This window comes from Ornithorhynchus anatinus, chromosome 1 (genome assembly GCF_004115215.2).
Source record: "Ornithorhynchus anatinus isolate Pmale09 chromosome 1, mOrnAna1.pri.v4, whole genome shotgun sequence".
NCBI lineage: Eukaryota > Metazoa > Chordata > Mammalia > Monotremata > Ornithorhynchidae > Ornithorhynchus > Ornithorhynchus anatinus.
In genome coordinates this window covers 53,286,915-53,346,464 of record NC_041728.1, presented here as the reverse complement: position 1 = coordinate 53,346,464, position 59,550 = coordinate 53,286,915, and the positions used below count along the sequence as shown (strand labels likewise).

Below are 59,550 nucleotides of genomic sequence, written 5' to 3'. Positions count from 1 at the left end.
TATTATTATGATGATGGTTCCCAACCAAGAACGTGGTTTGGTGCAGCTCAACTTGGAGAAGAACCCGTCCAAAGAATTTGCCCCTTACCAACTAGTGCCAACCACTAATCTAATAATAACGATGGCCTTTGTTAAGTGCTTACTGTGTGCTGAGCACTATTCTGAGCACTGGGGTAGGTGATACTTGTCACTTGTCGGCCACTTGTCAGCTGTGTGACTTTGGGCAAGTCACTTAACTTCTCGGTGCCTCAGTTACCTCATCTGTAAAATGGGGATTAAGCCTGTGAGCCCCACGTGGGACAACCTGGTTCCCCTGTGTCTACCCCGGCGCTTAGAACAGTGCTCGGCACATAGTAAGCGCTTAACAAATACCAACATTAACAACCTGATTCCCCTGTGTCTATCCCAGCGCTTAGAACAGTGCTCGGCACATAGTAAGCGCTTAACAAATACTAACATTTTTTTTTTTGATACAAGGTGATCAGGTTGTCCCACGTGGGGCTCACAGTCTTCATCCCCATTTTACAAATGAGGTAACTGAGGCACAGAGAAGTCAAGTGACTTGCCCACAGTCACACAGCTGACAAGTGGCAGAGGCGGGATTAGAAGTCATGACCTCTGACTCCCAGGCTATCCTAGCTCTGACACTTGTCTGGTGTGAGACACTGGGCAAGTCACTTAGAAGCAGCACGGCTTGGTGGAAATAATAATGTTGGTACTTGTTAAGCGTTTACTATGTGCAGAGCACTGTTCTAAGCGCTGGGGTAGATACAGGGTCATCAGTTGTCCCACGTGAGGCTCACAGTTAATCCCCCTTTTACAGATGAGGTAACTGAGGCCCCGAGAAGTTAAGTGACTTGCCCACAGTCACACAGCTGACAAACAGCAGAGCCGGGATTCGAACCCATGACCTCTGACTCCCAAACCTGGGCTCTTTCCACTGAGCCACACTGCTTCTCATGAGCCTAGGCTTGGGAGTCGGAGGAGGTGGGTTCTAATGCCTGCTCGGCCACTCGTCTGCTCTGTGCCCTTGGGCAAACCACTTGATTTATCTGTGCCTCAGCTACCCCTTCTGTAAAATGGGGATTAAGACTGTGAGCCCCACGTGGGACACCCTGATCACCTTGTATCTACCCCAGCGTTTAGAACAGTACTTGGCATAGAGTAAGCACTTAACAAATACCATTATTATTATTATTATAATTATTATTCTCTAGACCGTTTCCTTTAAACCGTAAGATCGTTTTGGACAGGGAAAGTATCTACCAACTCTGTTATATTACACACAGTAAGCCCTCGATAAATATGATTGATTGATGATTCTCTGTGCTTCAGTTCCCCTCATCTGCAAAAAGTGGATTGACTGTGAGCCCCAAGTGGGACATGGACTGTGTCCAAACCGATTAAGCTATCTTAGTCCGGTGCCGGGCACATAGTAAGCGCTTAAAAATACCAAAACAAAACAAACCCAAAACATACACACAGAGAGAAACAAATAAAGATGCCCCTTCTCCACAACTTTCTTCCTGTTAGTGGGAAGACAATCTCATAGGTGTTGGCTTGACTAGGGGAGGATTCTGGAGCAGATTTAGGTGGTTCTGTCCTTCCGGGAGAAGCTGCTTCCCAAATTCATGCGGTTCTGAGAAGCACCTGCTCCATTAGTTCTGTATTTGCCTAATCCGCATCTACTCAGTTGATGCTGAGACGATGGGTCCCTTATCGTCTTGATGTAATTGTGTCTTCTGGACAAAAGAGGGCACTCAGTATTTTAAATTTAAAAAGATGATGCGTTATTATAATAATAATGTTGGTATTTGTTAAGCGCTTACTCTGTGCCGAGCACTGTTCTAAGCGCTGGGGTAGACACAGGGGAATCAGGTTGTCCCAGTGGGGCTCACAGTCTTAATCCCCATTTTACAGATGAGGTAACTGAGGCACCGAGAAGTTAAGTGACTTGCCCAAAGTCACACAGCTGACCAGTGGCCGAGTGGGGATTCGAACCCATGACCTCTGACTCCAAAGCCCGGGCTCTTTCCACTGAGCCACGCTGCATCAAATAAGTGGGAGTCCCATCCGTGCATCAATCAGGGTTCTGCTCTGGGGCACCTACAGCGTACAGAGTCTACTACACCCAAACTCTCCCCGTGTCTTTCCCACTACTGTAGGCAACATCAGGAGCGTGGCTCAGCGGACGGGGCTTGGGAGTCAGAGGTCATGGGTTCTTATCCCAACTCCGCCGCTTGTCAGCTGTGTGACTTTGGGCAAGTCACTTCACTTCTCTGGGCCTCAGTTCCCTCATCTGTAAAATGGGGATGAAGACTGTGAGCTTCACCTGGGACCACCTGATTACCTTCTATCTCCCCCAGCGCTTAGAACAGTGCTCAGCACATAGTAAGCGCTTAACATATACCCACATTATTATTATTATTATTATTACCACTAATCCTCCCTAACAATCAATCGGTCGCATTTACTAAACACTTGCTATGTGCAGAGCGGTGTACTAAGCCCTTGGGAAAGAACAATTGTACTTTCCAAGTGCTTAGTACAGTGCTCTGCACTCAGTAAGCCCTCAATAAATACGATCGAATGAATGAACAATACAATAATAATGTTGGTATTTGTTAAGCGCTTACTATGTGCCGAGCACTGTTCTAAGCACTGGGGTAGACACAGGGGAATCAGGTTGTCCCACGTGAGGCTCACAGACTTAATCCCCATTTTACAGATGAGGTAACTGAGGTACCGAGAAGTTAAGTGACTTGCCCAAAGTCACACAGCAAAGAGATTTGGTAGGGAGTGTCGTCCATAAGAACCGACCGACCGGCAGCCAGACCTATGGAGCAGAACCGAGAGGACAAGAGTGATTCCATTTTAGTGACTCCAGGACTTTCCTCCATTTTATGATCCCCTCCAGTTTGTGAAACTGTCAGACCCCCAGATAAGAAAGATAACCAAATAAGGAAAAACTTGACACATTGACCCCAGATTGGCCACTCAATGGCCACTCAAGTTGAACAAAGAACAGGGAGGGGGAGAATGGAAATTTCCCATGGGAACTAACGAATGTAACCTGGAGGCCTAGCATGCTTAATAAAAGATGCAGCAATTCAGGGGTTGGGGGGGGGGGGGGCCCTCGCCACTCGTATCCCACCGGGATGAACGGAAGCGTAGGCCACTTTCCTCCTTTTCTGTGCTATCCCAACTCCTGTCTCTGAATCTTTCTATCTATATCACCACCTGGGTAATCGAACCCTATGTTCGGAATTGCCGATCTTCACTCTGACCCTTTTTAGGTTATTATTTTTTCGAGAACAGGGAAGGAACACGTCTACCAACTCATTTCATACTCTCCCAAACACTGAGTATACTGGTCTGCACACAGTAAGTGCTCAATAAATGTGATTGATTGAATAGAATAATAATAATAATTGTAGCATCTGTTAAGCACTTACTATGTGCCAGGCACTTGTACTTAGTGCTAGGGGTGGATACAACTAATCGTGTTGAACGCAGTCCCTGACCTACGTGGGGCTCACAGTCTCAATCCCCATTTTGCAGATGAGGGAACTGAGGCAGAGGGAAGCGAAGTGCCTTGCCCAAGGTCACATAGACAAGTGACAGAGCCGGGATTAGAACCCAGGTCCTTCTGACTCCAAGGCCCATGCTCTAGCCACTATGCCAAATATGGGCATGAGTATTATGGTGCTGGGGGTGGGGTGAATAAAGGGTACAAATCCAAGTGCAAGGGTGACTCGGAAGGAAGAGGGAGTAGGGGAAATGAGGGCTTAGTCGAGAAAGGCCTCTTGGTGGAGATATGCATGGCTCAGTGGAAAGAGCACAGGCTTGGGAGTCAGAGGTCATGGGTTCGAATCTCGGCTCAGCCTCTTGTCAGCTGTGTGACTTTGGGCAAGTCACTTAACTTCTCTGTGCCTCAGTTACCGCATCTGTAAAATGGGGATGAAGACTGTGAGCCCCACGTGGGACAACCTGATCACCTTGTATCCCCCCTAGCGCTTTGAAAAGTGCTTTGCACAGAGTAAGCGCTTAACAAATGCCATCATTATTAGGGTGGGGAAAGTCGTAATCTGTTATATACGAAGGGGGTGGGAATTCCAGGCCAGAAGAAGGAGGTAGGCAAGGGGCCGGCAGTGATATAGACGAGACTGAGGTACGGTGAGTAGGTTGGCAACCTCCCCTTGTGTTTCCCATCACTATAGAAAAAACAACTAACCTCCCTGTCTCACAAGCCTGTAAGGTTAACTTATCCTCAACTCATCTTCTAACTCAACCCACATATCCTGTCAGTTCTACCCTCACAACATTGCTAAAATCCGCCTTCTGCCCACCAAGTACTACTTTGCTGATATTTATTGCTATTGTTCTTGTCTGTCCGTCTCCGCTGATTAGACCGTAAGCCTGTCAAAGGGCAGGGACTGTCTCTATCTTTTAACGATTTGTACATTCCATGCGCTTAGTACAGTGGTCTGCACATAGTAAGTGCTCAATAAATACTATTGAATGAATGAATGAAAAATCCAGCCTTGACTACTGCATCCGTCTCCTCACTGACTTCCCTGCCTCCTACCTCTCCCCACTCCATACTTCACTCTGTTATCTGGATCATTTTTTCTTAAAAAAAGATTCATTCCATGTTTCCCCCGCTCCTCAAGAACCTCCAATGTTTGCCTGTCCATCCGCAGAAACTTCTTACCGTGGGCTTCAGAGCACTCAGTCACCTTGCCCCTTCCTACCTTACCTCACCGACTTCCTACTACAACCCTATCTAGACACTTCATTCCTCTAATGCCAATTTACTCACTGCACTTCAATCTCACCTTACCTTGCTGTCGACCTCTTGCCCACAACCTCCTTCTTTCCTGGAAATCCTACCCATTCTCTATATGCCCGACCACCATTCTCCCCACCTTTAAAGTCTTATTAAAAATCACATTTCTTCCAAGAGACCTTCTCTACTTAATCCATCTTTTCCCCTACTCCCTTACTTCTGCATCATTTTCGCAATTGCATTCATTCAATCGTATTTATTGAGTGCTTCCTGTGTGCAGAGCATTGTACTAAGCCCTTGGAAAGTACAATTCAGCAACAGATAGAGGCAATCTCTACCTAACAACGAGCTCACAGTCTAGAAGTTCACCCTCAGCCCCACAGCACTTTTGTATATATCCACAATGTATTTATTTGTTTTAATGTCTGTCTCTACCTCTAGATTGTGAACCCCTTGTGGGCAGGAAATGGGTCTACAAGCTTTACTGTGTTGTAGTTTCCCAAGTGTATAATACAGTCATCTTTGCCCAGTAAGTGTTCAGTCAATACCCCCTACACTTGGTGAGCCACTCACCTGAGACTAAGGATGGAGGTGGCTACAGTTGGTCCACTGCTTCAGATAATAGCAATAAAAATTGTGGAATTAGTTAAGCGCTTACTATGTACAACGCACTGTACTAAGCGCTGAGGTAAACGAGGTTGGAAGCTGTCTCTGTCCCACATGGGGCTCACAGTCTCAATCCCCATTTTATAGATGAGGTAACGGAAGCCCAGAGAAGTGAAGTCACTGGACCAAGGTCACACAGCAGACAAGTGGCAGAGCCGGGATTAGAACCCATGACCTTCCGACTTGCTGCTTCTCATGCTGATTCAGATGTCACTCTTGCCTCCGGGGCTGCCGGCATCTTGCCTTGTATCCACTACCTAGCCATGGTTAGCTTAGCCCATTGTTGGGTAGGGATTGTCTCTATCTGTGGCCGAATTGTACCTTCCAGGCACTTAGTACAGTGCTCTGCACACAGTGAGAACTCAGTAAATACGATTGAGTGAATGAATTAATAATAATAATGATAAGTGTGGTATTTGTTAAGCGCTTCCTATGTGCCAAGCACTGTACTAAGCTTCAGGATAATAATAAAGCATAATTATGGCATTTGTTAAGCATTTACTATGTGCCAGGCACTGTACTAAGTGCCATGGTGGATAGGAGTAAATCAGGGTGGACAGTCCCTGTCCCACATGGGGCTCTCAGTCTCAATCCCCATTTTACAGATGAGGGAGCTGAGGCCCAAGGAAGTGAAGTGACTTTCCCAAGGCCACACAACTGACAAGCGGCAGAGCCAGGATTAGAACCCATGACTTTCTGACTCCCAGGCCCATGCTTTACCCACTATGCCATACTACAAGAGAATCAGGTCCCAGATAGGGCTCACAGTTCAAGTAGGAAGGAGAATAGGTATTGAATCCTCATTCTGCAAATGAGGAAACTGAGAACCAGAAAAGTGAAGTGATTTGCCCACAGTCACCCAGCAGGCAAGTGATGGAGCTTGAATTAGAACCCAGGTCCTCTGATTCCCAGCCCCGTGTTCTTTCCACTAGGCAATGCTGCTTCTCTAGAAGTAGGCAAATGAAACGAGTGCCTCAGGGTGCACGGAGGTGGGGGTGGGGTTGGAAGGAAAGGGAAGATAGGGACAGTCAAAGGGTGACATGGGGTAATTTACCAAGTCTGGGAGCCAGGGTGGGAAAGGGTTGGAGGAGCAGAAATGTCTTTATCTCAACAGGCTGCTCTTCTACAGGGTCTGAGGGACATTCGTTCATTCATTCATCCAATAGTATTTATTGAGCGCTTACTTTGTGCAGAGCACTGTACTTAGCGCTTGGAATGTACAATTTGGCAACAGATAGAGACAATCCCTGCCCATTGATGGGCTCACAGTCTAAATGGGGGAGACAGATGGACAAAAACCAGACAACATAATCACGATAATCATGCCTCAGCAGCCAGTGACAGTGTTGGAAGTAAAGCAGTGTGGCCTGCCAGAAAAGAGCACAGGCTCGGTGGTCAGAGGACCTGGGATCTAACGCCGGCTCCGCCACTTGACTGTGGTGTGACCTTTGGCGAGTCACTTCACTTCTCTGATCCTCAGTTTCCTCAGTAGCAAAACAGGGATTCAGTACCTGTCCTTCCTCCCTTTCCATGTAGGACAGGGACTGTATCTGGCCAGATTAATTTGTAGCTGCTTAAATTGTATCCTCTAGGCTGTGAGCTTGTTGTGGGCAGGGAATGTGTCTGTTTATTGTCGTATTGTACTCTCCCAAATGCATTCTACAGTGCTCTACAAACAGTAAACACTCAATATTACAATTGACTGACTCATTATCTAACCAGTGCTCAGAACAGTGCCTGACACATGGTAAGCATTTAGCAAATACCATTAAAAAAAAGTAAAGGAATTTCCATAACTTGCTCAATCAGTGGGACTCACACTGACCCACCAGGATTTTCCAGTCTTAGAGATTTGGAGCCAGAGACAAGCTGTCACTTCCCCAGGGTTTCTCCGGGGTAGGGGCTACTAATTCCCCTGGGATGTAGGGACCCTGGGAAAAGCTGCAACAGAAAAAGTACAACTGAATTTACAAGTGGTATTATTGTGTCATTGGCAACAGTAAAATCTCCCTTGTATTTGGCCAGCAAGCTCTGCCTTTAGGGTGGAGTGCAGGCACTTGAGTGTCAAAAACCTGCAAGCAGCAAAATGTTTCCTGCTTGGCCCAGAAAAGCACATAACAGAACCAGAGGAGATTATGGCCTCTCTACTTGTGAAATGGTTTTGAGGTTGTTCTTCCCAAATTCTGAGCGATGTAGAATGAACGAATATAATGTAATGGAGTTGGAAGAAACTATCCCTGCCGACAAGGAGCTTGCATTTTGTATTTAACCAGTGCCTCACTTGATAAATGCCATTCATTCATTCATTCAATGGTATTTATTGAGCACTTACTGTGTGCAAAGCACTCAGTTGAGCTCTTGGGAGAGTAACAACAAACAGACACATTCCCTGCCCACAACGAGCTCACAGTCTAGAGGGGGAAGTTAGTTACCATCAATAACTACTGTACAGTGATTCTCTATGTCCACTTAGGGCCAAACGAGGTCACCAAAGGAGAGATTGTGAGCTTGTTGTGGAGAGGAAATGTGTGTGTTACTAAATTGTACTCTCTCAAGCACTTAATACAGTGCGCTGTACACAGTAAACACTCAATAAATATGATTGAATAAATGAGAGATTGGGTTGGACAGAAAAGGAAGAATATTTGATTTTTAGAGGGACAAAATATTGGAATGGACTATCAGAGGAGCCCGTGGAACCTCGTTTTTGGATAAAGAAAAATAGTAGACAACCATTTGGGTTACTTTACCTAAAGCCAATCAGTTTGGACACTTAACACCAATCCATCTCCTTCACATAAGTCTAATTCAGTTTGCTCAAAGGCTAGTCAGAATCCGGGTAGTGGGGTGAGACAAAAATGAGATGGAGAGGACTATTATGTAAGTTCACAGCTCCTCCAAGAGGCCTTCCCCGATTCAGCCCTCTTTTCCCTGGTTCACCCTCCCTTCTACGTCATCTATGCACTTGGATCTGTGACCTTTGGCCATTTGATATTTGCCCCAACTCAGAAGGAAAGAATAGGATAGGGAAGGAAGTCCTTTAAAAAATTTGGTGACTAGGAGAGGTTGGGGGCAGTCTTCTCCAAGGACCCAGAGAGGGATGGGGTGAGGAGGAGGTTCTAAATGCCTCTCTCCATTCCCAGCCTGGAGGTGTTCAAAAAAAACACCATCTCCAAAATGCACTAAATAGGTTTCATTGTTGGGGAACGAAAGACATGTTAATGGACAAGGGTTTGTTTTATGGGGTGAGTACTTATTCTGTCATAGCTCTTTGCAAGTAGGGAGGGAAGCTGGAAGCTGGGGTATGGAGCATTTTAGTTGTTTCTATACCCTTTACCCTTTCAACACCTGATATTTACCCCACCCTCAGCCCCATAGCACTTATGTACATATCCTTAATTTCTTTATTTATTTTAAGGTCTGTCTCCCCTTCTAGACTGTGAGCTTCTGGTGGGCAGGGATCACCTACTATGTGCCAAGCACTGTGTAAAGTGCTGGAGTAGATACAAATCAATCAGGTCGGACACAGTCCCTGTCCCACATGGGGATCATAGTCTAAGTAGGAAGGAATAGGATTTAAATTGCCATTTTTACAGATAGGGTAACTGAGGCACGGAGAATAAAGTGACTTGCCCAAGGTCACACAGCTGACATGTGGGTGAGCTGGGATTAGAACCCAGGTCCTCTGATTCCCACGCTTGTGCTCTTTCCACTAGGCCACACTGCTTTTCGTGTTAAAATATAACCGATTTGGTAGACACATTCCCTGCCTCCAACAAACAAAGTATAGTCTGGGACTCCATTTGCTCATTGTAAAAATCAGTAGAAACTCCAATAAGAAACAGGGTGGTTTTTTTTCTCCTTATTCGGTTTGGGACCTTCTCTGGGTCTTCTTATTTTGTGTGTGTAGAGATTTCCCCTTTTTTGTGTGTGGAGATTTAAATCACAAGTTTTTGGGGAGCAAGGACTGTGCTAACCTGGGAGGCCTAGAGAGGTTCCGGGTGCACAGTGAACATTACTGAGGGCAAGAAAAAAAGGAACAGATAAGGAGAAGACATGAGAAAATAGAGGAAGGCAGGGACCATGCCTACCAACTCTGATGTACTCTCCCAAGTGCTTAGTACAGTGCTCTGCACATAATAAGAGTTCAGTATATACCATTGATTGATTGGGGATTGATGCCTGCAGGTCAAGGAGTTGACAATCTAGTGAGAGAACCAAACATTAAGATGATGGACAGACAGGAGGAATTAGCGAGGGACTGGACAGGAAAAAAAAACCTGGTAGGGGTTGCCACTGTCCCAGCCCCATCCCCTCTGCTCTGTCCACCCCAGGGCGTGTGGGCGGAGGGATTAGAACCCACAAAATTGTCCCAAAACAAGTGTGGATAGGGTTCTCCGATTAGACTGTAAGCTCACTGTAGGCAGGAAATATGTCAGTTTACTGTTATATTGTACTCTCCCAAGCACTTAGTACATGCTCTCTGCACACAGTAAACCCTCAGTAAACATGACTGAATGAATAAACGAAAGACACACGGCCAACGTATACACTGCTAAACCATATGAATCAAAACGAGTTTCCAGATAATCACCTCTTTCAGAAGCTTAAGAGGGTTATTACTGATTACAAGATCCCATGAAAAAGTACAGAATCTGATCACAAGACTTTTGACATCTTTGTTTTTGTACTTTGACTAACGAGCAGGGTTTTGCTTCCTGTTTTGATTTGATTCTTAAGCACCATGGACTTCACCCCAGAGCTTTATGGGAACAAACACACTAAAGAGCAAGACTCTTACCACACAGTAATTATCCTTGTTATTTATTATTTGCTATACCAGGCTCCCTTCACCGAATGAACTGCCAGGTGCTTCACAGAATAAAGACCACGAGCAACGTTCTTCTAGGTCAGACCAATGGTCAATCCAGCTGAGTGTTCTGCTTCGGGAAGTGGAACCACAGGATGCTTAGAGGAACAGTGTGACAATCAACAACCTCCTTGACATCAATCCTCAGGGTAATCAACCCCTCCTCCTCTGACTTTTACCTCTAATAACCCATTATGCCCCCCTGACTTTATCTAAACCTCTCTTATCTTCAATCATGTCCCCTCTCAGTCCTCATCTTTACAAACTGAAGTAGTGTGAGAAGTAGCATGGCCTATTGGAAGGAGTATGAGATGGGGAGTTCTGCTTCTTGCCTGCTGGGTGACTTGAGACAATCACTTTTTTGCTCTGTTCCTTCATTTCCTCATTTGTAAAATGGGCATGAAAAGCTGTTCTGACTCCTACTTGGGCTGTGAGCCCTACTTGGGATAGGGTCTGTGTCTGACCTGATTGTTTTGTATCTACCCCAGCACTCAGCACAGTGCTTGGCGCATAGCGTTTAGCAAATACCACAATTATCATTACTGAAGGGTCCTAATCTTTCCTGCCTATTCTCATTTAGAAATTACTCTGTTCCCCTCATTATTTTAGTTCCCTTTCTCTTTACTCTCCAAACACGATGATGGAACTGTGCAGTGTCCTGGGCATATATCTATGCCAGACTTTAAAAACCTCCATTGATAGCGCTTCCACTTTTCAAGGCTGGTGTTGGCATCAGAGGTTCCCCTACCCCCCCCACCCAACACTGTCAGTGGAAATAACTAGGGGTTTAAGGTGGCATTTTGTGTCCTGACAGGAACGCTATTATGCTGTCCCTTCCTTGAAACCTGACCTTTCATTCCCATTCCTGGGGTTGGCCCGGAGGGTGGCTGAGATGGGTTTTTTTGGTCCCGGATGGTGGGAGATTGCAAGGAGACAAGGAAAGTAAGGGCTCTAAGAGTTAACCTCTCCAGCCAGGCAAGTTAATCACCCTCCTCTAAGGAGGAGAGTAAATACGAGTGATTTTGTCCTCGTTGCTGAGATTAATTGTTGGCTCTGTAGAGGTCAGAATGTTCCTAACATTTAGAAAGTCCTTACTTCATGCCAGGCACTCTACTAAGCACTGGGATAGATAGAAGCTAATCAAGTTGGACAAAGGCCCTGTCCCATATGGGGCTCATAGTCTTAATCCCTGTTTTATAGACGAGGTACCTGAGGTACAGAGGAGTTAAGTGACTTGCCCAAGGTCATACAGCAGACAAGTGGTGGAGTCAGGATTAGAACCCAGCTCCTTCTGACTCCCGGGCCTGTGCTGTATCCACTAGGCCACGCTGTTTCTGGGAAGATTAAGTGAATTAAGTGGAGGTGGAAGAAATAACGATAATAATAATTGTTAATAAGTGATAAACTTGTGCCAAGATCTGTATTAGTAAGTGCTGGAGTAGGTCCAATATGTGCATTTTGGACCCGGTCCCTATCCCACATGGGGCTCACAGTCTAAGGAGAGTGGGAACAAGTACTTTGCGTGCCTACTCTCCACACATAAGAGTTCAGTAAATACAACTGATCGACTGAGAACTGGTAGTGAATCCCCATTTTACAGAGGAGGACGTTGAGGCACCGAGAAGTTAAGTGACTGCCACAGCAGGCAAGTGGCAGAGCTAGGAGTAAAACCTTGATCTCCCAACTCCCAGACCTGTCCTCTTTCCATTGGGCCCCTAAGGGAAGGGAGAGAAATGAGAAACTTATTTTCCTGCTATTTCAGCAAGGCTGCCATAGTAGATTCAGCTGTCGAAAGGCCAGAAAAGCATACAAACACTAGCAGGAGACCCACACTGTTGTCCACTGATGGAAGTGCTTAACTCATAAGAGGTCAACAGATGTAATTGCTGTAGCTGAGCCATAAACAGGGCAGTCATCTCTCCTACAGACCAGATCAGGGGAGAAGTTTCTAGCAAATCAAGCTCTCAGACTAAACAAATGACTCAAACATCTCAGCAAAGACTGAAAAACAGATTGGACAGATATGAGATAGCCTTCAACTCCCCTCCAAGTATGGCGAGGCTCGTATCGTTACTTTTGTCCTTATTTCGAGATACACACCACGATCGGAAGGGGCAGAAATCCAAGTGCCTCTTGTGGGCTCCTGTGTAAGATCCTTTAGAGCCAGAAACTGGGCCGTGTGAATAAAGGTACGTTGAAGATGCGGGGCCTCTTCTGAGCCAAAGAGTCAGTGGTTGTGGGCAACTTAGGGAAGTGTGAGGACCTGTCAGGTAGCAGTGGTGATGTCCAGGATGCCTTTGGTTGGCTCCAACCCTCCGTCCGCTGAACCTAGCCTCTGTCCTCCCCAGCACCTGGGTTGGTATCAGGGCAGGAGACAGGCGTTATTCACTCATTCGTTAATTCATTCCATCACATTTATTGAGCGTTTACTGAGTGCAAAGCACTGTCTAGATGGGGAGACAGATATTAATGTGAATAAATAAATATATTACAGATATATATACAGAGATATATATATATATATATATATAGACATATGTGCTGCGGGGATAACAGGGAAGATGAATGAAGGAGCAAGTGAGAACATCACAGAAGGGAAGGGGAGAAGAGGAGAGGAGGGCTTAGTCAGGGAAGGCTTCTTGGAGGAGATGTGCCCTCAGTAAGGCTTTGCTTTAGAGAAGCAGCGTGGCTCAGTGGAAAGAGCAAGGGCTTTGGAGTCAGGGCTCATTTGTTCGAATCCCAACTCTGCCACTTGTCGGCTGTGTGACTGTGGGCAAGTCACTTAACTTCTCTGGGCCTCAGTTCCCTCATCTGTAAAATGGGGATTAAGACTGTGAGCCCCACGTGGGACAACCTGATTCCCCTATGTCTACCCCAGCGCTTAGAACAGTGCTCGGCACATAGTAAGAGCTTAACAAATACCAACATTATTATTATTATTATTTGAAAGCGGGGCAGAGTAATTGTCTGTCAGATCTGAGGAGGGAGGGCATTCCAGGCCAGAGGCAGGACGTGGGCGAGGGGTTGGCGGCTAGATAGACGAGCTCGAGGTACAGTGAGAAGGTTGGCATTAGAGGAATGAAGCACGCGGGCTGGGTTGTAGTAGGAGAGTAAAGAGGTGAGGTAGGAGGGAGCAAGGTGATTAAGTGCTTTAAAGCCAATGGTGAGGAGTTTTTGTTCGATGGGGAGATGGAAAGGAAACCACTGGCGTTTCTTGAGGAGTGGGGAAACCTGGTCTGAACGTTTTTGAAAAAAAAAAAGGATTCAGGCAGCAGAATGGAATATGGATTGGAGTGGGGAGAATGGAATGGTGGTAGTGCTAAGTGTCATATCAGGGATACTTCCTAAGCTCCTTGGGCCATTTTTTTCCTCCTTGTGTCTCTCTTGGGTCTTCCCAGCTGGGCTACACCAGCTGCAGTCCTGGGCAAGGTAAGCTCACTGTTGGAAGAGAATGTGTCTGCTTATTGTTATACTGTACTCCACTAAGTGCTTAGCACAGTGCTTTGTAAGCACAGTAAGCACTCAATAAATACAATTGAATGAATGAATAAAGGTACCTGCTTCCGCTCCTTCCTCAGGGACCCTTAATAATAATAATAATAATGTTGGTATTTGTTAAGCGCTTACTATGTGCCGAGCACTGTTCTAAGCGCTGGGGTAGACATAAGGGAATCAGGTTGTCCCACGTGGGGCTCACAGTCTTAATCCCCATTTTACAGATGAGGGAACTGAGGCACAGAGAAGTTAAGTGACTTGCCCACAGTCACAAAGCCGACAAGTGGCAGAGCTGGGATTCGAACTCATGAGCCCTGACTCCAAAGCCCGTGCTCTTTCCACTGAGCCACGCTGCTTCTCTAGGGACCTTTGTAACCTGGCAAGTGAGAATCCCAAGAGACAGGGCCAAATGCAGAAAGGGGGCAGGAGTGAAACTCTGGTGGGAGCCAGTGGCAAAGAGGGGGCAGGAGGGGTCCTGGGTCATTCCTGACTGTCTCTTCTCCTGTTCCCCAGCATCCTGTGGGATAGCCACTCTCCAGCATCCTGCCCACTGCACGTGTTGGAGGAGGTCAATAGGGTTGACTGTCAAATCAATCGATCAATCAATCATTTGTATTTATTGAGCACTTACTGTATGCAGAGAATTGTACTAAGCACTTGGGAGAATACAGTATAACAATAAACAGACAGCTTGCCTGCCCACAACAAGCTAGTACTAAGCTCTTGGGAGAGTACAGCAGAGCCATGTAACAGAAACATTTCCTGCCCACAACGAGCTTACAATTTAAAGGGGCAAAACGTGGCAGGGGAGAGAGGGAAAGGGGTGGGCATGTTTCTTGAGAGCCTTTATTTTGTTCTACATCACTCAGGAAGGAGAATGGAGGAGGAGATGGTCCAGGGATTTAAAGGCAGATCTTCTGCTCTTTAACCTTTTCCGGTCCTCCAAGTGACAGGGCTCCCCCACAACCCCTGCCGCCACCACCACCACACTGGCCTGGTTGCCCTGGGCTCTGTACCTTCCTACAGGCTTGGCCTTGCCCGTGACCTTTGCAGGACTACCCGAATGGCCAGGTAATCCAAGATGAGATAAATATTGTTATCAATGGACCACTCAATCAACCAATCGATTGTATTTATTGAGCGCTTACTGTGTGCAGAGTACTGTACTAAGCACTTAGGAGAGTACAGTATAACAATAAGCAGACACATTGTGCATCACCGTCAGTGGTATTTATTGAGCATTTACTGTGGGCAGAGCACTGTACTAAGTGCTTGGGAGAGTACAACAGTCTTGGCTGACACAGTCTCTGCACTAGACACTTGGGAAAGTGCAGTATAACAGAGCAGATTAGACATGTTCCCTGGCCACAAGGAGTTTACAGTCTAGAGGGAGAGAATCTAGATTTTGTTGCATGGTCTGCTCCTTCATTTTGCATTTCCGTTCAGCTCCAAATGCAGTGCTTTCTATAAAATAGCAGCGCAATACATGGTTTTAAATGACAAGGTTCATACCGGGGGTAATTGTTATGAATTCCCACTTCTTTACTAACTGGGAAATAGGGACCTTTGTTGCATTCACTGCTCAGCAAGTAACTCAGTCAGCAGATTCTGTTTTTGGCTAGTAAGCGATTCTTGGACAACTCTGACTTTGTTAGCCTGAAAATAAAAGCAGATGCACCTCTTTTTTTTGAGCATGTGACAGGGTGAAGGGGATGATGTGTCTGGTGACTAACCTTTTCCCTTCCACTCATCAGAATCAGACCAGCCAAGGAAAATGTTTCTCCAGCAGCTTTGCCAGAGATTCTTAATCATTTACTTTCCTGGAATTTCTTGGCACCTCCTTATCTCGTTTTTCTGTGGGCTAATTGTGACCCCAAAAGCCTGGTATCTAATCATTGGCTTTTGTGGTTAGCTAGCCCATTTCTGATGCTTCCTTCATCTGTTGCTAGTGTTTCCTGAACGTATGTCGTGTGCAGAAAATAATAATGGAATCCTCACAGGTGCACTGGTCCAAATTAAATGGTCTTGCTGGCGCTGAGTCATATAAGCCAATGTATTTCTAAATCTCATTTTTAAATGGAAACAAATAAAAAATAATCTCAGGTGCAGAGAGATGAAGGATTGGGAATCAGAGGACCCAATCCATTCCAGATCTATATTTCTATTTTGAAAGGAGCATGTCCAGAGCTGAAAGGAACAATCAATCGATCGATGGTATCAATTGAGCACTGCACTAAACACTAGGGAGACTACACTGCAACTAGTAAACATGATTCCTAACTTCAAGGAACTTACAGTCTAACAGGAGAGACAGATCCTAAAATAAATTACAGATAGGAAGGAGTAAAAGGTGCTTCAGGGTTGTGCGTGAGGGAGAAGTTGTGAGTACTTAAGTGGTCTATTGATATGGAAGGGCCGAAATGGCAGTTGGGGGGATGTAAAATGAGGACTGAGAGATTCATTATCAATCAATCAATTAATGGTATTTATTGAGTCATTACTAGGTGCAGAGCACTGTACTAAGCGTTAGGAAGAGTACAATACAAACAGAATCAGTGACACGTTCCCTACCTGTAATGAGCTTAGAGTCTAAAGGGGGAGACAGACATTAATATGAATAAATAATTTATAACATATCATTGATAGATATGTACGTAAGTGCTGTATGGAAGGCCTCCTAGAGAAGATGTGATTTTAAAGTAACTTTGAAGATGAGAAGCCGCTGGATGTGACGGGGGGGGGGGGGGGAGAGATGAGAATGAGGCAGAGTGAGAAGGTTGGCGTGAAAAACAGAGTGGCAGCTGAGGAAAAGCAGGTGAGAGGGTGGATACGTGAGAAGGAGTGGGACCTGGTGGAGAGTCTTGAGGGCAATGGTCAGGAGTTTCTGCTTGACATGGAGAGGCCCAGTGACCATGGGAGAGTTCGGAGGAGTGGGGAGGCGTGTGCAGGGCACCGGCGGTGGCTAGTGGGGCTGGCATAGGGCTGGCTGGAGCGGGGTCAGCCGCAGCCTCTCCTTTGGCCGGGCCCACGACGACCGCCGTGATGACACAATTTACATTTGGGAACAGCCATCCTGGGACTTCTTCCTCTACGGAACCAAGATCCAGCAATGTGGAAGTCCCAGGAGCGGATCTAGCGGAGGTGAGGTCATCAGGATGAAGGAATAGCGACGGAGCCCTGGCAGTGAGCAAGGTTTTCCTTAGTTCTTTGCTCGTTAGCTCAGTGAGCCGTGGCATTGAGCTTTGGGAGCCAGAGAAAGGAGCCTCCCTTGGGCTGGGGTTAACTGGGGGAGCTCAGAGTTAGCTGGGACAGGGTCTGGAGGCTCCCAAGGATGGGCTACTTCTGAGGGGAAGGGGCCGGCAGGAGAAACTGAAGCTAGATCCGATCTCTTTGTCTCCTCAATGGTCATTCCACTGTCCTTTTCATTTTACGCCCTCTGCGGAACTAAGTAAGCCCTGCTTCTCCATTCCACTGCCCTCTCCGGTGACCCTCAGTTCCTTTTTTACCCAAGTGCCTATCAGCTGAAGAAAAACAAAACAGTCTATCTTTTGTAATCAGATGATTTACAAACATGCCAGTGGTTGTGATCTGCAGTGGCTTTTTGCCACAGGCCTATTATCTACCACAACGCTGGGTCTCATCCGGCATATATTTCACAGCACGGTGATGGGAAGCTATTCTGGTCAGTCGACCTTGACATCAGGCCCTTCATCTTGAAGGATTCCGTCAGGGTCCTTCTAGGTCGGGGAAGCAATTATGGGTCTGCACGTAGTGAGGGGTTGCTTATTTTGGGGAGTTACTGCGTGGTCTAGTGGAGTCAGAAGGTTCCAATCCCGACTCTGCCACTTTTCCGCTGTGTGACCTTGGTCAAGTCACTTAACTTCTCTGTGCCTCGGTTCCCTCATCTGTAAAAAGGGGATTGAGACTGTGAGCCCTTGGTGGGACAGGGACTATGTCCAACCCAATTATCTTGTAACTACCCCAGCGCTCAGAACGGTGTCTGGCACATAGTCAGCGCTTAACAAATACCATCAATATTATTATTATTATTATCACTATCAGGTGTCACTCCCCTTCTCTGGCCCTGAGGTGTTTTTGGTTTTGGTGGGGACTCGTAGAGCTATAATAATAATGTTGGTATGAAGCGCTTATTATGTGCAGAGCACTGTTCTAAGCGCTGGGGTAGATACAGGGTCATCAGGTTGTCCCACGTGAGGCTCACAGTCTTAATCCCCATTTTACAGAGGAGGGAACTGAGGCACCGAGAAGTGAAGTGACTTGCCCACAGTCACACAGCTGACAAGTGGCAGAACACAGGCTGTCTGTCCATTCCTAACACTTTGGAACTAATCAACCGTAATTATCCCCTGCCATTTCCCCTAACTTTCAGAAGTAGTTGGAAACCCACACTCAACTTCTAAGTCATACGCTAGGCGTATTTCCATCTTGCACAGTGCAGAGAAATCGACGAAGCCTTTTGAGCTAAGTGGAAACAGAAGCCTCTGGCTTGCAGGGCTCCAGACCACGGTGTCGGATACCAAGAATGGGAGGGGTTGGCCTCAAGATTAATAATAATAATAATAATGTTGGTATTTGTTAAGCGCTCACTATGTGCAGAGCACTGTTCTAAGCGCTGGGGTAGACACAGGGGAATCAGGTGGTCCCACGTAGGGCTCACAGTCTTCATCCCCATTTTACAGATGAGGTAACTGAGGCCCAGAGAAGTGAAGTGACTTGCCCACGGTCACACAGCTGACAAGTGGCAGAGCTGGGATTCGAACCTGTGACCTCTGACTCCAAAGCCCAGGCTCTTTCCACGGAGCCACGCTGCTTCTCTACAGAAGATTATGGAAGCTCCTGACTGCAGAACCTGGGGCAACCTTTTACCATCTTACTTTTGTGAGTCAATCCATCACCGCCTTGTCATCACTATCAATTCAACCGGGAATGAGAATTTTTCTGCTTAAAAGCAAGTTTACAGAAAGCAGTGAGCTTAGTGGAAAGAGCGGGAGGCCTGGGAGTCAGGTTTTAATCCCCTTTCTAATCTGCTCAGTGGAAAGAGCCCGGGCTTTGGAGCCAGAGGTCATGGGTTCGAATCCCAGCTCTGCCACTTGTCAGCCGGGTGACTGTGGGCGAGTCACTTCACTTCTCTGCGCCTCAGTGACCTCATCTGTAAAATGGGGATTAAGACTATGAGCCCCACGTGGGACAACCTGATTCCCCTGTGTCTACCCCAGTGCTTAGAACAGTGCTCTGCACATAGTAAGCGCTTAATAGCAACATTATTATTAATCTAATCCTGGCTTTGCCACTTGCTTAGTTTATGACCTTAGGCAAGTCTCTTAACTTCTCTTTGCCTCAATTTCCTTATTTTCAAAATGGGGGTAAAATGCATTTCATTTTCTAAATTTTGGAAGCAGCATGGCCTATTGGAAAGAGCATGGACCTTGGGAGTAAGAGAACCTGGGTTCCAATCCTGACCCCATTCATTCATTCATTTATTCGATCGTATTTATTGAGCACTTACTGTGTGCAGATCACTTAGTAAGCGCTTGAGAGAGTACGATACAACAATAAACAGACACATTCCCTGCCCATAAATGAGTTTACAGTCTAAAGGGGGAGACCATTATAAATAGAAATAATATAAATATGAATAATAATATAATAAAAATAATAATAGAATGAAAATTAATAATAATAATATTATAAATAAATTAGAGATGTGTACATAAGTACTGTGGGGCCGGGCAGGATGATGCCGAAGGGAGTGGAAGAAGCAGAAAGGAGGGCCTAGGAAGGAAAGGCTTCTTGGAGGAGTCGCGACTTCAGTAAGGCCTTCAAGGGGGAGGAGAATGATTGTCCGTTGGCTCTGTGACCTTGGGCAAGTCTTTTAGCTTCTCTGTGCCTCAGTTTCCTCAACTACAAACGGGCTTGGAAATCAGAGGACGTGGGTTCTAATCACAGCGCCTCCACTTCTCTGCTGCGGGACCTTAGGCAAACTACTTAACTTCTCCGTGCCTCAGTTACCTTATCTGTAAAATGGGGATTAAGACTGTGAGCCCCCCGTGGGACAACTGATTACCTTGTATCTACCCGAGAGCTGAGAACAGTGCTCAGCACAAAGTGCCTAATGTGAGCCCGTTGTTGGGTAGGGATTGTCTCTATCTTTCCAAGCGCTTAGTATAGTGCTCTGCACACAGTCAGAGCTCAATAAATACGGTTGAGAAGCAGCGTGGCGCAGTGGAAAGAGCACGGGCTTTGGAGTCAGGGCTCATGAGTTCGAATCCCAGCTCTGCCACTTGTCGGCTGTGTGACTGTGGGCAAGTCACTTCACTTCTCTGTGCCTCAGTTCCCTCATCTGTAAAATGGGGATGAAGACTGTGAGCCCCACGTGGGACACCCTGATTCCCCTGTGTTTACCCCAGCGCTTTGAACAGTGCTCGGCACATAGTAAGCGCTTAACAAATACCAACATTTATTTGAATGAATGGACAAATACCATAATTATTATTATGTATTTATTTATATCAATGTCTATCTCCCCCTCTAGACTGAGCTCATTGTGGGCAGGGATGTTATATTGTACTCTCCCAAGCGCTTAGTACAGTGCTTGGCACCCAGCAAGTGCTCAGTAATAATAATAGTGGTATTTAAGCGCTTACTATGTGCAGAGCCCTGTTCTAAGCGCTGGGGGATACAAGGTGATCAGGTTGTCCCACGTGGGGCTCCCAGTTTTCATCCCCATTTTACAGATGAGGTAACTGAGGCACAGAGAAGCTAAACGACGTGCCCAAAAGCCACACAGCTGACAAGCGGCGGAGCCGGGATTAGAACCCACGACCTCGGACTCCCAGGCCCGGGCTCTTTCCACTGAGCCACGCTGCTTCTCAGTAAATCATGGCGCAGTGGATAGAGCACGGGTCTAGGAGTCAGAAGGTCATGGGTTCTAATCCCGGCTTGGCCGCTTGTCTGCCGGGTGACCCTGGGCAAGTCGCTTCACTTCACCGTGCCCCAGGAATCTCATCTGTAAATGGGGGATTGAGACTGTGCGCCCCACGTGGGACAACCCGATTACCTCGTGACTGTGTGACTGTGGGCAAGTCACTGAACTTCTCTGTGCCTCAGTTACCTCATCTGTAAAATGGGGATGAAGACTGGGAGCCCCACGTGGGACAACCTGATTCCCTTGTGTCTACCCCAGCGCTTAGAACAGTGCTCGGCACATAGTAAGCGCTTAACAAATACCAACATTATTACCTCGTAGCTATCCCAGCGTTGAGAACAGTGCTTGGCACATAGTAAGCGCTTAACAAATGGAACAGTGGAAAGAGCCCCGCCTTGGGAGTCCGAGGTCGTGGGTTCTAATCCCGGCTGCGCCACTTGTCAGTTGTGTGACCTTGGGCCAATCACTTCACTTCTCTGGGCCTCAGTGACCTCATCTGGAAAATGGGAATTAAGACTGTGAGCCCCACGTGGGACAACCCTGTTACCTTGTAGCTTCCCCAGCGCTGAGGACGGTGCTTGGCACATAGACTGTAAACCCGTCAATGGGCAGGGATTGTCTCTCTCTGTTGCCGAATTGTACATCCCAAGCGCTTAGTACGGTGCTCTGCACATAGTAAGCGCTCAATGAATACTATTGAATGAATAGTAAGGGTTTAACAAATCCCAACGTTATCATATTAATCCTAGCTCTGCCACTTGTCAGTTGTGTGATCTCGGGCAAGCCACTTCACTTCTCTGGGCCTCAGTGACCTCATCTGGAAAATGGGGATGAAGACTGGGAGCCTCACTTGGGACAACCTCGTAGCTCTCCCAGCGCTGAGAACAGGGCTTGGCGCCTAGTAAGCGCTTAACAGATCCCAACATTGTTATTATTATTGTTATTATGAGGGGGGCTGTATGAAGCTCCACCCACATGGGCTCCCTCAGGCCTGATCAGGTGAGGAAACCTTCCCCTGCCCCCCCTCCTCCTCCACCCTCCTCCCCCCCTTCCCCCTCTCCCCTCCTCCTCCCCCATCCTCCCCCTCCTCCCCCTCCCCTCCTCCCTCCCCCCTCCTCCTCCCCCCTTCCCCCTGTCCCCTCCTCCTCCCCCATCCTCCTCTCTCCCCTCCTCCCCCTCCCTCCTCCTCCCCCTCCTCTCCCCCCCCCTCCTCCCCCCTCCTCCCCCCTTCCCTCTCTCCCCTCCTCCTCCCTCTCCTCCTCCCCCTCCTCTTCCCCCACCCCCTCCTCCTCCCCCTCCTCCCTTCCCCCTCCTCCCCCTCCCTCCCCCTCCTCTTGTTCCCCTCCACCCTTCCCCCTCCCCCTTCTTCCCCTCCCCCTTCTTCCCTTCCCCCCTCCTCCCCCTCCTCCTCTTCCCCTGCCCTCTCCCCTCCTCCCTCTCCCTTTTCCCCTCCCCCCTCCCCTCCTCCCTGCCCCTCCCCTTCTCCTCCCTCTCCCTTCCCCCTCTTTCCCCTCCTCCTCCCTCCCCCTCCCTCCCCCCCCCGGGCCCCCAGCGCGCTGCCTGGCCAGGATTGGTGGTCTCCCCGCTCTAGCCCCGCCCCCTCCCTCCCATTGGAAAGCGGTGCCGCCCGTCGACAGGGGGTGGCCAATGGCCACAGCGAATCCGGTCGTGGCCCGCCCCCCGCTCTCGCCCCGCCTCCGCTCTCCCATTGGGTAGCGGCGCCGTCCGTCGGCGCGAGCCAACCAATGGTATCGACGAGGTCGGTCGTGGCCCGCCTCCCGCTCTAATACCGCCTTTCCATTGGACAGCGGCGCCGTCCGTCGGAGGAGGATGACCAATGGTGAAAGGGAGGTCGGTGGGGGCCCGCCCCCCCAGCTCTAACCCCGCCTCCGCTCTCCCATTGGGCAGCGGCGCCGTCCGTCGGAGGAGGATGACCAATGGTGAAAGGGAGGCTGGTGGGGGCCCGCCCCCCCCAGCTCTAACCCCGCCCCCGCTCTCCCATTGGGCAGCGGCGCCGTCCGTCGGAGGAGGACGACCAATGGTGGAAGGGAGGCCGGTGGGAGCCCGCCCCCCCGCTGCTCATAGTCCCCGGCTGCGGGGCGGCCGCAGCTTCAATCAGTGCGAGCAGCCCGGAGGCCGTCCGGGAGGAGGCGGCCGGCATCATCCCCTCCCCCCCGAGGAGCTGCCTGGAGGGTAGGCCAATGTCCCCCCCCCCCGGGGGTCAGGGGTCAGGCAGGGTGGCTCAGTGGGGAGGGCCCGGGCTGGGCAGGCAGAGGTTGTGGGTTCGAATCCCGCCTCCCCAGCCCAGGGACAAGTCCCTTCACCGCGCTGGGACTCACTGACCTCCTCTGGAAAATGGGGATCATCAAAGTCATGTTGGGGTGTGTTCAGCGCTTCCTAGGTGCACAGCCCTGTGCTAAGCGCTGGGGGAGAGACAGGTCCATCAGGGGGTCCCATGTAATAAGAATAATAATGTTGGGATTTGTTAAGCGCTGACTAGGTGCAGAGCACTGTGCTAAGCGCTGGGGGAGAGACGGGCTCATCAGGTGCCCCCCCCCCCCCCCCGGTGAGGCTCACAGTCTTCATCCCCATTTTACAGAGGAGGGAACTGAGGCACAGAGAAGAATAGTAATAATAAGGTTGGTATTTGTTCAGCGCTTCCTAGGTGCACAGCACTGTGCTAAGCGCTGGGGGAGAGACAGGGTCATCAGGGGGTCCCATGCAATAATAATGTTGGTATTTGTTCAGCGTTTGCTAATAATGTTGGTATTTGTTAAGCGCTTACTATGTGCCGAGCACTGTTCTAAGCGCTGGGGTAGACATAGGGGAATCAGGTTGTCCCACGTGGGGCTCACAGTTTTCATCCCCATTTTACAGATGAGGGAACTGAGGCACAGAGAAGTTAAGTGACTTGCCTACAGTCACACAGCCGACAAGTGGCAGAGCTGGGATTCGAACTCATGAGCCCTGACTCCAAAGCCCGTGCTCTTTCCACTGAGCCACGCTGCTTAGGTGCACAGCACTGTACTAAGCGCTGGGGGAGAGACAGGGTCATCAGGGGGTCCCATGTAATAATAATGTTGGTATTTGTTAAGCGCTTACTAGGTGCAGAGCGCTGTGCTAAGCGCTGGGGGAGATAATAATGTTGGTATTTGTTAAGCGCTTACTAGGTGCAGAGCGCTGTGCTAAGCGCTGGGGGAGAGACGGGCTCATCAGGTGCCCCCCCCCCCCCCGTGAGTCTCACAGTCTTCATCCCCATTTTACAGATGAGGGAACTGAGGCACAGAGAAGAATAGTAATAATAAGGTTGGTATTTGTTCAGCGTTTGCTAGGTGCACAGCACTGTGCTAAGCGCTGGGGGAGAGACGGGGTCATCAGGGGGTCCCATGCAATCATAATGATAATGTTGGGATTTGTTAAGCGCTGACTAGGTGCAGAGCACTGTGCTAAGCGCTGGGGGAGATAATGTTGGTATTTGTTAAGCGCTGACTAGGTGCAGAGCGCTGTGCTAAGCGCTGGGGGAGATAATAATGTTGGTATTTGTTAAGCGCTTACTAGGTGCAGAGCGCTGTGCTAAGCGCTGGGGGAGAGACGGGGTCATCAGGGGGTCCCATGCAATCATAATGATAATATTGGGATTTGTTAAGCGCTGACTAGGTGCAGAGCCCTGTGCTAAGCGCTGGGGGAGTTGATAATAATGTTGGTATTTGTTAAGCGCTGACTAGGTGCAGAGCGCTGTGCTAAGCGCTGGGGGAGAGACAGGGTCATCAGGCGGGCCAGGGGGGAGGCCGGACATCGGGGACTGTGGATCAGCAATGGGATTCTGGCTTTCCCCATGGGGATTTGGAAAACAAAGCCATTAGTGGTGAGATGAGGCCGGGCCTTTCCTGACTCTCTGGGCCTGGGTGTGTTTGTGGACGATTGTCCATGTCTGTGGGTCCCTGCATCCTTTCATTCGTTCATTCAGTCGCATTTATCGAGCGCTGTGTGCAGAGCACTGGACTAAAAAAAAAAAATAAATGGTGGTATTGGTTAAGCGCTTACTATGTGCAGAGCACTGTTGTAAGCGCTGGGGGATACAAGGCCATGAGGTTGTCCCACGTGGGGCTCACAGTTTTCATCCCCATTTTCCAGATGAGGTCCCTGAGGCCCAGAGAAGTGAAGGGACTTGCCCAAAGTCACGCAGCTGGCAAGAGTCAGAGCCCGGGATTAGAACCCACGACCTCGGACTCCCAAGCCCGGGCTCTTTCCACTGAGCCACGCTTGGCATGGACAGTTCGGCAACAGAGAGAGACAATCCCTGCCCCACAACGGGCTCACAGTCGGCTGTTGCCCTTTGGGGAGGGACACTGTTCCCCGCTCCTCATAATCATCATCGATCATCATCTTGGTACTTTCATTCATTTAATCGTATTTATTGAGCGCTTACCGGGCGCAGAGCACTGTACTAAATGCTTGGAAAGTACAATGCAGTAATAAAAGAAAGAGAGACAGTCCCTGCCCCCAGTAAGCGCTTACCTTGTGCCAAGCACTGCTCTTAGCTTTCGGGGAAGATAATAATAATGTTGGTATTTGTTAAGCGCTTACTAGGTGCCGAGCACTGTTCTAAGCGCTGGGGGAGATACAGGGTCATCAGGTTGTCCCATGTGAGGCTCACAGTTAATCCCCATTTTACAGATGCGATACTAGTTAAAGCAGTTCTTCCCCTCCCCCTTCTCCCCCTTTCTAGTCGGTGAGCCTGTTGTTGGGCAGGGATCGTCTCTTTCTGTTACTGAATGGTCCTTTCCAAGCACTTAGTAATAATAATGATGCATTTGTTAAGTGCTTACTGTGTGCGAAGGACTGTTCTGAGCACTGGGAGGGGGATACGAGGTGATCAGGTTGTCCCACATGGGGCTCACAGTGTTAATCCCCATTTTACAGATGGGGTCACTGAGGCACAATGAAGTGACCTGCCCAAAGTCACACAGCTGACAAGTGGCAGAGCCGGCATTAGAACCCATGACCGCTGACTCTCAAGCCCGGGCTCTTTCCACTGAACCACGCCGCGGTGCTCTGCCCGCCCTAAGCGCTCGGTAAATACGATTGAATGAATGAATAATAATAATGGTATATGTTAAGCGCTTACTATGTGCCGAGCACTGTTCCAAGCCCTGGGGTAGATACGAGATAAGCCGGTTGTCTCCCGTGGGGCTCACAGGCTTCATCCCCATTTTACAGATGAGGGAACTGAGAAGTCAAGTGTCTTGCCCCAAGTCACAAAGCGGACAAGTGGCAGGATTAGAACTCACGACCTCCGACTCCCAAGTCCGTGCTCTTTCCACTAAGCCACATTGCTTCTCCTACTCAGCCCCTTGCCCCATGTAATAATAATAAAAATGGTGGCATTTAAGTGCCTTCTATGTGCCGGGCACTGTACTAAGCGCTGGGGTGGATACGAGCAAGTCGGGTTGGACACGGTCCCTTCCCCGTGTGGGGCTCGCGGTCTCAGTCCCCATTTTAACAGATGAGGTAACTGAGGCGCGGAGAAGTGAAGTGACTCGCCCAAGGTCACACAGCTGACTTTTCTGCCCCTTTCCAAAACCTCGGCCCCCAGTGAGAGCCTCCCGTAGCCCCGGGTTGGGCCGGTTACCTCCCAGTGGTACCTTGATGCTGTCATTTTTTTGCGAAATGTATTTTGCGGGTGGTGGTTTGGTGGGGGGGGATGGTCTTAGCCGGATGGCTAGGTTTTCATCGTCTGGGGGATGTGTGAGACTGATAAGGAAAGGTCAGAAGTTTCGGAATGGAAAAAGGAATGAATAATAATAATGTTAGTATTTGTTAAGTGCTTAGTATGTGCAGAGCACTGTTCTAAGCGCTGGGGGAGATAACAAGGTCATCAGGTTGACCCACGTGAGGCTCACAGTCTTCATCCCCATTTTAATAATAATAATAATGTTGGTGTTGGTTAAGCGCTTACTATGTGCAGTGCTGTTCTAAGCGCTGGGGTAGATATAAGGTCATCAGGTTGGCCCACGTGAGGCTCACAGTCTTCATCCCCATTTTAATAATAATAATGTTGGTGTTGGTTAAGCGCTTACTATGTGCAGAGCGCTGTTCTAAGCGCTGGGGGAGAGACAGGGTCATCAGGTTGGCCCACGTGAGGCTCACAGTCTTCATCCCCATTTTCCAAATGAGGTAACTGAGGCACAGAGAAGTGAAGCGATTTGCCCACTGTCCCACAGCTGCCAAGTGGCAGAGCCGGGATTCGAACCCATGAGCTCTGACTCCCAAGCCCCTGCTCTTTCCACTGAGCCACGAATGAAGGCTGGGTCGTGGTGGTTTGGCTAACCTGGTGGTGATATCTCTAATGGACTTAACTTTAATAGAGTTATGTGTCTGTAATAATAATTGTGGTATTTAAGTGCATCCTCTGTTCCAAGCACTGTGCTGAATGCTGGGGTAAATGGAGTTAGATAGGACACAGTCCTTAATACCCACGGGCTCATAGTCTAAGGAGGAGTGAGAACTGGTATTTAGTCCCCCACTGTATAGATGAAAAAGCACAGGGAGGTTAAGTGACTTGGCCAAGATCTCACAACAGGCAAGTGACAGAGCTGGGATTAGAACCCAGGTCTCCAGACTCCTATTTAATAACAGTATTTATTAAGGGCTTACTATGTGCCAAGCACTGTTCTAAGTGCTGGGGTAGATTCAAGATTATCACATTGGGCACAGTCCATATCCTACATGGGGCTCCCAGTCTAAGGAGGAGTGAGAAGTGGTATTTAGTTCCCCATTTTACAGATGAGGAAACTGAGCCACAGAGAAGTGACTCACCCAAGGTCACACAGCAGATAAGCGGCAGAAGCAGGATTAGAACCCAGGTTCTTCGGACTCCCGGGCCCGTGTTCTGACCCCAGGCCACACTGCTTCTCAAAGTCCTGTGCTCTTTAAAGCCAGGCTTCTTCAGGTCAAGCATTAATTAATGCCCAACCATGTGTTGTCACATGTGAGTTTTCATCTATTCAGATGCTTTTAAGAAAAGCCAGGATGATTGTTTTTCATGGGGAATAATGAGCCTGCTGACTAATCTAGATCAAATCAGAGCCCAGATTTTAAAAGTAAAATTGAATGTTTTTTTAAAGTCTTAAGGGTCACGCATGAAGGCTAGAGACATTGCAGTGCAGGGGAAGTGAAATGTTGACTTGTTACACACATTCAAAGGGCTTTCTTCCCTGTTCCAGTTTAGAGCTTGAAAGATTTGGGTGTTTACAAAGCCACTACATGAAAAACCTCTAACTAGTTGTTTTTATTAATGTCTTCCAATAGTTACATTGTATTTTATATTAAAAACCAACAGCCTTAAACTCTTTTAACAGTCATAACACATAAGGTCATGACTACTAAGGATAATGCAAAACACAAACTACTGTAAATCATGTGTCTGCTGATGACCTAGAAAGTCACTTTAGTGTTAAAACACAAATACCAAAAGATAAAAGAAATCGAAAGTTATTTGGAAGATCAATTAGCCCTCCTATGAAATTTTGTCCTTGTGCCGAAGACTTGAGTTCTTAGTAGTTTTTGTTTTGACAAAATTCTTTCTATTTTACTGTTTGCTTCCAGCCATGGTTCAGGATTGTGACCACTAAGTGTTCAAATTCGGGTGTTAATTCCAAAGAAGACGTTTTCAGTCAGGATTCTCAAATAAGGTTAAAAAATAGTGTACCGTTTTATCATCGTGGCTTCCTTGGTTTGTGCTGCGACATTGCAAGGTGACGCTAAATATTCTTTAATTACGACATGTTGGTTGTGAGTTTCCTAGAAGGCACGTTATGATTGGTTTAAACTCTGGGCAGCACTAGCACAGTGTTATTCACAAGTAAATACAAAATGCTTTATCTTCATTTGAGTGATCTTGAAGGACATTTTGAATACTTCTCTGAACATAAACAGGACATTATTGAGAGATAGTTGCCCGGTGGGCTCCTCTGTTTTACAAAGTGCTGTTCCTGTACTTGTATAAAGTGGCAAGGTGCCCATAATAGAAATTTAATATATATGGTGGCTACCGACACTGCGTATGAGCTCATCTCATCCCGGCTGGATTCCGTTTAGGCCTGGGCTACAGAATCCATTGACCAGATTTGGCCTAGGCAATGCCCTTCCATTCTCTCAAAATACGAACTCCCCACCCCAAATAGCAAATCCTGATTTTGCATTAAGCACAATGCATTGCTTTTTATGGCTTGAATATACAATGTAGTTAGAGAAGACATCTGCCACTGAGGAACTGATACTATAATAGGCGGATTCTTTCAGTTGTACTTACTGAGCACTTACCTGTGCAAAGCACTGTAATAAGCACTTGGGAAAGTACACTATAACAATAAACACTTTCCCTGCCCACTGCGAGTTTCGAATCTGGTCGAGAAGTGGAGAGTGACACCTTGAGCTGAAAGGAATCACAAACACAGTACTAGATAGAGTACCACGTTGTACAAACGCTGTATTAGATGGAATACCAATTTGGGGAAGACTATGTGGAGCTTGGTTCTGCCACTGATCCTGGCCGACAGTGAGAGGGGAGGGGAAAACAGATATATGTGGGGGGGAAAAAGTGAAAAAATGTGGTTGCTTACCATTTGGAAACAACCACAGTAGAAAATAACTGTATTCTTCAACTCTTCGGGCAGCTCAGCCCTGCTCTGTTTGAACCTCCACAACCTTCCTGACATTCATGATACGAGTCGGGATTGGGTGGAGGGCATCAGATGGGTGGAGGGACTGGTTGTGGGGTTTAAAGCCACCCCACCTCCCCACCCCGAGGCCCCCCAAACCCTGGAGTGGGAACCCTGGACATGCTGCTTGACTTGATCTGCCTAAGCCTCTGCTCCTCTAGGGATGGAGCTCGGCCTCCCTCTGGAAGGCAGGAGGATGAGGGCACCTGTGACATCAGCCTGCCTTCTGGGAGGGAGCTCAAAAGCCCCCATAAAAAGCCATGGGCTGCAGGTTACCAGATTTAATCAGCTACCCTCATGCTTGAAGGGCAGGGATGTGGGTCAATAGGCCAATGGGTAGGGAAGGGAAAGGAGATTAAAGCCACATATTTACCATACACCTTAACAAGACAAATCCTGGGTTCTTTGGGCTCTTTTCACTTAAACCAGCAGGTCAAATGGGCAGGGACCTTGTCTACCAACTCTATTGTTCTCTCCCCAGTGCTTATTTCCGTAATAATAATAATGTTGGTATTTGTTAAGTGCTCACTATGTGCAGAGCACCGTTCTAAGCGCTGGGGTAGATACAGGGTAATCAGGTGGTCCCACATGAGGGTCACAGTCTTAATCCCCATTTTACAGATGAGGTCACTGAGGCACAGAGAAGTGAAGTGACTTGCCCACAGTCACACAGCTGCCAAGTGTCAGAGCTGGGATTCGAACCCACGGCCTCTGACTCCCAAGCCCGTGATCTGTACACTGTGACTGCTCAGTAAATCCCACTGATTGCTTAATTGATGGAGACAGCAGATCTAGTAGCGACTCTCCAGGAAGAAGGAATATCTAAGCAGTGGAGAGAGAAGGAGGAAGGCAGAAAAGGAGATATATTCTAGGCCAGTTTTGCCATATGGTGTAAGACAAATCACTTCAGCCTTCCTGCTTCAGTTTATCCAGCTGTTTAAATGAGGACACTGAAGCTTTTCCCCACTACAGAGTCAAGTGACTTCTCTGTAGGAAAGAGAAAATTGGTGGTTTTTCAAGAAGGACCTCAGATGTCTGTTACAGGAATTTCCAATCCACTGGGCTGTTGCACCACAGTTCCCAACAACTCTGAATACGGGGGATGAAGTGATATTTGAGCACCTTGCCTCAGAGAGGGCTGGGAGAAGGTCTTCTCTTCCTCCTGCCAAAATGAGAGGGGGAGGAGAGCAGGAGGTGGCTGGGAATAGTCGTCGGGTAAGAAAGGAATCAATCAATCAGTGGTATTTATTGAGCACTGTACTTAGTGCTTGGGAGTGTACAGTACAAGAGTTGTTTGCCAAAGAGCAAAGAAATGATCAATACACAAGTAAACGCTGTGGGACTGAAGGAGGGGTGAATAAAGGGCACAAACCCAAATGCCAGGACGGTGCAGAACGGAGAAGGAATAGGGGCATAAGGGCTTAGTCGGAGAAGGCCTCTTGGAGGAGATGTGACTTTAATAAGGCTTTGAAGGTGAGGAGAGTGAGGGTCTGTCAGGTATGGAGGAGCAAGCTGCAGACCGGAGGCAGGAACTGGGGGAGGGATCAGCGGCGAGGTAGACAAGATGGAGGTACAGTGAATAGGTTGGCATTAGAGGAGAAAAGTGTGCAGGCTGGGTTATAGTAGGAAATCAGGGCAGTATGCTAGGAGAGGGCAAGGTGACTGAGTGCTCTAAAGCCAGCGGTGAGGAGTTTCTGTTCGGTGTGGATGTGAATGGGCAACCACTGCAGGTCTTAAGGAGTGGTTGGGAGGGTAGGGGAGGCGCATAGACGGAATATTTTTAAAGAAAAATGATCTGGGCGGCCGAGTGAAGTACAGACTGGAATAGGGAGAGACGGGAGGCCGGGAGGTCAGCGAGGAGGCTAGTGCAGTAGTCAAGGTAGGATTTGTGCTTGGATCATTGTGGTAGCAGTTTGGATGGAAAAGGTGGATTTTTGCAGTACTGTGAAGGTTGAACTGACAAGATCTAGCGACACTGAATGAGTGATGAGTTGAGTGATGATTTGGATAAGGCCAAGGTTGCGGTCTTGTGAGGCGGGGCGGGGGGTGTTTGGTTGTCTTGTCAGTCAGTGAATAGCATTTATTGAGCACTTGCAGTGTGCAGAGCACTGTGTTAAGCATTTGGAGGAATACATAGTAAGAGCTTAACAAATACCAACATTATTATTATTACAACAGAGTCTACAGTGATAGGAGCAGGGACAGGACAGGGTTGGGGTGGGAAAATGAGAAGCAGCATGGCCTAGTGGATACAGAGGAGGTCTGAGAGTCCGAAGGACCTGGGTTCTAACTCCGGCTCCTTCACTTGTCCGCTGTGTGATCTTTGGCAAGTCACTTCATTTCTCTGGGCCTCAGTTACCTCATCTGTAAAATCGGGATTGAGACTTGTGAGCCCCATGTCGGACAGGTACTATGTCCAATTTGTTTTCCTTGTGTCCACTCCAATGCTTGGGACAGTGTCTGGCACACAGTAAGTGCTTAACAAATGCCATCGTTATTATCCAAATAGGGATGTTTTGAAGGCAGGAGGAGGCTGCAGAGAAGGAGAGAGATCAGGGCTAGAGGTGTAGATTTGGGGATCGTCTGTATAAAGATGGTAGTTGAAGCCAAGTGAGTGAATGAGTTCTCCAAGGGAGTGGGTGCAGATGGAGAATAGACGAGGTCCCAGAAATGAGCCTCGAGGGACTCCATGTAGTGAGGGGATGGCACCTCTGTGATGAGGCTGGAGGCTAAGAGGAGGAAGGATTGAGGAGTCCTGGATTGCCCTTTAAGCAACGGAGCACTCCCTTTTGGCAGGGGCCCACTTTTAGAAACCTGAGTCTGCTCTCCCTGCATCCCTGAAAGAGCTCTGCATAAGCTTGGGTAAGCCCCTGGGTCCTGAATCCGTTGACATTCAACTCTCCTGTAACACCAGGGTAGTGTTCTGGCAAAACCCCATGTTAAAGAAAACTCGCACTGTAATACTCCCCCAGCTCAGATGACACAAACACACACACCCTCTCTCTCTCCTTGGCTCTCTATTTCCAACACTGCATTGCGCTGTATCCAAAACAGGATCATGTCACCAGCCAAATACTCCCTAATTCACCAAGTGTCCTAGCCAAAATACATACTGAGGATGTGCATTCCGAGAGAAGTGGTGGCCCTGCATTGGCCCAAGACCTCAAGAACCCTCCTGAATTTGGGCTGGGCTCAGGGCCCCTCCTGAAACATCTGTGCTAAAAGGTCAGGATTTAGGCCAGCGCAGGGAGGGGCAAGAGGCTGTGGCTCAGTCCTGCCTGTTCCAGCAGCTCTCATGCATCTGTGCGAGCCCAGCCGGCCTCTGAAGAGGGAAGTCCAAATTCCCTTTTGGTCCAACTGGCCACAGGGGTCAGATAACAGTTACCATCAGCGTCATCACTTGGGCCATCGGGAAGGGGCGGCTAGAGTTTCGAATATACAGTCCGTGCAGGTTTTTAGGTTGTGGTTTAAAGACTGTGAGCCCCAGATAGGGCAGGGACTGTGTTCAAGCCGATTTTCTTGAATCCACCCCAGCAGTAAGAACAGAGCGTGGTACATAGGAAATGCTTAACCAATGCCACAATTTTTACAACTGTTTCTGTTACTCACAGAACCTACCGATTGGATACAGCATGGGCCTGGAAGTCAGGACTTGGATACTAATCTCTGCTACTCCAGTTGTCTGCTCTATAATCTTGGGCAAGTCACTTCACTTCTCTGGGCCTCACTTATCTGTAAAATAGGGTTGAAGACTGTGAGCCCCATATGGGACAGGGATCTGTGTCCCAACTGATTAGTCTGGATCTACCCATCGCTTAGGACACTGCCTGGCACATAGTGAGTGCTTTACGAATACCATTCAAAAAATTAATCATCTGAGCGGGTGACAAATAAGGTTTTTGTGGCTGAAAGGGTGTTTTAAATATGTGCCACTTGCTGAAAAGTTTGTTAGGGGAAGCTCGCATTGAGAAACTGCGCACATCCCCCATTTCCAAGATACAAACCTGAACATCTTCTACACTTTCAGGCCGGCCTGCTGAAATTGGCAAGCCTCTGGGGATGGGGAGCCAGGCAACAGTGGGGTGCCAGGAGGGCTGATGCAGCCAAGCAGTCCTGTTAACACTATTCTTCCTCTGCCCCGGCACCAAACTGGATCTGAAAAAAGCACTGAGCCTTGGGCCATGGGCCTTCTTCTCTGCCAGTTTGGTGTCTAGGGTGACATGCTGGATTTGTGTCTATTTTCATTAGCAGCAAGAGATAGGATCGGACCTACTCGGCAGCCCAGTTCCCATTTCCCCTGAACCTCATCTACCAGCTCCCACCACCCCTCTTCCCTCATCTCCCAGCTCCCTCCGCCTCTGGACGCTCTTCTCCTGGCTCCCGCCACCCCACACCCTCATCTCCCAGCTCCCATCACCTCGGGTTTCATCTCCCAGAGGGAGGGCCTTCAACCAAGCACCCTCATTCTAGGTGGGGAAATTAGGATTTCCACCCACTGGAGGATCCCACAATATTAATATTCAGAGTTCTCAGAACGCCAATTGGAAATCACGCCACGAGGTGAATAATTTTACCTCATTTATAAATGATCAGGAATAAAAGTCTTGGTGCCTCGGTTAAATCCAAAGGAAAGAAAAAATACTAAATAGGAAACAAGTGATAGAAAAAGTCTACCAGCACCATCACAATTGCATAAATTTGTTGTGCACTGCAAAAAAGTCTCACATAATTTCTTCCACCAGCTGAAATTCTCTTTAGGTTTGCTCCTAGCCCTGTAGTAATAGTTCCTGTTTCGAATAAGAAAAAAAAAATTGATTTTTTTTTTAATTAACCTTGTAACCCATCATTTGTGGTTACCCTCCACCTAACATTTCACTTGAAAATGGAGTGTGGGTGTTTGGATGCTATAGTGGGCGCTAAGCCTGTGGGATTCATTACCACAGAAAGTTATAAGAGCAGAAAATACCCATAAGTACATCTGTGCTAGATCATTGGAGGGAAAGTTAGGGGTGATACTTGGGACAACCATAACCATGATCATGATGTCAAGAAGGGCCACGATTATACTTTTCCTCCAAGAATTATTTGGTGACACTGTTAGAGACAGACTCCTGGGCTAGATGGGCCTTAGTACTGCTTGTTAGAGAAGTGAATTATGAAATTATAGTGTAGTGATTAAGTTGGGCAGGAAAAATTGCTATAAAGAGACCATCCCTGACAAACCCCGGATAACACTAAATGAAGAAACATATAGGCTTGTGCAGGTGGGAGGTGGGAAGTGAAAGTAATATAATAAAACCCAGAGTAAGCAGACATCTCCTGTGGTAGATAGCCACAGAAAAAAAAATACTTGTCTTGCCACGGTTACCCGCAGAGGTCTGCAACTGGGGTTATTGTACACAGTATTTCTTCTGCAAGACCCCACCTTTGAAAGTTAACAAAATAACATAACTACAGTTAGTAGTCCTCACAATATCCCTTCTGTAATGCGTTCCCATTCCCCAAATAAGGTAATCCTAGAAAATGTTAAATGATCTGCTCCAGGAACAGAGAGTAAGTCCTGGGTAGATGTGGGACAGGACAGTTCAGAGTTTCCTGAATTCTAAGGTAGTGCTTGGTGCATAAATCACTTTCTTCTTCAAATCCTGCCTTTTCCTTTCCTGGGAACTACAAGAGAAACAACTCAAACAGTGCCTCCACAAAAAACACCAAGAGATTTCCTCCTGTGAATCTCACAGTACCGTGTTGATAAATTTACCATTACCTTTGCCAGGCATCTAATAAGGCTAAACCAGCTTCGGCAAACTGTGTCAAATACCTGACCCGTGTATCACTGTTTGCTCATTAACAAGAACTCTGGCTGCACTAGCTATTGTGTGGACATCGTGTTTGTCCATTCCTATCTAAAATTTCCAGTGTGTATGTAACACCAGGTGCGAACCTTGAGTGACAAAGGGACACCAAGGATATTGAGACTGGCAAACTGAGTCCATCTGGAACAGTTCTCTCCATAGTTCATAAAAAAAAATACTGCAAAAGATCAAGGAAATAGGAGCATTAAGGCAGTTTGGTCCTGTCACAGTTCAGTCCACAAAGGATGAAGAGTATCAGATTGAGGCTGTCCATTTTTTCAGTGAAATTGCACCTGCACCCGGGCGTGTGTCTCCTAATTGGCTTCAAGGCCCCATTGATTGACAGCAGTGTCTGCAGGTGGTTCCTTTTGACCTCTTTTGCCCAACTAGCAACCTGATTAGACTCTGCTCTGAGGCTCCTAGGATGGAGTGGGTTAGGGATGGTGGGCGGGAAAGTGGAAAAGCCTGAAATACCATGTGTAAACATTAGTTGAGGGTGCTGATATTGGGGTTTCTGGGTTAGGCTTGGAAGGGGAATTAGTGGTATCCACTTCCAGTACACTTCCTTTCCTCAAGACATTTTGGGGCTAACCAAGAGCTTGGACTTACACACTCACCTCCTCCCTTCAGGCATCTGCTAAGTGGGGTATCATTCCTTTATCTCATGAGTGCCCCACTACTGTTCAGTTTCAATCAGTCATATTGAGTGCTTCCTTGTGTGCAGAACACTGTTAATAATAATAATGTTGGTATTTGTTAAGCGCTTGCTATGTGCCGAGCACTGTTCTAAGCGCTGGGGTAGACATAGGGGAATCAGGTTGTCCCACATGGGGCTCACAGTCTTAATCCCCATTTTACAGATGAGGGAACTGAGGCACAGAGAAGTTAAGTGACTTGCCCACAGTCACACAGCCGACAAGTGGCAGAGCTGGGATTCGAACTCACGAGCTCTGACTCCAAAGCCCGTGCTCTTTCCACTGAGCCACGCTGCTTCTCCAAGCTCTTCTCCAAGCTCTTCTCCAAGCTCTTCTCCAGCAGCTCTTCACGCTGCTGTTCTAAGCACTTAGTAGAGTGCAATACAACAGAGTTGGTAGGCACATTCCCTGCCTACAAGGAGTATGGATTCCCACCTGTCTCTTAGAGAAGCAGTGTGGCCTAGTAGAAAGAGCACGAGTATGGGAATCAGAGGACCTGGGTTCTAATCCCAGTTCTACCACTTGCCTGCTAGTTGACCTTGGTCAAGTCAGGGCACTTCTCTGGGCCTCAGTTCCCTCATCTACAAAATGAGGATTCGATACCTGTTCTCCTTCCTCAAGCGCTTACTTAGTACAGTGCTTTGCATGCAGTAAGCACTCAGTAAATATTGTTATTAGCATTACTCTGGAATCTTACCAGTTGGAGGAGATGAAGGGAAAAATCTGAAGAGAACTGGAGACCATTTAAGTAAACTTTAACTGGTGAGATACTTTGATTTTTCTCTCATTTTGCCCCATGGCTGAGTAATAGGGTGGCCATTGCTTAGTCTCCTGTGGCATTTCTGCCTTTTTTCTCCAATTTCATAGTCAGGCCTGGCTTCACACCACAAAGTCCAGATGAGAGTTTTTCAAGCTGAATTTTAAAATGTAATATAATTTTAAAATGTTAAACTTGAAGAAAGCCAGAGACCAACCCTTGATGTTTGTCTTTTATGCTATTTACTTTGCTGTAAGGGTCCTTTAAAAAAAAAAAAAAAAAGGGGGCATTTGAGTTAATTGTGAAGTGAACTTAACTCTGGGAGGCCCAGTCTCAATCTTCCCATTAGAATTGCACTCCAGACTGGTATATCCACGATTTCCGTGGAGTACTTCTGGATTGCTGTGATTTTAACTAACTTAAATTCAACCTAAACAAATATTTTAAAACTTCCCTTTCCAAGAATGACTCAGCCTTATTCCAGAAGAGGTACTGTTAACCATTTTTAGTGTCTAACATAGTTCCAAATATTTTCTAGGTAGTCTCTCAGTAAACTCCACAATCATTTTTATTGGGATGGTTATTAAACCCTTTTTTATTGATAGCAAACAAGCCCAGAGAGAAAATGCTTTCCAAGTGTATGTAGTGAAGCAGAGACAGCACTAGCAAAAGACCTATATTCTTTTGGCAGTTTGTGGAAAACACCATCTTTTACTGTCTATCTAAAACACCAGACTGCCCTTCCGATGAAAACAGCCTTATCTCTGTGTTACACTGTAACTGTTTTTTGTTCTAGGCTAAAAATATTAGGAGGCATTTGTGTTCTAACTTTAACCCCTTCTTTTCTTTTACATTTCTGCAGTTCCAGTAAAAGAGACAGGATGATTTTGAAGACAGTTGTGTTCCTCAGCTTAGTCCTGGGAAGTAGCGCTTTGCCTCTGGACGATCTTGAGGATGGAGGCAAGCACTGGGTGGTTATCGTAGCAGGCTCCAATGGCTGGTATAACTACCGACATCAGGTAAGAAGCGATGGGTTTTCTTTTCCATTTTGGCGTCCATCTCGACAGTTTCCAGGGTTGGATACTTATTGAAGAAGCCACATTATATAAAATAACATGACTCGGGACCTAACATTTCATTTCTGTAGTTTATTGATAATAATGTCTGTCCTCTAGACTGTAAGCTCGTTTTGGGCAGGGCATATGTCTGTTATATTGCTATAGTGTACTCTCCCAAGTGCTTAGTACAGTGCTCTGCACACAGTAAGCACTCAGTAAATACAATTGATTGAGTAATGTCTTTTGCCCCAGCTATATTGTGGGTTGACTAATTCTCCTGAAAAGAGTTCATAATTCTTAGCATTGTGTGATATAAAGATACTGGTAATTACAGCCCCATATTGCCAGTTGGGAAGGTTAATACTTTAAGAAGCTCTTGATAGAAGATTGGTGTTTGAGCTAATTAAGTCCTTTTCTTTAAATGCTGGTCCCAGAATCAAGCAAGGACATTTAACTATTTTATTACTTGAGCTATTTCCACAATACCTAGTTTTGCTTTCTTCGTGTCCAAAACTAAGAATTATTGGCAATTTTTCACAGGCCTGTGAGAGTGGGAGGCAGAGACAAAAGCTGGTTCAAATATGGAGAGAAGGAACTGAAAACAAAGCTTCACATGATGCACACTAGCTTTAATTTTAATTTCTAAAAATAGAATATTGCCACATCAGTTACCAACAGCTAGTGTTTGCTACATGTCTACAGACTGCAAAGCATGTGTCACCTGAGTAATATGACAAAATGTGATACCCAATTATATGCACAAACAGTACTTTTTCAAAACTGAATATAACTTTTTGAAGTGAAAAAGCTAAAAAGGGCCCACCCATGTTTACTTTGCTATTGCACTCTCTGCCAAGGTAAAAGCTTGGGAAAAAGCCATCTAAGTTGAGGGCTAAACCTGGGTTAAAGCAAGCATATTTTTTATTGTACCTGATGGGAATTCTCATGTGATGGAGTATATAAATGGAATGTATCCAAACAAGCCCAGTTCCTATTTACCTGTATGTTCTGACCCTGTTTTATGGAACGTACATCTCAGTCTGTGACCAGGCCACACAGTATGAGAAGTAGTTGTGTGAACTAAACATGGTGGCAGGAGTTAAGCTACATTTTCTCACTTTTTGAAGACCAGGGTCTTCTTAAAAATAAATGTTGTAAATTCAATTTTCTACTAGAGACTTTTTTTTAAAATTTAATCTCTGCTTTGAATAACTTCCCAGGTAACAATAGTCAAATATGAACTGGCTTCAGGAAAGCTGCTCTTGCTGCTATTTTACGTTTGCACTTTGTATGTCCTCTCGCCCCATTATAGTGTACACATCTCAGGAGCGGGGACTGTACTTTTCAATCTATCAGTGGTATTTTTTGAGTGCTTACTGTGTGGAAAGCACTATGCAATAAGTGTTTAGGAGAGTAAAATTCAACAGAGTTTGATAGATGTGTTCTCCCCCCACTAGGAGTGTACAATCTAGAAGAGGAAACAGACATTAAAATTATGGATATGTACATGAGTGCTGTGGGGCTGAGGATGGGGTGATTATCAAGTGCATACAGGGTAAAAATCCAAGTACAAGGGCAACAGAGATGGGGAAATGAAGGCTTAGTCGGGAGAGGCCTCTTGGAGGAGATGTGATTTAAGTAAGGCTTTGGAGCTGCGGAGAATGGTGGTAAAAAGGAAGAGGGAATTCCAGGCCAGAGGAGGACGTGGGCGAGGGGTTGGCGATGAGATAGTTGAGAAAGAGGAACAGTGAATATGTTGACGTGAGAGGAACTAATCATGCGGCCTGGGTTGTAGTAGGAAATCAGTGAGGATAGATAGGAGAGGATGAGCTGATTGAGTGTTTTAAAGCTGATACCCAGGGGGGCGTTTTAAGGCGAATGAGCAACCACTGGAGATTTTTCAAGGAGTTGTGGACTGAATGGTTTTGTAGAAGAATGATTTGGTTAGCAGAGTGAATTAAGGACTGAAGTCGGGAGAGGTAGGGCGTTCAGCAAAGAGGCAGATACAATAATCAAGGTGGGATAGGATAACTGCTTGGGTCAGAGCAGTAGCAGTTTGGATTGAAAAAAGCGAGTGGATTTTAGCGGTCATGAAGTAGAAGTGACAGGGTTTGGTGACAGATTGAATATGTGGTTAAATGAGAGATGAGTGGTGGGTAATGCCAAAGTTATGGACTTGTGAAACAGGATAATGGTGTTGTCTACAGTGATGGGAAAGACAGTGGGAGGACAGGGTTTGGGTGGAAAAATAATTGTGTTTTGGGCCTATTGTCGGAGGTGTTGGTGGTATATCCAAGTAGAGATGTCCCAAAGCCAGGAGGAAGTGTGAGACTGCAGTGATGGAGAGAGGTCAGGGCTAGAGGGGAAGATTTGGGAATCATCTGTGAGAGATGGTAGTTGAAGCTCTGGGAGCAAATGAGTTCTCCAAGGGAGTGGGTGTAGATGGAGAATAGAAGGGGGACCCAGAACTGAGATTGAGGGACTCCCACAGTTAGAGGGTGGGAGGCAGAGGAGGAACCTGTGAAAAAGACTGAGAAGGAGCAGCTAGAGAGATAGGAGAACCAAGAGAGTACAGTGTCAGTGAAGCCAAAATTAGGTAATAATTCCCGGAGAAGGAGATGATCCACAGTTCTGAAGGAATCTGAGACTTTGAGGAGGATTAGGATGGAGTAGAGGGTGCTGGGTTTGGTAAAAAGGAAGTTACTGGTGACCTTTAGAGAAGGCAGTTTCCGTGGAGTGAAGGAAACCTGAGTGGAGGAGATCTAGGAGAGAAGTGGAGGCAGAGGGTGTAGACAACTCACTCAAGGAGTTTGGAAAGAAATGATAGGAAGGAGATGGGATGACAACTGGAGGGAGCCAGGGGTGAGGAGAGTTGTGGGGTTTTTTTGTTTGCTTTTAAACATGAGAAAAAAAAAAACTGTGGAAGAGAAGTCTTTTGGAAAATGAAGAGTCGAACTTGGCAGTCAGGGAGGGGAAAAGGGAGGGTGCAAGGTACGAATGGGTGAGGTTGGAGGCACTGGGGGGTGGGGGTAGGCTTTCAAAGGAGCTGGGGGAGCTCTCAAGCATTTAGTACAGTGCTCTGTGCAAAGCACATGCTCAATAAAACACTGTGGATATTTCTGGTAAAATTCAACTATCCTTCATTCATGATTGGCTTTTGGATTCAGAACAGTGGCTTGTGTAAGCTTTCCGTTTATGTCATTATATCAACAGTCCTTTATAGGAAACAGTTTCAGTAGTGTCAGCTATGAAGGGTTTTCATTGACTTTAAAGTATGTTTCATTGTGGTTGTTATTCTTCACAACCTTGTTCTTGCTAGATAATAACCAATAGTCAGCATCTTTTATCAGAAAATCTCCCTGGATGATAATGTGGCTCTCTTAGAATAAAATTTGAATTATATGTACATTTTTCAAAATACACTCCCAGATTAAAGTTTCCTCAAGTTACAGCTGAGCTCTAGTACATTGGAGCATGTGGATTGGCTCTGATTTTGTAAAAACAAAACAAAACAAAAACCCAGTATATATAATTTTTTTAGGAACAGTCATAATTAACTCTAAAGATGTTTAGTATTTAAAGAAATAGCTTTGTATAAGAGAAATCTTAGGTTAATCTTTGTACTTGGGTTTTGCATAGAAAATTTGGAAAAAAGATGGTCATTTAGGCCCCAGTGATGTGTGAAAAAAAAAGTACATACACATGCACGCGCACCCACAAACACACCCTGATTCCTTGGTTGCATTGAAGCAAGAATATCTATAGTTTCTGTATAGCTTTTTCTGCGGATTAATTCCTCAGCATCTAAAACAAGATGGACACTTTAAATGATCACAGATATTCAGAGACTTTAGGGGAACCATAGAAAGAGACTCTCAAGAAAAGCAGATTGGCCTCTAACAGTTAATCATGTTTTGATGGCCTTGCCGTCAGTCCTTCCCAGCTCCAATCCATATGTCACTCTATTGTCTGCATCATTTTTCTAAAACGTCATTCTGCACACATCATCCTGCTCCTTAAAGACTTCAAGTAGCTACCTGTTGCTCTTCATCATACAGAAACTCCTGACTGGCTCTACGACACTCCCACAGCTTTCTTCCTCCTACTTATTTGTATTTTTTATGGTATTTTCTTAGGGCTTATTATATGTCAGACTTGGGTAGATACAAGATAATCAGATTGAACACAGCCCATGTGCCATATGGGGCTCACAATCTTAATCCCCTTTTTAAAGATGAGGTAACTGAGGCACTGAAAAGTTAGATGCCTTGCCGAAGGTCACAGACAAGTGGCAAAGTTGGGATCAGAACTCAGGTTTCCCGACTCCCAGGACAGTACTTTTCCCACCAGGCCAGGCTGCTTCCCACCCACTGTCTTCTTCCTCTACACCCCCTCGCATACTACACTCTTTACCGTGTCTCATTTTTATCTCGCTAGCTGGCAACTAGCTCATATGATCCCTTCCCTGTTGCCTTCAAGAAGAACTCCGTCATTCAAATCCAGTAGCCCAGAACTCTTCCCACTTTTTGAAGCCTTTCTGAAACTACATCTCCTCCAGTAGGGCTTTCCTGACTAATCTCACATCTTTCTTGCTAATTACACACACACACACACACCACTTCCTCCACTCCCTAAGTGTATGATAATAATAATAATAATAACTGTGGCATTTGTTAAGCACTTACTGTGTGCCAGACACCGAAATAACCTCTGGGGTAGGTACAAGCAAATCGGATTGGACCCAGTCCCTGTCCCACATGGGGTTCACAGTCTTAATCCACACTGGACAGATGAAGTAACTGAGGCACAGAGAAGTTAAGTGATTTGCCCAAAGTCACATAGCAGACAGGTGGTGTAGTGGGATTAGAATCCATTTCCTTCTGACTTCCAGGCCCATGCTCTATCGATGCTGCTTAAGTACACTTAACATCCTCTAGCACTTTGGTCTGTGTTTACAAACCCTATTACCTAAGCACCATGTTTGGTGATAATTGTGCCATGCTTGAGTTGACATTGATGAAGCTTTTTTTGCCCAATTCTGTCCAGGATATGGTGGGAATAGCTACCTTCTAGTTAGAGGATTTTTAGAAAAATTACATGAAGTTCTAGACATCCCCTTGCAAACCCCTTTTAAGTAAATGAGGTCTATGTAGCAACCTCTTTTCCTGTTTGTTAGAAAAGCCGGGGAAGTTGTGGAGGAAATTTTAGGCTCACCACTGGAGTTTGTGTAAGACTACTGTCCAGGAACCAAGATACTGCCCAGGAACAAGAATTCATTCATTCAATTTTTCAAGTAAAGGAGACTTTCAAACTGTAAAAGTGTAGTATGACTCAAGGCTAGAAATGAGGTAGTTTGCTTCTTGTTCTCAAATGACTTCAGAATCTCATGGATGCAACACAAAACTAATAACGATAATACTGATAATAACAATTATAGTGTATACTAAGTGCTATGTTCCAAGCACAGTACTAAATGCTGGGGTAGATAAAAGATAATTAGGCTGGACACAGTCCGTTCCATATGGGGCTCTCAGTCTTAAGTAGGAGGGAGTAGGACTTAATTCCCATTTTACAGATGAGGAAACTGAGGCACAGAGCAGTTAAGTGACTTGCCTGAAGTCACACAGCGGACAAGTGACTGAGCTGGGATTAGAATCCTGGTCCTCTGATTCCCAGGACTGTGCTCCTTCCACTAGGCTACAACTCTTCCCAAAGTAAATTGTTTCAAAATCGTTTTTTTTTTTTCAAATTAAAAGACCAGAAAGGTATTTTTTCTTCTACAAAGTAAACATACACTGAGTTTTATTCTCTTTGCACAAAGCCTATGAATATGTTTTCTTAGAAAGTATGTTTTGGTTATGTGTTTTGGCTAGAATATGAAAGTAGGATTAAGGAGCATTCTTCTGATAATGCGTGGCTCTTGGGAAAGAACATAATGCAGTATCAGAAAATACGGTTGTACATGTTAATGGTGGCCTGCATGGCTTGAAGACTACTAAGGGAATTTTCCTTAATGTGGGAGTCTTCAAGAATAAAACCCCTGTGTTATCAGAGAACTGGCTTTACGTGGAGTTTTTGCTTCTGATTCATCAATCAATCAGTCACATTTATTGAGTGCTTACTGTGCGCAGAGCACTGTACTGTGCGCTTGAGAGGAGTACAATATAACAGTGTATGAGAGTTGGTAGACATATTCCATGACCACAGCGAGCTTAGAGTCTCTGAGTAAGTTTAAAGATGGCATTATTAAAATCTGGATTGTGGTTGTGCACTCTGTAAAAGTTGTAGCTTGTAATGCGTGTCCTTTAAAATAGGAAATTGTTAAGAGAAGTTTCTCTGAGAGCCACATTATTTTCGATGACCATTGTAATTGCAAAACAGATTGGGTGTTTTGCAGAACCAAGGAGGAAGTTAAAGAAATGATCATGTTTTCCAGGCAGATGTGTGCCACGCTTACCAGATTGTTCACCGAAATGGGATTCCTGACGAACAGATCATAGTCATGATGTACGATGACATTGCAAATGATGAGAAGTAAGTTGAAGCCTCTCAGGAGCCTCCAGTAGCAAATCACAGCCTCTCAGAACTCAGGGAAAAAAATTGAAAGATTCTGGTTCTCAGGATTCGCACCCCAAAGTTCAGCCACCGTTTTCTCACTCAGTTCATTTGGGGGAAAGTGATGCCTTGATTCAGATATATTTGAGTGCCTACTGTGTGCACAGCACTGTACTAAGCACTTAGGAGAGTACAATACAACAGACACATGAAATGGTTTGGTTGGCTGAAGGCCTGAAGACCTGCCTCACTGAGATCTTATTCGTCCAAAGCATTTTCTGCTCAGACACAGCCTCCTGCAACTTTTAGTAGCTGAAGCTCCATGCTGGTTCTTGAAGAACAACCTGTGCTAAAAGGGGAGGGTAAGAGTGCAATTCAGAACAAGGCAAATGGGTCCTAAACAAGTTAGTTATAATAGTATCTGTTGCATTTGTTAAGCATTTATTTTGTGCCAAGCACTGTACTAAGCCCTGGAGTAGATACAAGTTAATCAGGTCATCCTTATCCCACATGGGGTTCACCTTTTAAGTAGGAGGGAGAACAGGTAGCAAATCCCCCTTTTACAGATGGGGAAACTGTGGCACAGGAATGTTAAGTGACTTGCCCAAGGTCACACAGCAGGCAAACGGCAGAGCCGGGATTAGAGCCTTTGTGTTGGGTGTGTCTCAGTGGCATGCATAATTCTAAACATACATTCTTTTCCTTAATTTCCAGTAATCCCACCAAAGGTGTAATCATCAATAGACCCAATGGTACTGACGTGTACCAAGGAGTCCCAAAAGATTATACCCAAGAGGTAAAGTAGAACACAGCAGGTGTCATTTTAGGTTGTCTTGCCAAGCACGTGTTCCGTTTCACTTTGGTAATGAACCATTTCCTGCTAACACAGTCAAAAACTTCTTTTCTGACTTCTTCTCAGAGAACGTATAATGTAATCTGATCTGCACAAGAAGCCCGACTTTGGTAGTAATGGGAAAGTACAGGAGAAATGTTTCAATTTCTTTGCTAAATTGCAGCTTATAGCTTTTTACTTTGATTTCATGGTGGCTACTCATGGATAGTATTTATGGTCCTTTTTGCCAATATGTAATTTTTGTAGGAATGGTTGCTAGATGATATTTTAGCTAATAAGTATTATATTATCAAACTATTAACTTCTAGGTGTCTGCTGAAACCAGAAAGTCTGCATTTAATGATCACTTACTGGTTGTTTCAGTAAACCAAAGTTTGAGATTCAAAGCAGATTAGGCATTATGAAAAAACTCAAAATACCCTAAGGAAGTTACTTTGAGTTTCACAAAATTCCTTCGATTTTACTGCTTGCAAGTTAAATGAACAAACTCTAATTTCATTTAACATTCTGGGCTTGACCTTCTCTCTCCTTCAAAGGTTGTAAGTAAAAATACTGGAGGAAGAAGAGAGTTAATAGGACTTGTGTTTCTATCCCCTTTTTGGCTATATAGTGGTTGGGGAACACAAGGTCTGCAGCGGATAGTCAAATGTCTTGATGCCTTCAAACAGATCAGCAATAAATAAGAATAAGTTATTCAAATAAATAAGCAAAGATAATGAACTGAGACCTATTCCTTTCAATGCCCAACATTGTTGGAATGAACATTTGCTTTTTATATTTTAATAATATGCCTTAGAGAATTAATAGCTGTGCGTCTGACATTGTCACCGGTTCACAAAAATCAAATAGTTCCATTGGGATAGCTGATCTAGGGGTCTGCTTGTGAGGATTGATTCACATTAATTGCCGCTTCTTGTTTCTGTTCTTAATTTCTTCTTGACCTGAAGAATGTTACCCCTGAAAATTTCCTCGCTGTCCTGAAGGGTGATGCTGAGGCAATGAAAGGCAAAGGATCTGGAAAAGTCTTAAAAAGGTAACGTGTTTAAAGAAAAGATGTGTTTTTCTTAGTCCAAACAAGGTGAGTAATTCCCACTTGTTTAATTAATTTCCAATTTGCATCTATTTTGCATAGAACACTTAACAAGTGTGTTAACCTTGTTGGTTCCATGGTTAAAATAGTTCTTCTGGACTCCCCACAATTCTTCCCAATAAAAACAGGTGAGATGGGACATCATGAGATTATTTCATCCATCTCTCTGACTCTGGGTAGCATTACCCAAACCAACAAAACAGGGAGTTGTCTGTTGTACATTTTTACAGTTCAGAAAACCTTACAAAAGGGGTGGATGGCAGGTGCTAACATCCATTTTGCTGTTAGGGAATTTAATCCCATAAAAGGCAGTTTATTTTTATGGTATAGGTTATTAATGATTATTATTATGGTATTTAAGTGCTTACTATGTACAATGCACTGTACTAAGCACTGTGGTGGATACAAGTAAATTAGCTTGGACACAGTCCCTATCCCATGAGGGGCTCACACTCCCAATCCCCATTTTATACATGAGGTAACTGAGGCACAGAGAAGTGAAGTGACTTCCCCAAGGTCACACAACAGACAAGTGGTGGAGCTGGGATTAGAACCCATGACCTTCTGACTACCAGGCCTGTGCTCTATCCACTAAGCCATGCTGCTTCTCTTACTTACACTTATTATGTGCCAGACACTGTATTAAGTACTGGGGCAGACACAAGCTAATCAAGTTGGACTCAGTCCATGTTTTAAGGACTTACCTAAAATCACACAGCAGTCAATAGGCAGAGCCAAGATAAGAAAACCTAGGTTCTTCTGACTCCCAGGCCTGTGCTCTATCTAATTAGGTCACGCTGTTTCTTAATTTCTTCCAAGTTGCTAGTCAGAAGCCAGGTGTCAGAAGCCAGGTTGAGCTGTGCCTAGGACTTATAAACTTCTGACACTTCTAAACCTGTTACACTGCTTCTTTAGGCTCCAAAAGGTATGTTTTTGGTCCCAAACAAGTTTTTCTTGTAGTTGGTTTTTAATGGTATTTAAGTGCTTACTATGTGTCAAGCACTGTTCTAAGCACTAGAGAAGCTACAAGAGAGGTTGAACAGTCTCTGTCATAGAGATCACAGTGTAATGTTTCAACACCTGCCACTTCACCAGGGGACCACTCATCCTGAGGAAGATCTTTAGAGGGTGAGGGGAGAGACCTCAAAGTGTAGCCAACTATGGGGGGCCACCACCCAGCCCATGTGAAACTCAGGGCTTATTTGGATTGAAGCCCAGTGACCCACTATGTTTCCCTATGCAACCACAATAGGCTTGACAGGCAACATCGTAACTGGGGCCACCTGTCCTATTCACCTCTCTCCCTACCAGACTTTTGAAACAAACTAGAAAATGGCAATAACAATCTCATTCAAAATTGCAGCTTGCTCTGAAGGGAGACACTTGAGTTTGAGGAAGTGATTCTTTCAGAGTTTTTTCTTTTTCTTTTAATCATGTGGCTGATGACTGCAAGGTTTTAACTGCAAGGTTTTCCCAAGAGAGAGAACTTTTCAGTAAAGTATTTTTAAAACGGTAAATGAGTTTGCTGCACAGACCATTTTAAAATAGGCTGTTTTAATGTTTCCAACCCAACTGAAACTTTGGCATGGCGATCCTTTTTCTAATTGTTTTTCAAAACTCCCTGTTGTTGTGCTAGAGTTGAGATACTGAGATCAAGATTTTCTGTCTCTCGGCAGTGGCCCCAAGGATCACGTGTTTGTTTATTTCACTGACCACGGAGCACCTGGGCTGCTGGCATTTCCAGACGGGGATGTGAGTGTTGTCCTCTTTTTATTTTATTTAGTTGTTTTAAAGGTCCATCTGTGGGGTACAAAGCTAAGCTGATGTGATTAGATGAGATTTCAGTTTTCTGCTAGTTGGAAAAAACCACCTTTACCGGTAGCTGCCGACGTGCAGCCAGAAACATATCCTGGCAGGGGAAGTGACTGTCTCAAGCAGTAACTTAGTGCCGTGGCCCTGTGTAATAGTCCTTGCTAAGCCTGGTGGGGTTGAGAGCCGGCTTTGTACGTAGGCACTACTCAGAGCCCTTAACCGAAACAACGTGGGTGATATGGACAGGTGGCTAGGTTTCCACCCCTGGGATCATCGGACAAAGAAAACACAGGCTCCACATTCTTGTTTTCCAAGACTTGTAAATGCTTAATTGTACGTGGTGATTTCTAGACAATAAGCTATTGATGAAACTTTGTGTCAGATGGGCTGAATGATAAAGTGTAAACGCCTTCCTTTTCAGCTCCACGTGAAGGACCTGAACAAAACCATTCGTTATATGCACCAACACAAAAAGTACAAAAAGGTAAGGAGCTGGGGGCCGACACGGTGGGGGCAAGGGGGTACTGGCTGGGGGAACAGGCAGGATGACTGGTTGAAGACTGCCTTTTAGCAGGGAGTAGCAGGGGCCCCGGAGCCTACTGAAGATCATGGACTGTGTACCTGTCTTGTTCCTATACACTGTTGCCTCTTTCTCACTCCTGTTCTGGGGAGTTTAAAGGTTTAACGGAGAGTTGTCATTCAAAGAGGTTGAAAATTTACATTCTGGCCTTCCTACAGCAGCTGTTGTGTTAGGTAATGTTCAGATGGAAGAGTAAAGTTTTGTGAATCATGGTGTAGTGGATAGAGCACGGGCCTGGGAGTCAGAAGGTCATTTATCCTAGTCCCGGCTCCACTGCTTGGGCAGTTCACTTCACTGTGCCTCACTTACCTCATCTGTATAATGGGGATTGAGATTGTAAGCCCTACGTGGGATAGGGACTGTGTCCAACCCAACTTGCTCATATCCACTCCAGTGCTTAGAACAGTGCCTGGCACACAATAAGTGCTTAAAGACCATAATTATTATTATTAGTAGTATTACGTCTGCTAATAAACAGATCCACTTGCAGACTCTTCAAGTGTGACCTTGGGCAACTGTGACCTTTATCTTCCCTGTGCCTTAGTCTCCTATTCTGTAAAATTAGGATCAAATGCTTGTTCTCCTCCTCGTAGACTGTACATCCCACATAGAGCCGATCAGACACATTGGACTCCATGTGTCTGAAATGATAATCTTATGTCTACCAGAGTACTTAGCACAGTGCTTTGCACATAGCGAATGCTTAATAGATGCCATTGTTATCTTCAGAGTTGCATGGATAACTTAATTATTTGATAACTTTAAGTCTGAAAAGCTATAGCCCTTAATATGTCTCAATCTATGGTATTTGTTGAGCATTTACTGTTAAGCCCTTGGGAGAGTACAAGATAAGAGAATTGGTTGGCATGTTCCCTCCCCGAACAGTCTAGAGGATTCCAGCAAGAGAATTAGTATTTGCAGAGCTCTTGTGGCTCAACCTTTTTCCCCCCTCAGATGGTGTTTTATATCGAAGCTTGTGAATCTGGGTCAATGATGAACCATTTGCCTGACAACATCAATGGTAAGTAATTAAGCACCTTCCCAGTCCGGTTAACAAAGAGGAGGGTGTCTGGACTTGTCTGCTACTAAAGTGATGCGGTGGGCACTGGTTCAAGTAAGGGAGGCAGGAAGGATTGACATCCCCCAGCAGGATTTGGAATATGTCCCCAGGTTAGCGCTGGGCTCCTAGCCAGACTGGCTCTTGCCTCTGTACATCCACCCACCCCCACCCCCCGACAACCCTGCTCGTTGCTTTGGAAACAGTTCTTCCAGTCCTGGGAAGTTCAAGTGGAGTTGGGGGGGCAGGGGAGCAGGTCCTCCTTGCTGTTCCAGGAGGCCAGGCCTGTTCATCACCCAGGCCACTCAGCTGCCCTATCAGTGCCCTATGGCAGACAAGGCTATAGCCTTACTAACCTCGCAGCTTCCGTGAAGCATGGTCTCATGTTCGAGCCAGGCATCCTGACTTCGTGCCTGGCCCGCTCTGACTCTGGAGGCGGATAACGGCAGGATCATCAGTCAATTGGGGGTATTTATTGAGCACTCACTTGGGTGCAGGGCACTGTACTTAGCTCTTGGGAGAGCACAATATCTGTTGTTTTTGGAGCAGAAGAGTCAGAAACTTACTGTTAAACAGTGGTGGTCAAATCCAGGGACTTATTGAGAAGAGGCCCCATGAACTTACTTATTTTTAGAGTGCCGTCTTTCATAGAAAACAAATCATGAGTGAGTATAAACTCTATCATCCTCTCAAACAGTGGAGAATTTAGGTTAAATACTGCAGGGGTAAGAAGAGTGCATTAAAAGTGAAGTATAGTCAAGAAGCCAAATTGATGTGGGGGGGGAGGGAGGGGCTATGTAAAGCAACATGTGGATAGAGCAAGGGCCTGGGAGTCAGAAGGCCCTGGGTTGTAATCCCAGCTCCACCATTTGTCTGCCATGTGACCTTGGGCAAGTCATTTAACTTCTCTGTGCTTCAGTTACGTCATCTGTATAATGGGGATTACGACTGTAAGCCCTATGTGGGACAGGGACTGTGTCCAACCTGATTAGCTTGTATCTACCCCAGCGCTCAGAACAGAGTAAACATATAAACCATCATCATCATTATCATTATTAATTAATAATAAGTCAAGAGCTCTTTCTCATTTATCTTTCAAGTTTATGCAACTACGGCTGCCAACCCCAGTGAATCTTCCTACGCCTGTTACTATGATGAAGAGAGACAGACTTACTTGGGAGACTGGTACAGTGTCAACTGGATGGAAGATTCAGATGTGGTGAGTTCCGATGTATCGATGTTGGGTTGGGGATGTTTTAAGACTTACTCTGACATCCTTGTTAAGAAATTGATCATCTTGGCCTCTTAAACCCTGGAAGCTGGTCTGCCCGCAAATGCAAGATATTCCCTGGAGGGTGAAATTGGAAACCATTTCCTCCTGTAATCTTTGAATTGATTTTGAGAAGCAGCATGGCCTTGTGGGAGTCAAAGGACCTGGCTTTTAATCTCAGCTTTACCACTTGCCTGCTTTGTGACCTTGGGCAAGTCACTTCACTTCTCTAGGCCTCAGTTTCTTCATCTGTAAAATGGGGATCCAGCACCTGTCCTCGAATGTGAGCTCGTTGTTGCAGGGAATGTGTCTGTTTATTGCTGTATTGTACTCCCCCAAGGTCTTAGTACAGTGCTCTGCACACAGAAACACTCAACAATTGTGCCTGAATGAATAAATGAATGAATTTCCCTTTAGACTGTGAGCCCCAGGTGAGACAGGGACTGCATCCAACCTGATTGTCTTGTATAATGTTGGTATTTGTTAAGCGCTTACTATGTGCAGAGCACTGTTCTAAGCGCTGGGGTAGACACGGGGGAATCAGGATGTCCCACGTGGGGCTCACAGTCTTCATCCCCATTTTACAGATGAGGTCACTGAGGCACAGAGAAGTGAAGTGACTTGCCCACAGTCACACAGCTGACAAGTGGCAGAGCTGGGATTCGAACTCATGACCTCTGACTCCAAAGCCCATGCTCTTTCCACTGAGCCACGCCTCTCCTCTCACCCAGTGTTTCATACAGCACTTGGCACAGAGTAAGTGCTTAAAAAATAGTATTACTGTGATGATGATAGTATTTGTTAAGTACCTACCATGTATCAGGCACTGTTCTAAGCGATGGGGTAGTTACAAACTAATCAGGTTGGACACAGTCACAGTCTTAATACTCATTTTACAGATGAGATAACTGAGGTAGAGAGAAATGAAATGACTTGTCCAAGGTCATACAGCAACAAGTTTAGTACCCAGGTCTTTCTGACTCCTGGGCCTGTGCACCTTCCACTAGGCCATGCTGCTTCCTTATGATTATTATTATTAGTTATTCTGAGATTATTCCTGTGTTGGAGAATGTGGCATACAATGGTTCAAAGCAGTCAGAACTATTCTAGGTTACTAATCTCTACATAGTCATATGGAAAGTTAGAGGCTGTTTTTGTAAATGCTTGAAGAGAATAGGATTAATTCTATTAATGCAGCAAAATTGTCCTTGGAAGTTCCTGTGTGGAAGTCATGAAACTCTGACCACTGCACTGCTTCCTCTGTGGGGAGGAGGGGACTGGAATTAACTTGTGGGACACTTGGGGAATTTCCCAGGGATGGGAGAAATCTGTCATGAGGAGCCCAGGGAAAGGAGGCTGGCAAAACTGGGTTCCCCATGGCAGGATTATACCAGCCTTCTTAGTTCTCCTGCAAAATCCCAGGCTGTTCCCACCCTGTTGACAACACCCAGAGGCTCCAAAGAGCATTAAGCGGCCAGTTTATATGGCAGTTAAAAATAGAATGAGTGGGTGGTTAAATTCATTACCTTAGCTTGGATTTTTACAAAAATAGTCTGAGAAGTTTTCATGTGCAGTTTTGCCCTTTTGCCTGAAAGGTTGGCTAATTCTTCAGGGAATATTTCAATCAGATTCCAGTTGGTTATTTTTTCCTCCACCTCCAAGGGAATGAAAACATTCTACTTGTAATTTTAGAAGAGCATGGAGACACTGATAATGAATCACTTTTTTTTTTTTTTTTAAGGAGGATCTGACTAAAGAATCTCTCCACAAGCAATTCCAGCTAGTTAAAAGCCACACCAATACCAGTCACGTTATGCAGTATGGAAACAAAGTGAGTAATTTGAAATTACGTTTTTCTCATGTCCGTTCCTGGTGACCCAAATGTGACTGTCCTTAAACCTTTTCTCAATGAGACAAACTGCTTTGGTTGGAAAATATCAAGGGTATTAAGAAGTATTTGTTTAGGACCTGTATCCCATTAACTGTCTATCTCCAATCTCCCTTTGGGATTTTATTTTCAATGGGGAACCATGAATTGGGCAGGGAGCAGCTCAATCATACAGCAAGAAAATGTTGCTTATGGTGATGAGTAATCAATCACTGGTATTGAGTGCTTACCCTGTGCACAGCTCTGTAATAAGCGCTTGGGAGAGTACACTAGAGTTAGTAGACATAATCCCGGTCTACAAGGAATTTATAATCTAGCGGGAGAGCCAGACAGTCAAATAAATTATAGATAGCGGGGAAGTATAGAATATAAAGATGTGTACATAAATGCTCCGTTATTGGTTGGGGTGAGGACCCAAGTGCTTAGGTGATGAGGAAGTACAGAAGTGGCATTTGGGGGAAAAATGGAATGTGGAGGTGAGAGTAACCAGGGGGAGGTTTCAGAGAGGAGATGTGATTTTAGCAGAGTCCTGAATATGGAGGTAAGCAGTGATGTGCTGGAGGTGAAGGGGGAGGGAGTTCCAGTCAGAGGGAAAGGTTTGAGTAAGAGTTCAAAGGCAAGAGAGACAAGAATGAGGCACAGGGATAAGGTTGACTTGAGATGAGCAAAGCCTGTCAGCGGGGTAATAATAGTAGAGAAGCAAGAATTAGTAAGGGGGAAAGGACTGATTGGGCTTCTTTAAAGCCAGTGGTCAGGAGTTTCTGCCTGACAGGGCGAGGAATGGACAATCACTGGAGGTTTTTGAAGGGTGGAGGATGTGCAAAGAGCTCTGTTTTAGAAGAATGAATAATGAAGAGTGAATGAAGTGAAGGAAGAGTGGCAGAACACTGTACTAGCACTTGGAAGAGCACAATGTAACGGGGGGGTGGGGGTGGGGGGGTGGGGAGGTAGATACATTCCCTGCCCACAACAAACTTTCAGTCTAGAGGGGGAGAAAAGCAATAAAAATAAACTATGGATATGTACATAAGTGCTATGGGGCTGAGGGAGGGGTGAATAAAGGGTGCAAATCCAAGCATAAGGGCAACCCAAAAAGGAGTGAGGGAAGAGGAATTGAGGGCTTAGTTGGAAAACTTTACCCACAAAACTATGCTGTAATTTTTCAGTTGCCACATTGATTTTTCCAAAGCCTTGAAAGTAATACAAGGAACTTACCAGTTAGCCCTCTGAATTGTAAGCTAGATGTGGGCAAGGAATGTGTCTGTTTGTTATATTGTACTCTCCCAAGCGCAAGGTACAGTGCGCTGCCTACAGGAAGCACTAAATAAATGACAATGAATGAAAGAAGTACTCAGATAGCAATCTCAACCTAATTAGCAAAACCGTTTCCTGAGCTCCTGGCAGAAACAGTTTATTCTAGATCTAAAGTTCTGGGTAGTTTTGAACTTTGTCTGGACCAAAGTACATTGTCCAAAAAGTATGGTTCACTAAGCAGACATTTAATCATTGGTAAATTTCAGTCACTTTAACTCGTTGATCTTTGACTTAAGTGACAGTTTGGAGGGTTAATCACTTGGTCTGAGAACAGTAATTCTTTACCTTTGCCATATATAACTCACATGACCTAGTGTCCTCTGGAGTCAACCTTAGGTCATTATGCCAGGAAGGGCTAGTCCTGGACATAGATACAGCCCGGTGAAGCGATGGGAGCTAAACTGATTTCTATCTCGTGCAGACTCTCTCTTCCATGAAAGTGGTGCAGTTCCAGGAGCAAACAAGAAATCCCAGTTCCCCATCACTCTGCCACCAGTAGACCATCTGGATCTCACTCCTAGTCCTGATGTCCCTCTGGCAATCATGAAAAGGAAGTTGATGGCCACCAATGACATAAACAAAGCCAACAGGATTGTTGGCGAGATGAAGACTTATCTAGAGGTAAGAGTGCAGCAAAGAGCCGGGTTTCAGGTGCCATGGCCTCAGCCTGAGCCCTGTGGGAATAAACTGCTCTGGACCAGTAACGAAATCAGTTGCCATGGATTATGAACCCTGACCTTTCCTCCCAGTGCATTACAAGCTCCAGCGTGGGAATCCTGGATTCCGGAGTGGGAGATGAAGCTTCTAAAGCCCATTCAAAATAGAAAAGAACAGAGGACCACTCCCCTTTATCGTACACAAACAGCCCCTTTTCAACAGTGGGGGAGGGGAAACCCCAATTCCTTCATTAGGCTGAATGGACATGTAGGGAAGTCCAAAGAGCTGCCCAAAGATATTGGCTGCAATATAGCCTTTAATACCCTTTCACCGACGTTTTGGAACAGGACCAATTAATCTGACCTGTGGCCCTCCAAATCTGATTTTTGGGCAAGTTGCAGCATTAGTATTTTGGTGTTATCAGCTAAGCATGGCCCTAACCTTTGGCTTTTTGCCCAAGTCTGCACATCACTTGCAGTTTACTAAGTTAGGTTTCCAGAATATCAGCATGGCCGGACTTGGTAAGAACCTTCAAATCTGGGTTTTACTGAGAGCATCGTGGTGGAATGCAGTCAGCTGACTACCACAGAGTTTGTTAGGATCTTCAAAACTCTAGGAAGCTACTAGGCCATGTCGGAAAAGAAGACTAAAAATGAGTCTGCCAGTCAATTTCTCTGTGCCACCTTCACTTCTGAACCTCGGAGATTTGGAGTAGACGTGACCTTTCATTTTTTTTCCAGGCAAGAAATAACATTCAGGCATCAGTGTACAAAATTGTCTCATTAGTGACATCAAACGCCGCTCACACAGAGAAACTTCTCTCAGAGAGACAGATGATCACCGAACATTGAATGTTAACCAGGCCGCTGTAACTCACTTCAAAACCCACTGCTTCAACTGGCACTCTCCCATGGTAAGCCTGCATCGAGTTGGGAATCAAGCCTGGCAAACATGCGCGTGTGGAGGTTTTTGCTTTTGTAGACAAAAACTTCCCAATCAATCAATCAATGGTATTTATTGAGCAATTGCTATGTGCTGAACACTGTATTAAGCACTTGGTAAAATACAATAGCATGGTGTAATTGATAGAGCACGGGCCTGGGAGTCAGAAGGTCATGGGTTCTATTCCCAGCATCACCGTGTGTATGCTTTGTGACTGTGGGCAAGTCACTTTACTTCTCTGTGCCTCAGTTACCTCATCTGTAAAATGGGGATTGAGACTGTGAGCGCCATAAGGAACAGGGATTGTGTCCAACCCAATTTGGTTGTATCTACCCCAGCACTTAATACAGTGCCTGGCGCATAGTAAGTGCTTAACAAATACCACAATTATTATAACACAATGGAATTTACAGCCACATTCTTTGCCCATAATGAGCTTCCAGTCCCTGCCTGCTTGTGGACTTCTCCATCCCCACCAAGAAGAGCCCCATGGTAACCACTGCCTTCCCTCCTGCAACCAAAGGTCGTCACTCCCAGCATGCACAGGCAGAGTTAAACTGCTTCCGTACATCCCCAGATTCCTCTATCACTGCCAAGACTCTCAGCCTACTTCGTTTGTATGTGTTGTGATTTAATGTTTCATCATCCTGATATTTTTCTCCAATCCTTTCTCCCCATTTAAACTTTTAAATTGTGAGCACCCGAAGAACAAGGGCAACATCTAACTCTCACCTGTGTGTAGTCTTCCGGCACTTAGTACAGGGCTCTGCCCATAGCAAGTGCTTGATAAATACTATTACTACAAATCTAAAAGTTAAATTAGGAGCTTCATAATGAAAGTCACTTTGTGATAGAGCAGGAAATTCCCCCCACCAAGGTACTGGTAATTTTAGGATTCTGCTGGAAAAACTTTTTCAACACCTTTTTATGGAATGGAAATCCAGGCCCCAAACCCCTGAACCAAATTCATTCTCCAATCCCACTTCTGATGGTATTCTGGATTTAACCATTTTTCTGTCATTTTACTTACAGTACGAATACGCTCTGAGACAGCTCTACACATTTGTCAATCTCTGCGAAGGAGGATATTCTATCGACAGGTAAATTAATAAGCCATAGTAGAGGGAATAGCAGCAACAACCCTACCTCCTGGAGAAGGTCGCAGGAGTGTTTGTAAGTAGAAGTTAAATAACACATAGAGACAATACCTGCTCAGTGATGGAACCTAAGTATTTAGTTTTTCCTCTTAGTGACAAGTCAGTCAGTCCTATTTGAGTGCTTACTGTGTGCAGAGCACTGTACTAAGCACTTGAGTACAGTAATAGTAATGTTGGTATTTGTTAAGCGCTTACTATGTGCAGAGCACTGTTCTAAGCGCTGGGGGAGATACAGGGTAATCAGGTTGTCCCACGTGAGGCTCACAGTCTTAATCCCCATTTTACAGATGAGGGAACTGAGGCACAGAGAAGTGAAGTGACTTGCCCACAGTCACACAGCTAACAAGTGGCAGAGCTGGGATTCAAACCCATCACCTCTGACTCCCAAGCCCAGGCTCTTTCCACTGAGCCATGCTGCTTCTCCTAGTATAAGGATGGATTTACAGTCAAGGGGTGGGACTAACTCACTTTTGTCTCTTTCAGAATGAAACTGGCCATGGAGAAAGTGTGCCTCGGATCCTACTGACAAGCTGCTTTCGCAGCCACTCCCAAGAGCGATTGCCTTCTCCTTGTAAATAATACTAATCAAGGGACAGAACTAGAGAAGAGGGTAACCACTACCTGCTTTCATTCCCTTCCTGGGAATGCCACCTGACCATTCAGGAGGTCGACATTTTGAGGCTTTTCACAAAGTGTTGGCATATGCTGATGCTCCTCTTTTCCTACTCCCACTCCATTGGAATTTGGATGAGCAAAGCATTGTGTTGAAGGAAACGCGTCCGTTTGTTTTCTCCTTTGAGACAGAGAGCTTTAAGGAAAGAAATCTTTGCCGGGTTACAGACGCCGCCTGCATACCAGTTCCAGGTGGGAAGGCTAGAGTTTGGGGCTGAAGCTCAACAAGTTGTCAGAATGTTGGTAAAATGGGAACGCATAGTTTGTTTTCAGAAGAAAACGAAGACTTAATATTTTTTTTCCATGATCAGTATGTGTTCTTATGGCTGAAATTGCATAACAAAATGCAAATAAAATTCCTACAAGAACAGCACACAGTTCAGTGTTCCTTTTCGGCTTCCGAGTGAGTTTCTGTTTTTAGAATGAAGTTCTAAACTGTGTATGTAATAGGTGCGGGAGGCCCTCAAATTCAGGAATCATAATTAGACAATAAAAAACTCTTGACCCTGGATCCATTCAGTCTTTCTGGGCCAATGCAAGTCTGAGACCATAGCAGAGATGACCCTCTGACTGTTTTTAAGGTTCCCTTCTAGTTCTTCTCTTTTCACTCTTCACTTGCTACCTAGGGAAGCTCATCTTCTTCCATAGTTTCAACTACCAACTCCTGCAGGTACTCCACAACTTCCTCACTTACCACACACTTTCTCTGCAGTTGTGCATTTTCTCCTGCCTCTAGGACATTTCTATCGATATGGATGTCCCTCTGGCACTTCAATTTTGTGAATGATTTTGAATTAGTGCTTGAAGTTCATAAGATGTGAACATATGTGCTTGTGAGTTCACAAGTGCTGAGGTATCAGTGGCAGGAATAAAACCTGGGAAAGAGCAAACATGATCAGGGAAGACTCATTAGAAGAGAGATGATTTCAGTGGGGTTTTGGGGATGGGGTGATCTGTGAGATTTGAAGGAGGATGTTTATCTCACCCCCAACCTCTCGATCACATCATCCATCTTCAAATCCAACATACACCATCATTCTCCCTACCCTCAAAGCCTTGTTAAAAGCAGATCTCCTCCAAGAGGCCTTCCCCAACTAAGCCTTCATTTCCTTAAAGCTGACTCCTGGGCTTCCTTCTAAAGAGCCTTTTGCCACACAACTCTCCCATCACAGTTAGCCAGAGGTTAGATGTTTCAGATAGTGTGATCAGTCTCTCAATTAATTGGCCCCTTCTTTCTTACGCTAAACCCCAGCTCATATTCTTTGCTCTTCCTGATTTAGCCCACTCCCATGTTTTGTTCTTTTCTGCAATAAACCCTTGCTCACATCCTTTCCCCAGCCTGGAACATCGTTCGATTAATCATTTGTATTTGAGGGCTTATTGTGTCCAGAGCACTTTAATAATAATGTTGGTATTTAAGTGCCTACTATGTACAGAGCACTGTTCTAAGCGCTGGGGTAGATACAGGGTAATCAGGTTGTTCTACGTGAGGCTCACAGTTAATCCCCATTTTACAGATGAGGTAACTGAGGCACAGAGAAGTGAAGTGACTTGCCCACAGTCACAGTATAATAAAGTGGATAGACATAGTGCCACAAAGAGCTTATAGTCTAGAAGGGAAGACAGACATTAATGTAAATAATATGTACATAAGTGCTAGGGACTCACGGTGGGGGAATGAAGTGTATAAATCCAAGAACAAAGGCGACATAAAAGGGAGTGGGAGAAGAGGAAATGAAGGCTTAGTTGGAGAAGGCCTCTTGGAGGAGATATGCTTTTAACAAGGCTTTGAGGGTAGGGAGAATGATGGTCTGTTGGATATGAAGATGGATGATGTGATTGAGAGGTTGGG

At 45.8% G+C, this 59,550-nt stretch overlaps 1 protein-coding gene across 1 annotated transcript; it reads left to right on the top strand.

The window, feature by feature from the left end:
* Nucleotides 1-22,855: 22,855 nt before the first annotated feature.
* LGMN (legumain) lies at nucleotides 22,856-58,087 on the top strand. Its single transcript, XM_029060966.1, is given in 16 exon segments — nucleotides 22,856-22,959; nucleotides 37,656-37,812; nucleotides 44,288-44,385; nucleotides 45,121-45,202; nucleotides 46,207-46,292; nucleotides 48,026-48,101; nucleotides 48,583-48,645; nucleotides 49,696-49,762; nucleotides 50,899-51,017; nucleotides 52,810-52,899; nucleotides 54,692-54,719; nucleotides 54,722-54,891; nucleotides 55,668-55,775; nucleotides 55,778-55,840; nucleotides 56,902-56,969; nucleotides 57,510-58,087. Coding segments are annotated over 15 exon segments (1,299 nt in total). The 5' UTR covers nucleotides 22,856-22,959; nucleotides 37,656-37,674; the 3' UTR covers nucleotides 57,553-58,087.
* Nucleotides 58,088-59,550: the final 1,463 nt, after the last annotated feature.